At 40.3% G+C, this 72089-nt stretch overlaps 3 protein-coding genes and 1 long non-coding RNA gene across 4 annotated transcripts in view; 2 read left to right on the top strand and 2 right to left on the bottom strand.

Annotated features, from left to right (window-relative positions):
* Window positions 1-20015, bottom strand: part of LOC109414821 (tyrosine-protein phosphatase non-receptor type 4) — a 26134-nt gene extending 6119 nt beyond the window's left edge. Inside the window, exons 1-6 of the mRNA XM_019688659.3 lie at window positions 19365-20015; window positions 1590-2249; window positions 1307-1515; window positions 1089-1241; window positions 869-1020; window positions 513-797 (exon numbers count right to left, since the gene is read on the bottom strand). Coding sequence (XP_019544204.2) covers window positions 513-797; window positions 869-1020; window positions 1089-1241; window positions 1307-1515; window positions 1590-2175 — 1385 coding nt within the window. The 5' untranslated portion in view covers window positions 2176-2249; window positions 19365-20015. The remainder of the gene's footprint in view (window positions 1-512; window positions 798-868; window positions 1021-1088; window positions 1242-1306; window positions 1516-1589; window positions 2250-19364) is intronic.
* A 936-nt stretch (window positions 20016-20951) lies between these two features.
* Window positions 20952-22504, top strand: LOC109430142 (uncharacterized). The gene is made up of 2 exons (XR_002134878.3): window positions 20952-22075; window positions 22142-22504. It is a non-coding gene; the product is annotated as an uncharacterized LOC109430142 (long non-coding RNA).
* A 3774-nt stretch (window positions 22505-26278) lies between these two features.
* Window positions 26279-42748, top strand: LOC109414823 (AP-2 complex subunit mu). The gene is made up of 7 exons (XM_019688660.3): window positions 26279-26438; window positions 31586-31797; window positions 38660-38822; window positions 38893-39168; window positions 39232-39685; window positions 39762-39900; window positions 40466-42748. The coding sequence occupies exons 2-7, from the start codon at window positions 31621-31623 to the stop codon at window positions 40571-40573; spliced, it is 1317 nt and encodes a 438-aa protein (XP_019544205.1). The 5' UTR covers window positions 26279-26438; window positions 31586-31620; the 3' UTR covers window positions 40574-42748.
* Window positions 42749-55477: 12729 nt separating this feature from the next.
* LOC109418057 (uncharacterized) lies at window positions 55478-61078 on the bottom strand. The gene is made up of 4 exons (XM_062854062.1): window positions 60828-61078; window positions 59985-60764; window positions 58642-59735; window positions 55478-58266 (listed from the first exon to the last, which is right to left on the bottom strand). Exons 1-4 carry the CDS (start codon window positions 60876-60878, stop codon window positions 56268-56270), a joined length of 3924 nt encoding a protein of 1307 aa, XP_062710046.1. The 5' UTR covers window positions 60879-61078; the 3' UTR covers window positions 55478-56267.
* Between the last annotated feature and the right edge of the window lie 11011 nt (window positions 61079-72089).

The raw sequence follows: 72089 nt of genomic DNA, 5'->3' as shown, positions 1-72089 counted from the left end.
CTACCATCAGTTGTAGACAATGGAACTCAGGGCTGATCCTTTGGGCACGCCAAAGGGGATATTGTGGGCTCTGAAGTTTTCACCATTCAGTCCGAATTCAGAATTTTTGCTGGGTTATCTTCCAGAATACCTTCAAAAACTTCTCCGAGGTTTTATTCATGGTTTTCTTCCGCAATTACTCCAGAAATGACTCACAGGATTTCTTTATTAACTCCTCCTATTCTATAATAGGTTGATCCTAGCCAAAGTCTACGCTTAATAAAAAATTTAACATTTTTGTTTGGACGAAACTCTACTAGGAATGAAGGGGGTGTCTACGGGATATATGAACGACCGCAAAAGGACTACTCTTGAAATTCTATCTAGTAATTCTATCAGAAGAACAACTTGAAACCCTAAACGTTCAAAAAAACTGGAGGAATATAGCGTAAGACTGACGAAGATTACCTAAACGCTTGTATGATTGCTTAAAAATGAATATTTCCAATACAACGAACAAAAACGAAACTTACTCATCACTCTGTTGCTCCCAAGCTTTCCTCGGGATCGACGGAGTTTTCGACGTAACCTTATCGTACGCCCTCGTGGCCTTCGTCAACGACAGCAACGAGAGTTGATTTTTGTTGTTGGCGGTTCCGTTGGTGCTTTCGTTGCCGGAACCATTTAGCAGCGGCGATTGCGGCTGAGATGCCGCCAGTTGTCGTTTACTGGGCGAACGTATAAAGATCTTGGCGACCTTGCCACGTTGTCGACTTTCCTGTACGGCTTGAAGCTCGGTGCGGCCGGAATAGTGAAACCTGCGGAAAAAAAATGCCGCTGTTCGTTAGAAATCGGTTAGAAAAGTCCGGAATGGAATGGTGCCACCTACTTAGAACCTAGGGTTAATGGCAGGAATCGTGGTGATCGGTGCGGTCTTTGCAGACGGAAAAACGAGTGATGTTCCACACATGCCTTCCACAGTGATTTTGCGTTGCGATGTGCGCCCATGTTGAACCCGAGCAGTGTATCGTAGCTCTCCGACTGTGATGAGGGCAACATTTTCTTGGTGATTAAACCAGATATCCGAAGAACAAAAAAATAAAACTTACCGGTTCCCGACGAAGCTGGATGAAGAAATCTTTCCTTTTGAATGACACTTTGACCATCTTGGACCAGGAGAAGGTGTTGATGCGAATACCGTTCTGGTAGACTAGTAATCCTATGGATGAGACGCCTAAACTCAGTTCCTTTCCGGCGGAATCCTAAAACATGCAAAAGTATTAGGTAATTATTAGTATGTATGGTTAACAAGGAGAATTAGAAATACCGTTGCCCTGTGAGAATCTATCCCATACATATCCAGCCGTTTGGCATGTTCGAGATAGTTGTACTCGGCATCCGCCGGTAGTTGACCTCTGTGTAGCTTGTGCAGTTCCGATATCCGATGTTCGGCGTCCTCGTTTTGTTCCGGCAGTAGCTGCAAATCACTGAGATAGCCATGTGTGTGTTCCAGGGGATTGTAATCGCCTAGTTCAGCTGAAATCAAAATTGGGATCATCACGACATACCTTCAAGCGCTTTACTCCCTCCAAACTAAGTCCCAAACTTACACTGAACTGTATAACTAGCAAGCAGACAGGCGGTGTTCAACGCCACGGGAAGCTTTCCTTGAAATATGTCCCGCTTTATCTGCAGATAAAACTGATATCTCGTATACTCTTCGCACAACCGGCTCGGGTCGGTGATGTAAAACTTGACTCTAAAGATCAACACCGGACTGATATCACCCGAGAGGCGGACCGCGTTCCACTGCTTCCGGAAGGGCTTGTTCGGATCAAGCCACCGACCGGACTCGAGCGAGATTGCAGTCCCCTCGCTACCACCGGTGCTACCGTTGTTGCATCCGGAGCCATTTTTGCTCCTTTTGCTGCTGCCGTTGTTGCTGTTGGTGGTGGTGGCACATTTCGGCTGAAACTGTAGCCCAAAGTAATCCCGCTCTGATAGTTCCAGATGCCGAAAGACCAACTCGAGCAGGTCCGATCCCTTGGCCTTCTTTTCTAGCTGGAAGGTGTGGGTGGTTTCATCGAGGAACAGGACGGTTACCGCTTTGGTTTGGGATTTCTTGTCGCGCGCCAGCTCGGCACTTCTTACTTTATACGTTCCGCTCAGACCACCGATTCGAACACGTTCAAGCATAGCTTCTGGCCATAGCGTGGGTGAGGGCTGCTACAGGGAGACTAGACGCAAGCTTGTTCAGTTTACGTTTACAACTGAAAGAAAAAAGATAAGTTTTATGAATTAGTGATGTATTACAAAAATGTTTCCATCCGAGTACAGTTAAAGTAGCCATTAACGACGCAGACAAGAGCACCATCCGGGACATGGAACGAAATCGAAGGAACGATTGGTTTGACTAGGATTGTGGAGAACGGCTTTGCAAGAGAAGAACGCAGCTTGGAAGGTAATGCTGCAGCATGGAACCTGACACAATCTGCCACATTTAATGTGAAACAAAACATACGGAAGCGGAGGTACCCGACCTGCCTCTCTCGCGAGAAAAACACAGTCTGGAAGTAGCGGAGTGTGACGAAATATTGCTGTGCCATTCTTAGCAGACAAGTAACTGAAAAGTAAGAGTAACATTTTGTGGCTCATATGTGAGGCTGAGCATAAAATTGCTCACACTTAAGACTTGTACGAAGGTCGAGCAGATACTAGTGTCTACTCTCGTAAGCTAAGGCTACACCAGTCTTACTCACTTGGGGTCTGTGTCAATTGGCGAATTAAAATTATTTTTTACTTAAATTTGACAGTTCAACACTTAAACTTGACAGTTCTCCTAAGGAAATAATTATCGAACTGTCAAGTTTAAGTGAAAATTAATTTTAATTCGCCAATTGACACAGACCCTTGGTAGACACTGCACCGTTTTTAGGCCGGAATAGTTTGTCCTTATGTGCGGAGTGTAATCAGCACTTCAGCAACATGTAGGGTGGGGCGGGGCAAGATGGGTCGCCTAAGGATGGATCACCATAACTTTGTAAATACAAATTGTATTGGTTTGTATTCGTCCGCTACTCTTTAATACATTAGTTAGCTTTTTTTATAAATAAAAAAGTTTAAGTGTATTTGTCAATTTGTTCTATAGCTATTTACAATTTCAAAAATCCAGATCTAAGTGAAAGCTTAAGGCGTTAATATCAATCCTATCGTTATTTTCATTAACATGGCAGATATATCTTACCAACAACTTCAAAATCTTCACTCGGTTCACTTTTTGTATTCCTCCCAATGATGGTTTTATGAGGTCTTCGAATGTCAGCCGTCTCCATCCATTCGTTATGCCAGTCAGTCTTCGCTGCAGGACCGTCCACGCCGGGCCTACACGAGCGCATTCGCAAAACTTGTGCTGGAGTGTTTCGATGTGGGTTCCGCAGTATGAACAATTTTCGTCTGCCACTCACTGCATTACGAAGAGCAATTTTCGGTGCTCGACCTTCTCATTGATGAGCAGATAGAGTTGCGTTCGTTCATTTGCGCAGTAAGTTCTATGATTATTATCTCTAAATCTTATCAATTAACGAAATTTGAACCCGCAATCCCACGATATCTTAGGATTCCTCTCTTTTTGAGGATTCTTCCCTATATTCCTTTGGGGATTTCTTACGGGATTCCTTCTCAGAACGATTCCGACTGAGATTCCTTCCGGTATTCTTTTAGGTATTCTCAAGATTCATTTAGGGAATCCTATGGTGATTCTAAATGGATTTCTTCGTAATGTTTTTCCCTTGATTTCTCCATTGATTCTTTCAGAGTTTTCTTAATGAATTTATCCCACTATTCTTTCGGAATTCCTCCCAAAATTTTTAAATGATTCCTTCAGGGATTCCTCCCGGAACTCCATCCGGAATTCCTACCGGAATTTTAGCTATGCTAAAAGTCGATAAAAAGTTCATTAAATACAAAACAGTTTTAAAAAGAGATCGATTTCGCGCCGTGAAAAAAGTGCGGGGCAAGATGGGTCACCTTTTAAGTAATTCACATTTTCTCAACGAAAAACGTCAAAATATAAGATTTGTTCCGCATTCATATATGCTCCATATCCATACTGAGTAAACAAAAGCTACTAGTAAACATTTTATAAATTTATTTGGAATATAAAAAACTTAACGATTTGAGTGGTCCTAAGGCGACTGGAAAATCGATGTTTTCACTAAAAAAATATCATAATTTTATGTTATAATTTTGAGCGTTCATTCCGCTTGATTGAAGTCATTTATGAGATAGTCTTGTAATAAAAAATAAAAAACTTTTGAATGCTGCAAAAATACGTTCAAAACTGAAGGTGACCCATCTTGCCCCGCGGCCGTTTATATGGAGATTATATAGAATGTATCGCATAAGAAAAATAGCTTAAACTATTTTAGTTTTTATTTCCAATGAGTGAATAATTTTTCAATCAATGCCCTAAACTTTTGTATATTCATGCTGGTCATCTAACAAAATTATTAACATAATCAAAACATGAGTAATGCGCCCGAAAATGACACTGACCCATCTCGCCCCGCGACCCATCTTGCCCCGCGACCCATCTTGCCCCGCCCCACAATAATATTCATGCAACCGACGAATTGACCGGGTTGCAGCAGTTTAGATGTAATATTACACAACAGTTTTTTTTTCTGTGCAGATCGCCCGAAACCCTTACGCAGTTTCTTACACTATCCACCGTCGCTTCGATCAATCTAATGAGCTTCACGGAGAAGCCGTCTTGTCCATGATTTTCCATAGCTCTCTGCGGTCAATACTGGTGTACGCTGCCTTGAAATCGATGAACAGGTGGTGCTTTGAAACCTGGTATTCGCGGCATTTTTGGAGGATTTGCCGCACGGTGAAGATTTGATCCATTGTCTAGCGGCCGAAGTCGGCTTGATAACTTGCCACAAACTCATTAACTTTGGGTGAAAGACGACGGGAGATGATCTGGGATATCACTTTGTAGGCGGCATTAAGAATTGTGATCGCTCGAGAGTGCTCACACTCCAACTTGTCACCTTCCTTGTAGATGGTGCAAATGACCCCTTCCTTCCACTCCTCCGGTAGCTGTTCGGTCTCCCAGATTCGGAATATTAGCCGGTGCAGGCAGGTGACCAACCTTTCCGGGTCCATCTTGATGAGTTCAGTTCAGATACCATCCTTACCAGCTGACTTATTGTTCTTGAGCTGCTGGATAGCTTCCATAACTTCCCTCAAAGTGGGTGTCGGCTCGTTGTTGCTCCCTGCTGTACTGACGTAGTCATTTGTCCCGCTGCCTTCATCCTCCATGTCTGCGTTGTCCGCACTAATCAGGTGTTCGTTGTAATGCTGCTTGCACCTTTCGATCACCTCACATCCGTCAGTCAAGATGCTCCCGTCCTTAGCCCTGAATATTTTTGCTCGCGGCACGAAGCCTTTGCGGGATGCATTGAGCTTCTAGTAGAACTTCCGTGTTTCTTGTGAACGGCACAGCAGTTCCATGTGTTCACATTCCGCTTCTTCCAGACGGCGCTTTTTCTCCCGGAAGAGGCAGGTCTGCTGTTTCCGCGTTCTTTTATATCCCTCCACGTCCTGCCGGGTCTCGTGCTGCAGCATGACCGCTCTCGCTGCGTTCTTCTCCTCGAAAATCTTTCTACACTCATCGTCGAACCAATCGTTCGTTTCTCTCCGTTCCACATACCCAACGTTGGTCTCCACTGCGTTGTTGATGGCTGCTTCTATCGTTCTCCAGCAGTCCTCGAGAGGGGCTTCATTAAGCTCGTCCTCGTCCGGCAACGCTGCCTCGAGATTCTGCGATATCCGGATGCTTTAGTCGCAGCCGAGGCGGCCGTCGGTACCGTACGTTGTTAATCACGGGGAGTTTTTACCATCACCAGGTAGTAGTCAGAGTCGATGTTAGCGCCACAATCGATCCTGACATCGATTTTGTCGGAGAAGTGCCGTCCATCAATCAGGACGTGGTCGATTTGGGACTCCGTCTGCTGTGGTGATCTCCAGATGTAACGATAAGGGAGGCTGTGCTGGAAATAGGTGCTACGTATGATCTTCGAATGAGTGTTATCAGTTTTGTACCTTTGAATTCCGCCATATTTGGCTTCTGTCAAAGGATAATCAAAATAGGGCGGAATTTGAAGTTACAGAACTGATGACACTCATTCGAAGAGGGTTTTCTGCTTAGAGGGCTTTACTATTACTTTAGAGCTTTTAGTAGAACTTGTTACTTCAGACCCTAGTTTAATTTAAAAACACTTCACTAATACTTTACTTTTGCAAAAGAAAATAAAAAATGAATAACTCTTTTAGAGAAAAACTAGAAAGGACGAGCAAATTCCTTTTAATTCTACTACTGTGCTTATCTTCGGACAGATAGGCCTATTTCGTCTGTGACTTACAGACTTCTTCAGTGTCAAGAAGAACTGAACTGAAGAAAACTTCGCATTCGTTGTGGTATTTATACTAGGAGTGTATGTGTAGGTACGTGTGTGGGTAAAAGTGTAGGTATAAAAATGTAGGTACAAAACTGTAGGTACAAATTTGTAGGTACAGATTTGTAAAAAAGGGGTGTATCTACCTGTTAGAAAACAGGGTGTCAATAAGATACCTAAAGCTAGGAAAATTCCTACCGATTTGGTAGGTAGTCAATTGGTGTTTGTTGTGTTATTTTTTTTTTTTTTTTTTCCTGCCGATTTGGTAGGTAGTCAATTTGTGTTTTGTGTATTGTGTAATGTTTTGTGTGTGTTAGGTAAAAAATTAAACAGCCACGTGTACCCATTGCCCTGATCCTTGTTAAGTAGTTTTTTATTGTTTTGTTTGTAAATTTCTAAATTTTCTGCAACATCAAGTTTCCATGGGTTTGTAATGTGTCGTAAGAGTTTAATATTTGAAGTATTCAAAAAATGTCTTTCCTTGAAAATATGTTCCGCAACTTTAGATTTAAAATGATGAATGAGTCCCTTGTCTGTGTCTTTGTGTGCTTTTGATACTTCCGTTATGTGTTCTTTGAATCGTGTGTTGAGTGTGCGTTTTGTTTGTCCTATGTATATTTTGTCACAGTGATTACATGTTACTTTGTAAACACCAGATTTTGTTAAGTTGTCCAACGGGTCTTTCGTAGATCCTAAGAGAGTTTGAAGTTGGTTAGCTTTGCTTGTGAAAACTAATTCAAAACCAAACTTTCTGAGAATTGGTCGGAGTTTTTTGGTGTCATTGTTGTAGTTCACAGTTATCCGTTTAAGTGTAGGTTCTGTCCGTGTCAGTGTAGTCAAAGAACGTCTGTATTGTTGTTGTGTCTTTTTGTTGATGATCTGTTGTATTGTTTGTTTTGTGTAACCGTTCAACTGTGCTGTTTCGAAAATGTAATTAAGTTCTTTCGTTTTTCCTGTTTCACTAAGTGGAAGTGTCTGCATTCGGTGTATCATGTGATTGAAGGATGCGATTTTGTGTTGATGTGAGTGATTTGATGAATTTGGAATAGTGCGTTGAGTGTGTGTCGGTTTTCTGTAAATTTCGAAGGAAAGTGTTGATTCTTGTTTTACGATGAGTATGTCCAAAAATGGTAATTGGTTGTTCTGTTCAATTTCACAAGTGAATTCGATGTTTTTGTGTGCATTATTGATATTGTTCAAGATTTCAGGTAAAAGATGTTTCTTAACAATGCTAAACACGTCGTCAACGTATCTCCACCAGACTTCAGGAAGCTGTTTGTTGTTTTCTAAGCGTTTTTCCAAATTTGCCATAAAAATTTCACTTAAAAATGGAGAAAGTGGATTGCCCATGGGGGCACCATTAAGTTGTTTGTAGGTTTCATTTCTGAACGAAAAATAATTTTCTTCCATACAAAGTTTGGTTAATTTGATGTATGTACGAACTTTCTTAATCAAATTTGAATCTGAATCTTCATATTGGTTCAGAAGCCAATCTTCTAGTAGGTTAATGGCCTCTTTAACTGGAATGCTTGGAAATAGTGATTTAACGTCGAATGAAACTAAAATTTCATCGTCGTTAACGGATAAATTCTGTACTAGTTCTGTGAATTGTTCGGAATTCTTGACAGATCTACTGTGAAATTTTTTAGGCATGTTTTGGAATTCTTGTACTAAATATTTGGCAATTTTGTGTGTAGGTGAACCAATGGCTGAAACAATCTCACGCATTTCATTTCCAGGTTTATGAACTTTGGGAAGTCCTTTTATTCTTGGCAATGAAGGGTTAGATTCTTTCAGGCTTTTAATGACGCTTCCTAAAACTGGTGTAGACTCTTTGAGAGTTTTGTCAACACGTCTTACTAATCCTGGAAGAGGATCAGTACGTTGTTTCTGGTAAGGTCCATTTTGAATCTTGTTATTCATTATTTCATCATAGTCCTCTTTGTTCATGATTACTGTTTTGTTTCCTTTGTCAGCTTTCAGATAGAAAACTGGTTTCTGGTTAAGTTCTTTGATTATTCGTTGTTCTTTCAGGTGTTCTTTGTTCAATTTGTCTTGTTGTGTGTTTTGAATAGTGTTAGCTGTTTGTGTTCTGATTTCTTGAATCTGTGGTGTCTGTAAATTGTTCGTGTTGATAGCTGTTTCAATGTCGATTATGGTTTGTGTTGAATCTGGTTTAGAGTGTACTGCGTAGTTAAGACCTTTGTTGAGAAGGGTCAACTGTTCTTCCGTAAACTGTTCGGAAGAGCGATTGACCACTAACCCAGTTAGTTCTTGTGTTGTGTTTTGTGGTTGTGTAGAAGAACATGTAAACTTCGGATTTTGCATCTTTAATGCTTTAAGTTTTTTATCTAGTAATTTCCTTTTTTCTTTCTGATTCACAAAATTCTGCAACTTTTACTTTTGTTAGAAAATTAGGGAAAGATTCAGGATAATCTTTCGCTAACTTTAAATGGAGAGAATAACATTCCAAGGTTTTCATGTTGATCTTGCTGTGTAGTTTTTTGATGCTTTCTTTGATGAGTGTTTGTTCAAGTGTCTTTACTATGTTGGGGTTTGTGGCTGTTTTAACTTTAACCTTGTGACTTACGGGAGTAAGCCTGTACTTTATACACTTCTTGAGAAACGCGATATCCTTGTGCTTAGAGGGTTCGAAAAGTCGGTAAAAGATGCTACGTATGGTCATGTTCTTAGAGACGACGAAATCAATTAGTCGGGCACCAACCGATCACGCGCTCCTGCATATCGCCCATCACTATAAAAGCTGTTCCCAGTTTGCGTGTATTGCCGCAGTTCTGGTAGATAGTATGGTTACCTACCTCAAAACTTTCGCACCGTTGATCCTGTCCAACACACCTCCTGTAACGCTACGATGCCGAACGTGCGGTCCTTCAGTAGATCGGCAAGTATACGGGTGCTCCCAATGAAGTTGAGAGCTCGGCAGTTCCACGTACCGAGTTTCTAATCGCAAGTTCTTTTTGTTCACTGGGGCCGTTGCCGTTGGTCTCGGTTCGTAATACTCTGTTGCTGATTTTTCGTTACAATAAATTTTTGCGCCTGGCTCGTAAGGCCTAATCCCCTACTTTCCGGAAGACAATAGTGCACAGTAAGTTGAGCTTAGAGTCCTTCCCTAGAACTCGGACGTTGATCAGCCGCCCCTAACATGGACATCAGACGCTGATGTGAGACGCTCAGGTTTGAAGAAACAAATCCCCCCTTCCCTGTCAGCCTACGACCAAAGTTCTCACCGGAGTTGGTTACCCGGTCTTCCCTAAGGTCGCTCGCAGTTCTGTCGGTGCCACGCGGAGATAGGGATTGGAGTTGCTGGGCAGAGACTAGTGATCTCAGTCAATGTGCTTGCGTTGCGCCAATTACCCAGCCTTTATCGTGCCGTTGCGCGTTATTACAATGATCTTTTTCAGGGCATTGTTTGAACCCATTATGGAATGCCTTTGCGTTAGTGCCCTATACCATCTTATTCCTTTCCCCTCTCTCAGGTAGATGATTAGGTAGGCTAATGTTCATGGCAATGGCACATATTTCCCAAATGGGGGAGAACGTTCCTCTGGAGTCGACTTACTGATATGCATTTGGCTAAGAATTGAAATTCAGAAATAAAAATCTTTCGTCATTAATTTCTAACATCTCCAAAAAACAATTATGTTCCCTGTTTTTGCCCGTCGACATTATGATTGAACGATCTGCCGGTTACGCTGTTTGTTTTATAGATAGAACCTGAAACTACAGCTACATGAAACAACTTTGGAACTGCTCGTCATTGCTTCTGAAAGGCAACTACCGGTACAATATACAAAGAAAAGTAGCGCGCGTGGAGCACTTCTGCCTATCAGATGATCATCATTCTCTGCTATCAATTTTGCCACGAGCAACACCGTCGGTCGTGTACAACACTGACCTAAACTGCTGCATGCGACTGCCTGCCTACGTATCGTCATTCGTCGTATCTCGAATGTATCTCTTAAAATGCGAAAAGTAGTAAACCCTGTCCGATTGTTGTTATATGTAGGTATTACCTACTCTGGCCAAGAAGCGCGAAGTGGCAGTTATGGCATAATAGCACGTTATAAAGTAGCGCCGTGCCGGCTTCCGAGCGGCGAAAGGAAAAATCAATTTAACAAATTTTGCTTTCTTATCAGCGGTGTGTATCTTGCCATTGGAGAAGAAAGAACACACAGGCAAGCACACGATATCGTGGTTCTAGGAAATCGGACATACCGCGGCAGCAGGCAGGTCCAGCACCGGATACTAAGTGTACCCGTTCAAGCGCGATGCAGTTATCTTGAGGCAGAGATATTTATGTATGAAAAAGTGCAACCCCCTTCTCGCGTGGCACCTTCTGCAAATGGATCTAATAGCGACTTGATGTGCATTGCAATCAACGGTCATCACATCCATCGGGGTGACGACCACCACTGACTGATTCATAATTCCAAGAAACGATCAACATCCGAACGCCGGTCGGTACATATGTAGGTGAGGAAGTGGATACATGACGAGAGGTGTTGGTTGCTTCGTTCTTCGAAGACTTTGTATGAATGGTTTGCAATTCAAACTTCTTGCCGTGTGTATTTGAGTCTCTGTTGTCGTCAGCTCGGTTACTCCAGAGCTCGCGCTCTGGCTCGATTTGAATGTGAAAGAATGTGTGCGTAGTTAAGCCGGATGATCTGGACTAGAGTAGGGTAGGCGCGCATATGTATCTGGAAACGCATTCCACCAGCGTGGTATCCAGTAGCTGTTAATTGATATATATTGTCTTCTTATGGAGATGGAGAGTGTGCTTTTTATTGCGTTGCTGCTGCTGGATTGATTCCTAAAAGGTCTGTAATGCAGATATTAATATGGTTTGGAAATGTTTTGCATTATCTGAAGAATGTACTCTTTCTATTTATGAGCATTGCTTTAGTTGTAGCTGAATTATAGATAATCTGTTACGGTAAGACAAACCAAAAAATCTTTAAGGCTCAAGCATTCGTCATCATTTTTCGGAAAATGAAAAGCAGTTTTTTCTCTCAAAACAAAAGTTTTTGCCATAATGGCGGATGCTATAAATAAATTTGACAATGTCTGTGCCCCATCCATTGAACTGAAATTATTGAAAAGAAATCTTAGCAAACCTTGACCTCCGAAAAAAAAATGTTTATCTGTCATCAATCAAAAATGGTTTTGCAAGGATTTTCTGCTTAATTTGTTATTAGCAAAACTGATTATATTACTTTTTTCTAGGCTAATGGCGTTGGGACTTTCATTTACGCAAGGACAGAAATGCATATTATCCCCGTTTTTTATTATTAGCTGGCAGAGTGCGAGGAAAAATCCTGCCAGAAATATCTCGTATCTATCGCCCATCTGTCCGGTGTGCACTCTTAGTCAACTTGTGGCCAGAACCCTTCTTCTAGCCTCTCTAAACATGTTTTTGGATCAGCTCACGAACGATCACCAGTCACCACGCTTTATTTACAAGGCGGGGGAATCAATTACCACACTGCCTTCGTGACCTACCAACTGGAGTACGTTCCCGGAAGGAAACTGCCTTTGTTTAGTGATCCTAGCTTGATAGCTGTATTCTATTTATTCTTAAGACTCCGAAACAAGAGGATTTACTTAATCTTTTCATTGATTATATAAAAAGTGTATGGAACACATTGAACAAAAATACTACAAAAAAGTATTTCCGCACGTTTAGCAAAAACATTTTTATATGGCTTGAGTTTCCAATGAACAAGTACCGAGATGGAGATTTACGAATTCCAAATTGATGATGTCTGCTTCGTCGTGGGTAGTAAGGCAGTGTTAAATTCGTTCCTTAAACTTTTATCCTCTACGGATACTTCTCAAGCCCGCAAGAGGGTAAGGGGGGGGGATTGAGGATTAACTCAATTTTATGCCAAAACCCCCTCCATATCCGCCTTTTCTGTGCACGGCATTGCTTCTTCTGATGGCTCAGTGCCAATTCCAAAGTAGTTCACCTTGAGAAACCCACTACAGGTTACACGAGGCTCGAAATCGGCAAACCTGGTGGAAGTGGCTTAAGAAAATCCGGATTCCGGAGAAGGAATTTTTAAGGAAAAATGACTAAGGAATTGAAATGCCTTCCTAGTGGGGGATAGAAATAAGTATTTTGACAATAATCTGATACTGTTTCTGTGGACATTCTACCAGGATTTTTACAGGAATCTTTGCAGATTCTGGGATTCAAGGGCTAGTGTGATATGGCTAGCTTTAGATAGATCCTGGGGTCAAATCAATGATTGATGAGCTAGTTTTGTAATCCGATGGCATCAAGCTTGCGAAACACGGTGATTTTCGGTGACTTTCTATTTTCCCATGATTTAATCTCTTGTTATATCCTAAAAGCATTCACCAAATGGTATCTAAAACAGAAACGGAACTCATTAGAAACAGAAAATTGAAATTTATATGATACCTAGATGTTTTTTGATTCATTGCAAAATTTCGCAGTTGACAGATAACAAACTTTTTTTTTTCAAAGTCAAGGTTTGCTAAGAATATTTTTCAATAATTTCAGTTCAACTTGGGGCACAGATGCTGTCAAATTATTTTATGGCATCCGCCATTATAGGGCACTGCACACGGTGATTGCTATGCATTTTTTTTTAGTCTTGACGTTTGGTGGCCTTGTTGTTTACGATTTGGACTTATTTCATCAACTTGTAATGTTACTGTTACTCAGAGACATTGCGAGGGGAATGCTGGCTCATATTTCGTGAGGCATTCTACTGGGGTTTAGTGAGAACATCAAAAGGGATAGCAGTTGAAACTATGGTAGACTCCTGAGACGAGACTCGCGAAGACGGTTTTCTTTTTCTCCACTTTGTTATTTTTTTCTTCTTCCTATCTGTGTTGACATTATGTTTTGGGCTGGTGGTTCAAACACGTACGTGACCGCATCACCTCACATGCAGTGTGACTGAATCCCATAGGGCACTGCATGAAAATCTCTCCTTCTCTTTCACTCTTACAGGAATTTTGTAAACAACAAGGCCACGAAACGTCAAAATCCCATACAAAATCAAAACAGTGCAGTGCCCTATTCACGCACAAAATCATGTTGAGGTGAAATTTTGCATCGCCAACAATCGCCAAGCAAAGTAATCATTGGAATATTTTGTTTTCAATTTGTTTTTGACAGTACAAGAGAAGAAAATGCTGCTCGGAGTGAATTTTGGCTTCAGAATTTATCTCGGATAGCAATACTTTCCTCGTTTTAGGTAACGTAATCAAACGGGCTACAACTGACAGCTCAGTTGGGCTGCACTTGACGTTGCTTTTTTTCCTCTTCGCGAGTCTCGTCTCAGGTAGACTCAAATGCCACAACAGTGGAGATGAAAAAATGGTAGGGTAGGTAATCAAAAGTTGAACCAAATTGCAGCTTTCCGAAGTAGCGCAAATTTTGAGTGATTTTTTCTCCCACATGGAACTAATTTACTACGGCAAAATTTTATGTACATAAAAGCCACGGATATAAGCTTTCTGTTAAGTGGTAAAAAGTTTGTATTTGCACCGAATTTCATTGAAAAATTCGATTATTCGTCAACAATGATTTTAATCTTAATTTGAACCATCGTAATCATAATTTGAACCAAATTTAATCTTAATTTGAACTACTGGCGGCAGCAGCTCGAGCGTCTCCCACAATAGCCAATTTCGTGCTGAACAATAGAAAAACACATGGATCTGCTAATTCCCATAACTATTTTTAAATAGGCAGTGGAATTTCAACTAAGAATGTTTTAAACTCTTCAGGAACTTGGAAACTAAATTTGGAATTTTTCATCCCCCAAGAGTAAACAAAACAACCACTAGCGCAGTCTGTTGGCCAACACTGGAAACTCACCCCCGTTTACTAGTTCAAATTTAGATTACAAATGGTTCAATCTAAGATAACATTCTCCAAGTAAAAATTACTTAAATTTGATAATTTTATGACAAATAATGCGGAATATTATTCGGTTGGTCGATTCTACTATAAATAAGCTTTCATTTGACGTGTTTACATATTGCGTGTGATATAATGATTGAGCTGTACGAGTGCACCGAAAAAGTGCTTTCTCCTGGGGGGAAATGGGTGAAATCACAGTGATTTTTCAATTGCCTGTTTTCCATGACAAAATCACTTTTTCAATGCTTTTAAAGTCCATGTTATCAGGTTATATTACGGAAAGCTGTTTAACATCTTTTTCGGAACAATATTTGCCAAAAAAATACGTCATTTTAATGAATTTCGAAATGGTTCAAATTAAGATTACAATTTGACTAGTTCAAAGTTTGATTTCTTACCCTAGATCCAAAGCCCGGATTCCTACGCAAATCCTGTGGAAAATCTAGTGAAATCCCAAAAGACTTATGGAGAAGAACTTCTGTATGACTGAGGAAAGTCGGTGGAAATGTTATGGCGATTCGAGGACTTCTATGGGAATTGTTTCGGGGATTCCGCCAAAAGTTCCGGGAATTCTCAGGAAATTCTTCCCGTTTTTTTTTCCTGGAATTTCTTCTGAGGTTTTGATGCTTTCTCAAGGAATTTCTTTCCAAGATTTCTCTTTTTGAAATGTCTTCAGAAGTTTACCAAGAAGAAATTCGTACGGCTATTGGAAACCCAGATGTAACTCCAGTAGAATTATTTTCTAAAATTGCTAGAGAAACACCTTGTTGAGGAAATCCTCAAGGAAGTCTTGCAGGAATTAAAAAAAAATCAAAGGAGAATTTTACACGGAGCTTCTGAAATAATTCCAATAGAGAATCTTTTAAAAAAATCATAAAGAAATTCCGTAATAAGCTCTTGAAGGATTTCCATTAGGAACAGCTGAGTGAATTTCAGAATGAACATCCAGGTGAATTCCAGAAGTATTTGCAGGAATTGCAGGGAGGGATTCCGAAAGAAGTTAATAGAGGAATCGTGGAACAAGCTTGCTTTGAAATCCGGGAAAGAATTCCTGGAGGAAACTTGAGATTTCTAGTTTCTTTCTCATAAAATAATCATTTCAAATCTGGCTAAAATTACCCTATAGTGGACCCCATGGGGTCCCTTATTGAATTGTTGGAGTCCACTATTAGGTAGATCGTATTCTCGTACCATGTTGAATCGGCAACAAAAGTGGACCCCCTAAGATTTAATCAGTAATGGTCCCCCAGATTTGTTTACATTTACAAATTTGTTGAAAAAAAATCTATTAAACGCTTTCTATCGTAATTGCACCACTTAAAACTTTTGTCTAGGAACATGAGACATCGTCTTCCGGTGGAAGTCACCGGTAGAAACAGATTTGGGCACGAAATTAAGGAAAAATTAAAAGGGTCCACTATTGTTTAGGAGTTCACTATTGGCTAAAATAACCTAATCAAGGAGTTTGCTTCGATATTCCCCTTTTAGAAAATTTGTCATTCTGAGATTTCTGAGGAATTCCTTCTGTGATTCCTTTAGGCTAGTCTCTGTGAGCTTTATTTGGAATTATTTCGTTTGAGGACTCCTTCCTTGAGTAATTTCTCCAGGAGTTCCTTCTAAGATTCATCTTAACTCCTCCCGGGATTCCTCCAGGAGTTCTTTTTTGGATTACTTCCAGGATTCCTCTAGGTGTCTCTGCTGAGATTTCTCCAGGAATTCTTTATGAGATTCATACAAGAAAACCTTCCGAGATGCCGTCAGGTAACTCATGCAAGATTCCACCAAGAACTTCTAGGGGCTCATCTAGGAACTCCTTCCTGGATTCCACCATGAACTCCTTTCGTGCCTAGGAATGAATGGCTAGGTGGGTCTAATAAAAACCTAACCGCTAACGGAGCATTTGGAGTACCAGTGCGCCATCCACAGTATTTTACCCCTACTGCGCTAACCGGAGCAATGGTGCAGTGGACCTTGTGTTTCTCCGAGACAATCAGCTGCCCATCTTTAGTCTCAAACTTAATCTTGCCTTGTTTGGGTAGTGGCTACGGTTAGGATAGCTCAGATTATCTTCATCATAAAAGAACAACAACGATCAATCTTTGCAGACTTATGCAAAATTGTACAGCTCAAGTGGCGTAAGGGGAATTTCTATCTAGGAAACCTTGCGAATCCGGTGATTGCTACGCAATCGTTGCTACACTCGTCTCTGAATTACCCACCAGAGATGTATGTGCTATCACAGTTAATGTTTCTGTTGGAAATCACAACAGGAAATACGTCTATTGTTCGGTATATTTACCGCATGATGAACCATCCCCTTCGAATGCTTTCAAACAAGTCATCGCATACTGCACTTCAAAAGGCCTTCCGCTGAAAAACTCTCCGGTCTGCTGAACGATCCAGCTAGAAAAACCGTTGCACAAATGTTTCCAGTTTGAATGAAGTCAGTCGGTTGAACAAAATCCTTGCAAATCTAAGGATTTTCAAGTGAACGAACTGCGTTTGCCAAATGGCGACCTCACTTCCTCTGATGAAGAAGTTTTGAAATGTTTATTCAACACACACTTCCCCGGATGTGTGGATATTGCATCTTCGGATGAACCTGATGTCTTTTCCGTAGTTATGATTCTTTAGCTTCGGCTCGGAGTATCATAACTATAGAATCGATTGAGTGGGCACTAAATAGCTTTACTCCATTCAAATCTCCTGGAGCAGATGAGATATTGCCTATTTTGCTTCAGAAGGGATTTGTTTATTTCAAACATTTTTTGAAAAAACTACTTGTGTGCAGTTTTGCTACAGGGTATATTCCAAAATTCTGGCGGAATATTACTGTAAAGTTTATTCTGAAAGTGCGTCGAGCGTCTTATGAAAAAGCAAAGAGTTACCTATCAGTTTGACTGCTTTTCTTCTAGAATGCTTAGAACCCATTATCGATCATCATATCCGGATGCATCCCGTGAATCGGGTAAGTCCATTGTGACTCTTTTACACCAGATTGTTTACGATATCGAGAAAGCATTCGCTCAAAAGCAATCTTCTTTGAGTGTTGTCTTAGATATCGAGTGTGCCTTCGACAACGTGCCTTTCGATGCCATATTGGAAGCCGCACGGAGTCATGGTATATCTTCAATGTTTTCCAAATGGATTCACCAAATGCTTAAAAACCGATATCTGTTCTCGACATTGCGTCTAGCAGTGATTAGTAAATTGAGTGTTTGTGGATGTAGAGTATTCTATCAAACTGGTGCCTTCCAAGTTTATATCTGAGCTTCCCCAGATGGTGAGTAAAAGCATCACTGCCAATAATTTGTGGAATGCGTTTTGAGGTGCAGTATGCGATTACTTTTTTGGAATCATCCAAAGGAGACGGTTCATCATGCGGTAAACAATCCGTATCAGAGACGTGATTCCTGTAGAGATTCCCAACAGATACGTCAATTGTAACAGCACATACATTTCTGGCAGTTAGCTCAGAGACCAGTGTAGCAGCAATTGCGTTATTGACAAGCACACATGCTCGAGACATGACACGCGAGTGTGTTTATTTCCTGAAAAAAGCAAACACCTACGCTGCCGTGAATCACAAGTCAGTCCCATCTGTAAAAAGTAAGCATTGAGAAATGGACTTTGAAGTTTTTAAACTCGATTTCTATGTAAAATTTCAAAAGGTCGCCGTAAATTGAACATTTCTGCGAACATTATGAAATTTTCTCAAATTGTTTCAAATGTGAAAACGTAACTGCGAAAAATATAAAACAGTGTTCGGTGTTGGACTGCAGGGTACACAAGTTCGTAATGGGACTGACTTGCTATTACTTTTCATTATAGGACAATCTGATTTGGTGTCGTTTTTCGATTTTACTGAAAAAAAAACCTTATATTTTTATTCACGCAGCTGAAAGATAATCCGAAGAAAGATCGAAAACTGCCATTGACTAAATTTTGCCCAAAATGCAGATGGGGCTGACTTGCGATTTACGGTAGTACGAATACAGATCTGAGCTATTTTAACAGTATAGCCACTGCCCAAACTAGGCCAAACTTTTTACAATATCCTTGACCTGATTTATAGTTTCAATAACTGCCAGGCTTACGTATAATTAATAAATTACAATTACAATTACCGCACAACAAAAGACAGCAGCAATAAAAGCAGATCGGTATCGATTGGAAAACCCCAATTCGGATGTTTAAAAAAATTCTCAAAAGAAAATCGCCCGATAACTCCTAATGTTCCACACAAGCTTCAAATAAGTATTCACGATCCAAATGTTATAGAATTTAGGCAAAAATTTGATCCGAACATCGTGGTATCGAAATACGAATAAAATAAAGAATAGAAATCAAATTGTTTTACATGTTTTTATTTCATACAAACTTGAACCACCTTAATGCAAAATGATGCATGTGAAATGACATAGACCCATCATTCCACAACAAATTCTTTAAGAAATTTAACTAAAATTAATCTTGATGAGCCCAAGAATAAAAAGAATTTTGCACAGAGTTTTGTGGAAAGCATTAAAGTATTAATTTTTATACATATGACTGTGATTACAAAGAACCCAATTACTTTGTGAAAAAAAAATCACAGTCATAAAAAATCCCAAAATAATTTCCACGAAATGAATCTCAGATAATATTTTATGTTTTTCAGATAGCAGACGCACAGATATCTTCAAGTAGGGTTCCACAAAAAACTGAAGAAATTACCGAAGAAACGTGATAGCGGAACATTAATAAGAATAATTAGAACTCCAGCAACCACTAAATCACAGTTGTATATATGACTAGATACAGTTTGCGGCATGAACAGTAAGGCCATCCATCTCCCCTTTTAAAAAGCAAAAGTGTTTCTCCTGCGCTTGGATCGATATTTTACCTCATACCCACAATTGACTGGACGGCAACCCATTCCATCGTCTATTTCCTGACCTTAATTCCGACCCCTCGGAGACAACATGAGCTCATATGATACAGATTGTCATTATCATTCTTACCTTTATTGATTGAGTGATGCTTCTTAGCCGATTCAACACTGGAGTCTAAACCGACTGGAATACTGATTAGGATCCAAGATTCCACCGAACACCAAATGAGCACCGAAGTAATTTGATCACAATCCTCAAGCCCTTGCCCTCGTCGTCGTCGGTCGCTGCACTAACAGGTAGTCAAAGCTCGCCCGTTTGTTTTTGACCGCCTTGCAATGATTCAAAACACACGCACCAAGAACGGATCTCCGCGCGATGAGCTGTTTTTTCGTCTTCGGCTGTAAAGCTTCAAGACTGCACTCGCTGTCGCTGTATTCTATTTGCACCACCAGCAGGCAGCAGCACCCAATGATGAAGCACCAGGAAAAAAAAATAAGCACTCAGTCGCCAGACAGGATGTACTGAAAAACGCCGAAAAAGCACTGGAAATCGCTGGAAAATTGCCAACTAACACTGAAACCGGGTTGCACAAACAATGATTCGTGTTTTGGTGGAGGTTTAGCAAAGAAAAATGCACTTTTTGGAGGAAAATTTCGCGAAAAATAGAGACCACTAGCCGACGGAAAAGCGTTCGCTGGTTGTAAGACCGACCGAAAAACAGCGAGAGAAGAGGCGTACGCACGGGAACGAACACTCTGCTTGTTCTTTTGTGATGATGTTTTGACTGTGTGCGAATGACAGCCACCGGACTTCAGGCCAGCCATCAGGTACGCACTCAGGGGTAAGCATTCATTTTTTTAAGTCGATGAAGTTCATTTTGTAGGCTGAATGAAAATTACGTCACAAAAAGAATGGATTTCATTCGTCGCGTTCGCCGCTTTGTGAAAATTAAATCTAGATTGAGTTTAAATAAGGGCGAAAGTAACATGAGAGAGTTCTCTTCATCGACTCTCTCTTCTTCAAATTAAAGTGACAAGATGCAAGTATGGTTGCACTTTTTGGTCATAAATCGCTAGGTTGCAATGCAATCTAGCGTCTAAGTGTAAAAAAGTTCATCTGAATTTGCATCTTGTCACTTTAATTTGCTGAAGAGAGAGTCGATGAAGAGAACTCTCTCATGTTACTTTCGCCCTTATTTAAACTCAATCTAGAAATTCTAGATTGAGTTTAAATAAGGGCGAAAGTAACATGGTGGATTTCTCTTCATCGAGTCTCTCTTCTGCAAATTAAAGTGACAAGATGCAAATTTAATCAAACTTTTTTACTCTTAGACGCTAGATTGCATCGCAACCTAGCGATTTATGGCAAAAAAGTGCAACCATACCGTCTACCCCCGTTGGTTTGACCGCATTTAATCTGAACACTTTTTAATCTGACCCACTCTAATCTGCACATCGTTCAAACTAAAAATGGTTCAAACGTCATTCTGCTCATGGAACGGGGTGAAACGAAACGGAGAATCAAAACAAAACAGCAAAAGGGTTACCATCACTGTGTTTTTCGATGGCCACAGGGTTACTACACTAAGAAAAATCCGCATCTAGTTTCCATGTGCCCACACATAGAATTTTGCTATCAAGCTTTGCACTCGAAAAATAAATGCATCGCACATAAATTCAAATTACGCATATAGAATATAAATGCCGCACATCCCGCATAGAAAAAAACAGTATGCTATACACTTCCAACAATAAATTTGCTCCAAACGGTAAGGTTGATGTATCACAAACTGTTGCTATTATGTTCAACCATTTGAATTCCAAAGCTATCCACCATAAATTACAGTATTGATAACCCAAACCAAACATTAACAGTATAACATAATGTGCTGACATTGTTAAACGATAAAAAGATGCAAACACGAATCGCATGGTAGAATTGTGGGATCACATTATATCAAATGGTAAGTTTTTATATTTCCTCGACACACTCACACCAGTATATTTCACTATTAATAACATTTGTTAAACAGCATGGCAAATAGTTTAACGTATTTGTATCTGTGAACGATTTTATTCAAATATAAAATGCATCGTTCTTTGCAAGCTTCAATGAGCTTCTTCATTTCTCGAGTAATATTTCATACAGACTTATCTCAAGAACGAAAATTTTGAGGAAATGCATATATGATACGATTGTATTTTCTTGGCTTTTATTAAACTTAGATTTCGATTGGCTGTTTTCGTACATTATTTATATGGAATGCGTTGAAATCAGGGTTGAAATTTGCATAAATTCATAAATGAATGAATAAATGGAATATTTCAAACAATCAGATAATCATGACTTACGTGATTATTTACGCTGTTTAGTGAATACCCCTATTATGTTTTCAACGACCTGGCCTGTTTGTATATAGTACCGTGTAAGAGGATCACCAATAAACTACGTTGCGCTTAGAAGGGGGGGGGGAGGGGTAATTTTAGAAGTGTGACACGCAAGGCAAGGGGGAAGGGGGTTTGGAAATTATATTTTTTCAACGTGACGTATCTAATGGATGCTCCGTCATGTGAATTAAAACAAAAAAAAATCTTTTTTTTTTCAGAACTAAAAATTAAATCAAGTTTTGATTACATATTGAGCTTAGGACATTTTCAAATGTAACGCTTGTTTATCGCGGAGTGTGAGCGTTGGACAAAAACAGTAACAAAGTGTCACCGTCATCGCGGGAAATCCTTGCTGAAACCGGTGAAACCCGACTTCCAGTGACCCGGGCCAATGGGCCCAATTGAGATAAACCAGCCTCGGACCGAAGGACCGGGACAACTGGGATGCCAGAAGTGAGAAAGCTTTCTACGGATTCGACAATGTTCACCAATCTCAAACTTTTTGCTATTTCATTTCAGGATACACAAAACGTCGGCTAGATGGAAATTCCGTGCAAACAACTGCTGGGGGCGAATCCCTGAACTGCTCTATCCGGGAACCGAGTCGGGACCTTCCGTTGCATCAATCTATGTATCAGAAATGACAGCAGCAGGAAGCCCCAGCGGCAGCTGGATCCAAAGCAGGCTCTGTTTGCGGGAGACGGCTCATGATACCACCTGAATGAATAGCCATCTTACGGACCGATTCATTGTACAGTCCGTGTGCGGCCATGTCGTCACATCCAAGGCCCAGCGGGATTCCGGAAGCCGTGTTGTTTTTATTTATTTTAAGTTTTCGCTACTTTGTTCCTGTTCAATAAAATATACAAAACTCATACTCAACTTTTCGGCCATTTGCCATTCACAAATCATTTTGCTGTTTTTAAATAACTGCTTCCCCAAGCGAAACATTTTCATGGCGATTTCGAATTGAACACGCATTTTTGATAATTACGGCAAAAATGCTTCATTCGTTGTGAATTGGCATGAAATGTCTTCGTTTGGGAAAGTAGTGATTAAAAACAGCAAATTCCGAAAAATAATGGTTCTAATTGTGAAAATATAACTACACAGTATAGCATACTGTTCATTGTACCATATTGAACAATAATTATACAGTTTCATTAAGTGTTACAATTTTCTCATAAATTTATTGTTCAACTGTTATGCAACAATTTGGCGCATTGTTATTACTGCGAAAAATGAATTGTATGTCCACAGTTTGGCATACTGTTTTACGAAAATTTTGTTCGAGAAAAATGCCAATTTCTTATTGTAACATAACTTAACCGCCTATTCCCCATACTGTTATTTGCCCGACAACCGTCTATCAAACTGTTGAATACGTTCATGGTACGGTTGATTTATTGTTGCTATGTATGTTATACCATAGTGTAGAGGTACAGTAGGGAATAGTTGTGAACAGTATAGCAAAGAGTACTGGTATGGTTCATGATTATGCGGGATATTTTCCATCCGACTATTAGATTTTATGTGCAACCTTGCGTGGAGAACGTTTATGTGCGCGCATATAGATTGTAATAATGGAGTGAGATGGATTTTTGCCAATAAATATGTGCGGATTTTTTTAAGTGTAGAAGTTCAAATTTTTCAATTCAATATTTATTTCTACCTTAACGAATACAATGAGTTTTTAGGAGTTGAACATTGAGATTTGGGATTCCTTACAACAATGACATAGAACAAGCACTTCTTTGTTGAAAACTAACAAACGACTAGCAACAATTTTGACAAAAAAGGAAAATTTCAGACAAAAAAACCTTTGAAATAGCGTAGGAAACATTATAGAAGAGAAAAGCTTAATTCTAATATCACATGTCTTTCATACGGCCAACTCTTTTAACAGAGGATTTAAAGATGAGGCGCAGCTCTGTTGGAATTTGGGAATGAGTCTTCGGAACCAGTCATCGATTAACTCCACTCCAGCAAGACGGTGTACATCTGTAGTTGGATGGAAGGTGCTCAGATCCAGAATCATTTTGAGCAAGCGGTTCTGCTTAACTTGTCCTTCCTTCCGGTGAGCGTTGGCGCAGTCGTACCAAGCTGGAAACCCATACGAAACCGTAGGCCGAAAAACGGTTTTGTACAGCAGGATTTTGATGTTGGAATCCAAGCGAGAGCCCCTTCTGACCAGCGGAAGTTCAAATTAAAAATGAACCCCTTTGGTTTGCATGAGGTGTCGTTCAAACCAACGGGGGTAGACGGTACTTGCATCTTTTTTTATTCTTAATCACTTAACCTAATTTACAGCTCTATTGTCTACTGGGGCACTACGTGAGCAATTTCAAATGACACCTGCACTTACATTTTGTACAGAGCCTAGATTATATTCTACTTTATCGAACTGGTTGCCTTTCTGTTGCTTTCACTTTTTCTACTTTATACCTACACTGAGGCAAAAACACTTAGGAGGAACATAAGATCCCCTTAAGATTTGGTGACACTACGATTATTGTTGAAAGCCATAAATTTCACTTATGATTATGAGAGGAAAATTTTTATGTCCAGTCACTTATCAAAATCATAAGTTTTGCTTAGGAATATCATTGAATAAAAACTATAACTATCGTATGTTTGCTCTTATTGAAATCAACTACTGAAACTTATAGAAAACAATATTGGTGATTATGAATGTCATGTCGTAAGCAAAATGATATTTGTATTCATATGTTGTGGATTTTTTGATGAAATAATTCTGCTGCAACTCATGTCATGTATTTTGAATTACCGCGTAAATAAAATGATCGATTTCTCTTCACATGGAATAAAGTGAAATGGGGAGCGTATTCGACATACTTTCATTTAAGAATGCAAGTTTGCATGCTGTTTGTTTTTATCACACAATGCAGTCAAATTTGTTACTTGTCACTTTCACGAAAAACGCTGGGATCAATCTTGGGATCAATTAAGAGGAATCGATCATTTTACTTACGAATAATTCCATTGTTGTTGTCAATTTGAGAGAATTCATGGGCACTTAAAGAAAATCAATTTGATTTTGTGTATCCGACAGCTCCGTAAACTGATCTCTGAGTAATGCTTGTTTGTCTAAGACGGAGATAGCTGGAATCCATACCCTCATGGTAAAGATTTTCATAAATTTCAAATATGGCTTTTTCACAACCATGTCGCTTATGTCAATCATAAGTTGTAGATATGGAACGCGTTCGCGACAACTATGAAACCAATAAGCAAGTAATGAAACAGAAAAATCGTCCTTTCATAAGTTGCGACTTATTAAATTCCTAAGTATTTTTGCCTCAGTGTAGTAGAATGATGAGCACAAGGATGATGATGGATGGCCGTTGTTCCTTTCCAGTCCGATTGGCGGTCCATTATGAGTAGCAGTTTACCGATGTCCAGGTATCCGGGTCTGTTTGAGCCACAGGGCTCAGAAGAGGGTCAGTGTCAGTTGCTCTCGGGTGAAAAGCAACCGACGAAATATTGCAAGTGCCGGGGCTGGGAATCAAACCCATGACCATCCGCATATGAAGCGAACGTGCGACCAACTACGCCACGGGCCCCGGCTACTTGCATCTTGTCACTTTAATTTGAGGAAGAGAGACTCGATGTTACTTTCGCCCTTATTTAAACTCAATCTAGAATTTTCAAAATTAAGGATCACTATAAAATAACTAAAACGGCCGCTACCAAATGAACATATTGCGCCACCGTAGCCTTGTTTGTTTGACGTAACTCGACTGCTTTCACAATGCTGATGTCCACATACCCGAATAAAAAATACAGTAGAAAAACCGAACGTTGTCTTGTATCCAGGGAGGGTGTAGGCACGTCAAACTCGGAACAAACTACACCTCTAACATGCATCGAGCGGGCCTTCCCAAACAACACAATGCGATTTCGCGGGACATCCCCATCGGCAACACAAAACGATTTCCAAGCAGGATTCGACCAGAACCCAGCTCGCATTGCCAGTCGACACTAACACACTCGCAGAAGATGAGCAGTAGGCCTACCTTGCCGCTTGCGGATCGCCAGTACTATTTAGAACCATATTTTTACAATAGACACCATTGTACGAATAAAAATACAAAAACAAAAAGATTTAATGGTGACACCATACAGTGAATTGTAAATAAGAATTTTACAATATTTATACTGTACAGGTTGATGAGTATCGTACAATACAAACAAATATTTTTCTCCATATAAATATATATTTTTGCAAAACATACATTTCATTATAAATTAATATGAAATTTGAATTGATCGTTAAATGAATGTGTCAAGTCGTATTGAAGAGTATAGTCTATTTTACGAAACGACAACAGTGTTGATATTGATATTAACACTCACGGGCTTGGGCGCATCCTCCTGTCAAATTTTCATTCATGAAATGAGCGATCAGCTGATCCGAAACGTCTCGTAATATGGCTCATTACGTCTGTTTGTGCTCTTTTAAAACCAACTTTTGGCCACTTTTTTTAAAAATCAATCCCTTTATGAAGTTCACTGAAACAACGTTCACTTTGAATTTGCCAGTTCATCCCCAAAGCAAACGTCATCGCCCGGCTGAGTTTGATCGACCACCGAATCGACGAACAAGCGTTGTTTTTTGCCTTTTTCTGACGCGAGTGAAAATCCGATTGTGTCATTATTCGTTCGTAAAAAAAATTGGAGGAAAGTTCGATCCTCCCTTTCGCGTTCGATTGTATTTTGGTGTTTTTCGGTGCAAAAATGGATTAAAATTGTGCAAAAAGTGCTGCAAATTGTTCCGCAAGACTCGACCGGTGAGGTAAGTGCCAAATCGGATGGATTACAGTGCGGTTGTGAGGGCAAAATCAGTTTGTAAAAAAGTGACTGTCGCTGAACGTCGAGCTGGAAGACATATTTTTTTCTTCGGCAAGTGACACAGCAGCACCCAGCGCAGCGGTAGAAGGCTTTTGGAGAAGATGCTGGCTGGTGTGGAAGTGTGGTAACGTTGCGTTGGGGGTGGAGCAGTGATCGTCGGGGACGGAAGACGTTCGTGGATATGAAATGTGATGAGTTTTTTGTGTGATTGGATTGTTAGATGGGTCTTCCGGATTTGTCACAAATTGATTTATGATGCAAAATTTCTCGAAAGGAAGTTATCGATTTCCGATTGTACCTAAAATGCATTGCGAGTTAATACGGCACTCAGCTGTATCAGAAATTTCAATGCATCAAGCAGGAAGTCGGTAATTTAATCACTCCACTACCAGCCAGCCTACTACCACCATCATAAGCAATTCTATCGCCTACTGGCAACACTGGCAACACTGGCAACACTGCCTACGCGCCGTGACGGGAAATTTTCGCTCCGCTCTTTTGTCGAATTTCCGGGTCGATTTCGAATCCGTCGGTGTCCGTTTTTACTCCGGAGACTTCATTTGTGGTTCTACTATAGGAAACAAGTGGAGTTAAGTAATTATTTTCCAGCTCTTGTGAGAAAACGCGGAATTTCGGTGCGAAGTTTCGTCGCCAAGCAAAATTTTCGCGTACGTGGTCAGAGAAAGACTTGTTTGTGTTTGTGTATGTGAATGCTGCTACATGCAGCTGTGAACGTGTAAAGAGCTCGTCGCGTGTGGTCCAGTATGAAGGAGGACGTCTGTGGTGTTTGTAAGCAGGATGAGCCTCCGAGCAACAAGAAAACCGGAGCGAAGAAAAAGAAAAACAGTGAAGAAATCGGGTGGATCGGATGTGACTCCTGCAACAAATGGTTTCACACTGTTTGCGTGCGGATTGGCCCAGCTCTCTTGGCAATCGCCAAGGATCATCTCTATCTGTGTGAACGGTGCTCAATTGTGAGATGCCTGTTACCGAAATCACAACAGATAACCCGAACCGAAAAGTCCGGAGAGCTCCAAAAACGAATTGATGCACTCGGTTTGGAGCTATCGAAACTGCGATCCGAAATGGAACTTCTCCAGGTGAACGTAAAAAAACAGCTGGACCGTCTTCGAAACAAGCTGCAAGCAATGGACCAGATAGAGGACAGAAGAAATGCCAACAACATGCTCGTCGAAAATATCGAAAGCAAGTTGGAACTAATCCAAGCAGGCGCGAGACTGGCTGGTACCTGTTCGCAAGGGGTGAACTGTTGTCGAATAGCCATTAACAAAGTTCCGTATCACCCCAACGAAAACATTAGGTCCATTGTTGAAGATTTTCTCTGCTTCCTCGGAATCAAAGAGAAGATGTCGCATGTTACAGCATGCTTTCGGTTGCCGGTTAAACCATCGAAATGGACCGACCGTAACATCACCCCGACTGTGCTAGTTGCTTTCGACAGTAGGGAAACCAGGACACTAGTCCTTAAACGCTACTTCGAAAAACACAAAGACGCAAAGTTATGCAACTTAAAGTCCGCCGCCCCATTGGAATACCGTTTCACGGTGAACGAGATGCTCTCGGTCCAAGCTTTTCGCATCCGCAACCTAGCCCTCCGCCTGAAGCAAAAGAAGATTATCCAGTCCATCTTCGTTCGAAACGATAAAGTATCTGTTCGCCTGCCTGGCCAGAAGCGATACATTCCAGTGGAAGACTGCAGTGAACTGATCAAGCTAACCGAAGTGAATGAGTGCACGGATGAGTCTTCCATGTTTTTCGACGCAGTTTCCGCGGACGTCTCCATTCAGCAATAATCACACGCTACGTTCTCATAACTACGAATATCTGCAATTATGCCGAACAACAATTTCCCCAACCTACGACTTGGACATCTGAATGTCAGAGGACTCGAAACCCATATCGACGAAATCAAGCTACTACTGCACAGGGCGGAATACCATATCTTCGCTGTATCGGAAACCAAATTGAGATCATCTGCCCCTCTAGGACCGGTACGGGTACCGGCGTACAATTTCGTTAGGCATTCGCTACCATCAAACCGTGGCCGAGGTAGGAAGACCTGCGGAGGGCTCGGGCTCTACGTGTTAAAAGGTCTGAAGGTCATCCCTGTACTCAAGTCAACGTTCAATCCCGATGTACCACTTGGACAAAGGTTCGAGTATCTCGTCGTACAGGTGAAAGTCAATGAGCTCAGTATTGGAATCGTTACCATCTATAACCCAGTAGTTTCAAACCCTCATTTTGCTCGTGAGTACGAAAAACTTCTCTTCGATGTACAGGACTGTGCATTCGACCGAATCTTCGTAATAGGAGACTTCAATATTAACGTCGGGGCTCCGCTACCTTCGGGGAACCTAGGAGCGCTACTCCGCATCCACGATGTTTTCCATCTCACCATCTTGCCGACTCCACCAACCAGAATTACAGATCGAGGTTCAAGTACTATCGACTTGCTCATCACTGACGCTCCCGGTTCCATACGTACAGCAAGGACGAAAGCCTCCACAATTTCGGATCACGAGGTTGTGTTCCTTATTTCTGATGTTAAAATAAGAAAAGCAATACCCCAACGAATCAAAATTCGAAACTTCCGTAACGTTGATGTCGTTGCGCTCCAAGCAGATTATCAAGCAATAGATTTCAGAGCAGCACTAAACACTGACGACATCGACGCCAAAGCCCAGGCAATAACCACCGAGCTGCAAAACTTAATGGATCTGCATGCCCCTGAACGTGAAATAGTTGTAAGAGATGTACGAACTCCCTGGATCACAACGGAAATCGAAAGGGCAATTTCCGTTAGAGATTTAGCACACGCACTCTACCTACGGAATCCGAACAGGCGAAGAAATGACATGCAATGGAACGACTACGTGAGGAAACGTAACATAGCGTCATCATTGATCGCAGCAGCGAAGAAACGATACGGGGAAACACATTTCGCCCACGATCTTCCACCAAAAAAGCTATGGAACAACCTACGTCGTGAAGGCGTACATAACAACGCAAAGAAAAACGTATCGTTCGAGCAAGCCGACCCAGAAGAGATGAACCGCTTTTTCTGTGAAGGACATCGACTTCTATCAACTACAGACAGACCAACAGAAGAGGAACCAGCACATCGAACTGCTACGGACCGAGGTGAAATCCTGTTCACTTTCCGTCGTACAACCGTCAATGAAGTGTCTAGGAAGATTATGGAGGTTCAAACCAACGCTGCGGGCTCGGATGGCATACCGGTATCGTTTATCAAGATGTTAGGACCATTCGTGCTACCGTTACTCGTTCATCTGTTTAATGCTATAATCGACACGAGACGCTTCCCGTCTGTTTGGAAAAAAGCTGTTATCACTCCGATACCAAAGGTAGGCAACCCGACAGAACCGAAGGATTTCCGTCCTATTAGCGTTCTCCCAGCCGTCTCAAAAATTCTGGAAAAAATCCTTCTCGATCAAATTGTTAGCCATGTTGACTCCAACGATCACGATTTCCTTGCATCGAACCAATCAGGCTACAGAAAGGGTTATAGCACAACCACGGCTCTTGCAAAAGTTACGCATGACATCTATGACCATTTCGACAACGGTCAATGCACGGTTATGGTTTTGGTCGATTTTTCGTTGGCCTTTAATAGCGTCGATCACCGCAAATTAGAAAGAAAGCTTCGCGACGAGTTCTCCTTCTCCGATGGTGCATGTGATCTCCTTTCTTCTTTTCTGGATCATCGTACTCAAGCGGTAAAGATAGGAAACGTTACTTCTTCCCAACGTCCAGTTCTCGATGGCACACCACAAGGCTCGTGCTTGAGCGCCCTGCTATTCACTCTCTATATCAATAGCTTACCCCGTGGGTTGAACTGCAATTATCAACTGTATGCTGATGATCTGCAGATCTACATATCTGGTGAAATTCGGGACGTAGATCAGCTTATCACGAGTATTAACGACAATCTGGAGATTATAGAACGATGGGCGAAACAGAACTCACTCTTCCCGAACCCCAAGAAGACGCAGGCGATAGTTTTTTGCAAGGAAGGTTCAGTAACACCAGCGACGAGCATCGTATTCTGCAGAGAGCGCATTCCATTGGCCGACTTCGTGGTGAATCTAGGACTGAAAATGGACTGCAACTTGAAATGGAATCGGCAAGTGAATGACGTGACAGCGAAAGTTTTCGGTACGCTGAAGACGTTTCGAAGATTTGCCTCCGTCCTGACAATGGAAACTCGAAGAAAACTTGTACAGTCTGTGATAATTCCTTTCTTTACTTACTGCGACGTCATATACCATCCCGGTCTATCAGCTGCACAGCGTGACCAACTGAACCGATGTTTCAAGGCATCTGTTCGCTTCGTACACAGCATGAGGCGGCGTGAATCCACAGCTGCAGTTAGGAATACAATATTAGGACACGACTTGGAAACTCACTACCAGAACAGGATCAGCTGTTTCATACGTCAGGGATACGCAGGAACATTACCTGCATACCTACAACAGCATTTAAGAAGAGGACACCTGGAAAGACTTTGTACATTCTTGATTCCACAACATTCAACGACAAAAAGAAAAAGCATTTTGATCGCAGGTGTAATCCACTGGAATCAGCTTCCTTTAACTATAAGACAATTGCCAACTATCAGTTCATTCAAAGCAGCACTAGATAGACGTTAAAGTGTGTATGTAGAGATATGTAGGTGTTTAAAGATAAGAAGTCAAATTAGAATAGGTTGAATAGGATTAATTTTTATTCTGTTATTATTAACTGTAACTATTGCACTCCTAATGTTAAATCAAAATGTTGTTTTTCCTTGACCTGAAAAAAGGGTACTACCTACAGGCTTACGTATGTTCAATAAAAATTACAATTACAATTACAATTACTTTCTCCACTGGAGAATTTCTTATCAGTGAAAACTTGATTATGCTCGGTTCGGCAGACAGACTGCACTGCAGCTGAAAGAAAACGATTTATTTTTATCGAAGTGGGCGTTTTTATTGTGTTTGCTCTTCTCGTTCCGTTTTGCTTTTCCTAGCCTACTAGGCACTAAACAAGAATAATCTCTGCTTACAGGATAAGTGTGATTGACACGAGGAAAGCAATTCAAGATGATCGGCGGACTGTTTGTGTACAATCACAAGGGAGAGGTGCTGATCTCCCGTGTGTATCGGGATGACATCGGACGGAATGCGGTGGATGCCTTTCGGGTCAATGTTATCCACGCGCGGCAGCAGGTCCGATCGCCGGTGACCAACATCGCCCGGACCAGCTTCTTCCATATTAAGGTAAGTTGATAGTTGAATATCAACGCAGAATGTTTCATGGATGGCACTCATTTTAGGTGGGATACCTATTAGCGTATTTACCATATCATCAAAACCATGCTTCAGGCCTGGTAGCGAGTCACTATTTAGTGACTTGGTCACTATTTTCGGGTCAGTCACTATTAAGTCCCTATTTTCAAGACGTTTCAACTAAAGTCACTTTTTCAGATGACAAGTCACTATTTTCAACTATTTTGAATGTTTTTGCTGGATGATGATTTAGTCAGCGAGTATAATTAACTGATGTAGATTGTTGTCATTAAGAAAATTACTAGCAAATATACTTGCAGAATTCTTGTAGAAGTTTACTACGGAGTTTACTTTAAAAGATTGGGTTTTATTTACGATGTTTACTATAAAATATTTGGTGAGAATCCTGAAGGCCTTGAATGTTCCCTAATGATCTCCTAGATAATTTCTGAATAAATTTCCTGAAGGACTTTGGCGAAAATATCGGCAAATTGCTTGTGGTCGTCTAGGAAAAGTTTTTTGTAAATTTATAATAGATTTCTTGTAAAATATTAAGGTTCAACTCTTGGAAGAAATTCTAGCAGATTTCGTGAACCTTGTGCAGATAAAATCTTTTTTTTGGCAAACGTAAAAAATATGTGGTTTAATCCTTTTTAAATATTTGGAATAATTTCTAAGAGTACCTTCTAAGGTACTTCACAAATAAGATGTGGAGAAGTCATTGATTGAATAATGTTTCGTATTCGGAAAATATTTGTTGGGAAAATTCCTGCAAAATTCTTTCGTTGATTTCCTGTAACGAAACTTCTGAGATATTATGTTCCAGTATTTCTACATAGTTATTCATGTAATCTTCTAACGAATTGTGTATCATTTTCGACAAGAGTTGTTTTCTCTATTTTCACTGTAACATTTCTCCAGAACTTTCCCCAAAAAAAAATGTTAAAACGACCACTGCAACTTACTCAAGACTTTTTTCCTGAGATAAATCCCAACAATCAGTCGAATGTTTTCGGCTAGGCTGTCTCAGGTGTAATCAAATCATCATATTTTCTCTTGCATCCGTTTAGAACTGAGAAAGGAGAAACATATGTCCAAGAAATTGATTAATGTTTGAATTTCATGCTGGCAAACGCAGCGTATAAAAACGTAGACTTTTAATATTTTTAATTCTCCGAAGAAGATATAGAATAAATCGAATTTTCTGTTGAAGGAAAATATACTATTGTTTGATTGCACAAGACTGCCTAACCGGAAACTTCCCATATTTCCAGATTCTACAGTCGATAGCTACCCTGTAAACTCAATAACTTCTGCTGGAATTCCGCGAAGAATCCAACCGAGAGTAAATAAGAATAACACCTGAAATTATAACGAGAATACTTATCATCAACATTTTTTAAAAATTTTCAAAAAAATTGGGAATTCTGTTAGATTTTTTTTTTTTTTTAATTTTGGTCATCGGGTATTCCAAAACGTTGTTTTTCTTCCTGCAACTCTTCAGATTTTTTTAAAGGGATACGCCGGATAGTCTCAAAAAATTCGGTCATATTTTGTTAAATGAATTCTGGAGCAACATTTGAAAAGGGCCCAAGAGGTCTTGTGTCTTTTTTCGAAAACGCTCCGTAGGACATAACAGCAGCCCACCCACGCAAATGAACACCGTTATCCGAAAGATCGATGTTTGCTCTATCTGATAACGGTCTTAGTTTTTGTAAATAAGCTGATGGGGGCTCAGGAGCGACGTGTGAAGTCATTGTTTACCAATGCTTGTATGCCCTTTTCAAATGTTGCTCCAGAATTCTGCTTTTTTATTATTGTGAGATATGATATGAACACTGAAATTCTTTTTATTCATTTGTGACCAAATTTCCTCCAGAAGTTTTAGCTTCAACCTAGATTTTTGGCAGCAGTAATTCTACGAAAAGCGCAAAATGATCCTTTGAATAATGCTCTTCTCAAATTCCTTTATCATTATTGCTAAGAATTCCTTCATAAGTTTTAGTGGAGCGGATCTAGTTAAAGCCCATGACCGTAACGCCGAGGTCCTGGGATCGAATCCCACTCCCAACAAACTTACAAAAATGTGAGTTATTCCTTCCGAAGGGAAGTAAAACCGCGGGTCCCGACATTAGCTAGGCGTGGGCTAAAAATCTCGTTAATAAAGATAAAAATTCAAATCGAATGTCAAAAAAAAAAAAAAACTCAGTTAAAATTTCTTCTAAAATCTTCGTCAAGTATTTTCCAGGAATGTTCAAATCCTGAATTGTTTTCTACGGGAAGCGACTGAAGAGTAATCGTAGATGCCAACATTCATGTACGTTCATTGGCCTTATGTCCATCCATTTATGTACAGTATCAGTTTTTAAATAGTAGTTATTTGTACTTTTTAACAAATGTTGGCATGACATAGACCACATTGTTTTGAATTGTTCAAGGTTCAATTTACCAAGACAGATATTTTTTGATCGAATATCCAATTTGGGTTCAACTATCCCTATATCTATTCGTGATGTTTTAGCTCAGAAAAATGTTCCAATTTTGAAACTCATTTATAAATACTTAATGGATATTTCTTATTCGGTTTGAAACTTTCTGCTGTTTTTTTGCCTTTTCATTTTCAGATACCTTGTTTTTTGAATGTTTTCCTTTGCCCGCACTGATGCTTCAAGCTTCGCCTTCGGTTACGTGATGACATATGGATTCCCTGAATGATCTCGGCTCCGACATGGAATTCCTCCGGATGAGCCTAATTTTAATATTTAGTATTATAACGTTAATTTGAAAAGATATAGAGGTTTTGCGCCCTTTTGAGGAAGATTTCAAATGGAAATCACTCAAGGGGGCTTTTCCCTCTTCTAAAATTTACAGTTAAAAATAAATAAATAATAATAATAATAATAATAAAAAAAAAAAAAAAAAAAAAAAAAAAAAAATGTTGGCATGATGCGTGAAAGTTTCAGAAGATAAGCTCATTATGCCAGGGTCAAATCCGGCTCACAATTTTTAGCCTGTAATTTTTGTGTGTGCCAAAAGTCACTATTTAGTCACTTTTTAGGTATCTGCAAGTCACTATTTTCGTCAATTTGGTCACTAAAATAACTATTTTGACCATCCGTTTTTGCTACCAGCCCTGAATGCTTAGTGTTTCAGAGTTCGATTTACGGTATGGTCAAGGATCTTTTTATGTGATAGGTCTTCTAGAGTATCTACTACACGATATAACAAATTCAAAAATGGTCAACTGACAAAGAAAGCTATCAGTTTAAAACTGTGGAAGTATGATATTATTTGAAATCATATGAGACATAGGGTTTTTTCCAGCTGTGTCTTGTAGTCACTTACAACACTTTTTAACTAACAGTTTTTTTCTGCCTATGAGCATTTTGCAGGCACGAAGCTACTCTTTGCCCAAGAATGTTAGGGAAATTTTAAATTACGATTCCTGCTGACTACACGCGCGTTTACCTTTTTGATATTTATGATGTTTGTATTATGCCCATGTAGCACATAAATATGTATCGCTAAAACTCCTCTTTCATAAAACAACAATGCTCATGCAGGTACCTATGTTTCGTTTTTGGCAACACGGTCCGCAATTTGCAGTTGATTAAAACGGAATTTTTCTCTAACAAAATATTTTGCAACATTTTCAATATGAACTGGAATCTTTACTAGATAACGCATTCCAGAAGTACAATTATGTATGTAGTTTATTAAGGACAGGCTTGTTAGAATCCCAAAATGGCCGCCACAATGGCCGACTTTGGCACCTACTCACGATTTCAAGGGCACAATTTTTTCGTAAACAAAACCAGCTTCTCATTTTAAGCTTATTACAAGTGAGCAAGAACAGAATAATAAAATGCACTGTTGTTGGAAACTTGCATCTTGAGATTTGTGCGTCTGAAGTTCTGATGCACTTTTGAAGCGGGATTTTAAGACGTTTGTCCTTAACAAAACTAATTGTCCTTTGACATCTTTACAGTTTTATAACTAACGCTGACAGGAAGAATCCATCTGGCAATCCACATTTTTGTGACGCCGAGGTGCATCTGGAAACTTACACAAACTGAAATTCATGTGTGTCTCTTTTAGGACATCTCAAGGAATGTTCCTAAAACCTGAAAGTAATTCTATAGGAGTTCCAAGAGATTATATAATCTCTTGGAACTCCTATAGAATTACTTTCAGGTTTCTGCAAAGGGTTCCTTCTAGGATTCCTCCTAGAATTTTTCTGGGATTTCTCTTGGTTATCTCAGGAGTTTTTTTTTTGTTTCATCAGAAGTTCCAGCAGGAGTGCTTTTCTGAAGGTATATTCATGCTGGAGTTCTTCTAAGAGTTTTAGTTAATCTTCTTTGGAATTTATCCTGATTTTCTGACTGCGTTTCCTCTAAGAGAGTTTATTCTAGGAATCCTCTAGGAGTTGCTTCAAGGAATCTTACAAAAGTTCCTTCAGGAAATATCCAGAAGTTCTCCTCTCTCTCTCTTCTTCTTGGCGTAACGTCCTCACTGGGACAAAGCCTGCTTCTCAGCTTAGTGTTCTATGAGCACTTCCACAGTTATTAACTGAGAGCTTCCTCTGCCAATGACCATTTTGCATGTGTATATCGTGTGGCAGGCACGAAGATACTCTATGCCCAAGGAAGTCAAGGAAATTTCCTTTACGAAAAGATCCTGGACCGAGCGGGAATCGAACCCGTCACCCTCAGCATGGTCATGCTGAATACCCGTGCGTTTACCGCCTCGGCTATATGGGCCCTATATCCAGAAGTTCCCTCGTGGAATTTCTCATAATCAGATCACAGATTTCACAGATGTTTTCATCCAGCTTGGTTCTCTCTGGAATACTCCAGATGGTCCTTCTGGAAATCGCCCAGAAGTTTCTTCTGATGTTCCTTATGGGAACAAGGAGTTGTATCTGCCAATTCTCAAGAAGTTCTTTCTAGAAAAACTCCAGAAGTTCCTTATGGAAACTCTTCAGAAGTTTCTTTTGGATAGCTTGCTGGTTTTTTCTTCTAAATATCCTCGAGGAGTTTCGAGTAGGAATCCTCCGGAACTTCTTGTTAGGATTCCTTAACCCTCAGATTTTTCGCATCATGATAGTGTAGCGCTCTAACAGGAAATTTGACGTTCGAGCGGTGCCAACACCACTCAAACGTCAAATTTCGTGTGAGAGTAAGCAGGCCAGTTGAAACTCGTGCAGTAATCCATAAATTATGCTTGGTTGTTTATGTTGAGTGGACAGTGATCGCCCCTCATTCGTGTTTGATGTACTGGCAGGGCAGCACTGCCATCGATGACGAGAAAGCCCATCGTGTGCATTATGTGTTATTGTTTGCTATTATCCTTTAGTATTAAGTTATCAGTTTCAAGCGAAACATCGCTTAAATGTTCTAATGATTAGTAGAATCACTCTGTGTTTTTCTTTCGCGATTGAGCAATTCCGTTGAATATTAGAGTTCGATCAACAGTTTATCCAGCAATCAATTGCATTCTTCATTTCCTCGCGAGGGAGTTTCTGTCAAGTCTGCTATCCACTTTATACAGTTGGACGAGAATGTGTTGGATGGTTATTTCTAATTATATCTTGAAAATTGTTGGTAAAACTTTCAGTGTTTTACAAAAATGGCATAATATGTTGACGAAATTGAAGTGTGGCAAAAAACGGAACATACCTGTGCTGTCATTGTATTGATTTTGTACGATCAACAATCAAAAAAACGACCAAATCTGACTATACATGTCAATGGTTGCCCCTCCGTGATTGGTCTGAGCTGGTTCCAATTGCACTGAGATCCAAATGAATAAGGGCTGGGGCGACACTCCACTTATTCTCAAAGTACAATTTAAGCAGCTCATACATTTTTGTTCAATAACGGCGCCGGCCACGTCTTTATAGTCAGTTGGGAAGGGAAAGGAATGTTAGAGTGTGCTGGTTGTTGCTACTAAAGACCGAGAGCACCTGTGCATCCCCACAACCAGCACGGACTGGAGTATTAGTTAGACGGAAAGGATGGGAGATCTGGGAGTCATCGTTGGGTCGGTCATGCGATCTATGGATAGGGGATATTTTATAGTGTTCGTAAGGTAATAGATTGTGTGGTGAATACTATATGAAAGTCAAGCGGCACTGTTCGTTTTGGTTGCATAACTTGTAGGTGTTATATACACTGTGCTGTGGAAGTTGAAAGGAAGGGAAACGAGTTTCTGCAATTCGTTTCTGGTTCTAGCGATGGCTATGAACATATGAATATACATGAGTTGTATATGTAGAGAAGAGAGAGAGAGAGAGAGAGAGAGAGAGAGAGAGAGAGAGAAAATAGATAGAAAGATACAAAGTAGGATGAAAGGGACGGGCCAGGGATTGAACCCATGAACTTCTGCATACGAATCCGAAGCGGTAGCCACTAGACCACCAAGCCCGCCACTTGTCATTGTATTGATTTTGTAGCGCTCAAACTTTTTCGGGCAACAATTGGATTTTATTTTTATTTTTTAATTTATCGTTTTTCAATTTTTATACGAAAGAGCACCTTTTTCTGAGCCACTATGTTTTTTTTTTCAGATTTTTAGAACTTTATTTTGATATCTACAATCAATTTCAAAAGGAATTTTTTGAAATCACATATAAGGTACTACCTATATTAAGTCTAGGTTCAACGGCTAGATAACTTACATCCTGTTTACAACTATTTATCTAAACTTCGAAACAAATTGTTCATTTGTGCATTCCGTAAAGTTAGCCAAAGCTTTCCGTTCTAGTTATTAACGGAAAAGTTCCACTCTTGTGTAATAAAACGCGATAGAAAAATAAGAAACAAATGAAATTCAATATGAAAACCTTCCACAGCGAGCAAACATCTGGCTAGCCGCAGTCACCAAGCAAAATGTGAACGCCGCCATGGTGTTTGAGTTTCTTCTGAAAATCATCGATGTCATGCAGTCATACTTCGGCAAAATCTCGGAGGAGAACATCAAGAATAACTTTGTACTGATCTACGAACTGCTGGATGGTAAGCGATACATTACCGAATAACAGCTTCAATTACTCATTACTTATTCGTATACTCCCTTATTTCGCAGAAATCCTGGACTTTGGTTATCCGCAAAACTCGGATACCGGTGTGCTCAAAACGTTCATTACCCAGCAAGGTATCAAGACTGCCACCAAGGAGGAACAGGCACAGATCACGTCCCAGGTGACAGGCCAAATCGGCTGGCGCCGCGAGGGCATCAAATATCGCCGTAACGAGCTTTTCTTGGATGTGCTCGAGTACGTGAACCTGCTGATGAGTCCCCAGGGGCAAGTTCTGTCGGCGCACGTTGCCGGCAAGGTCGTTATGAAGTCGTACCTTTCTGGTTAGTAGCATTGAATATCCTCTTAACACCAGCACAATTCACGTCTCCATCTTTATCTTCCAGGCATGCCCGAGTGCAAATTTGGCATCAACGACAAGATCGTAATGGAAGCGAAGGGCCGCAGCGGCATCTCCGGCAATGCGGACAACGAAGCGTCCCGCTCGGGCAAACCGGTTGTCGTGATTGACGATTGCCAGTTCCACCAGTGCGTCAAGTTGAGTAAGTTCGAAACGGAACACTCGATCAGTTTTATTCCGCCGGACGGTGAGTTTGAGCTGATGCGCTACCGCACAACCAAGGACATTTCGTTGCCATTCCGAGTGATTCCGCTGGTGCGAGAGGTGGGCCGCACGAAAATGGAAGTCAAGGTGGTGCTCAAGTCCAACTTCAAACCATCGCTGCTGGGTCAAAAGATTGAAGTCAAGATTCCCACTCCGCTCAACACGTCCGGGGTGCAGCTGATCTGCCTGAAGGGCAAAGCCAAATACAAGGCGTCCGAGAATGCCATCGTATGGAAGTGAGTGGTCTTTGTGCAGTAAATTTTGAAATTTTGAGGTAAAAATTTGATCATATTCCATTCCCAAAATATCTAGAATCAAGCGTATGGCCGGTATGAAGGAAACCCAGCTGTCGGCCGAGATCGAACTGCTCGAAACCGACACGAAGAAGAAGTGGACCCGACCGCCGATCTCGATGAACTTTGAGGTGCCGTTCGCACCATCCGGATTCAAGGTAGGTTTTAGATGGGAAACAATTGCGAACAATTGCAACCTAAATGTTGGAACAACTGATACCAAATGATGGATCAATATCAGGCAAAACTTCCCGGCTTTTTTAGATGTTTTCCAGGATTTTTTTTTTTTCTAAAACTCTTTTTTAAATGTTTTCCAAGATTTTTTCTGAAGTTCTTACAAAAATTTCTGCCATAGAATTTTGAGGATTTCTCTTAGAGGTTTTCTTGGGGTTGTTTACATAATTCATCCCGGAATTTCTGCAACATTACCTCTTATAGTTCATCTCGGAATTTATACCGGTGTTGTGCATGAGTTTCCTCCCGCATTTGTGCATGAGTTTCTTCTTGGATATCTGCTGGAGTTTCTCCATTATTTTCTTTTAAAATTTAACTGGATGTTTTTCCTGAGTTTATCGTCGAATTCCTCCAACTTTCTCTTATAACCAGAATAGTTTCTGGAATTTGTAGTTCTGTATTTTCTCTTGGGATTTCTTTCAAAGGAAAGGAAGAGTGTCTAAAGCCAAGAGGCATTCAAGATAACCATACAAACATTTTTCGTTCCAGGTCCGCTACCTAAAGGTTTTCGAACCCAAGCTGAACTACTCGGACCATGATGTGATCAAATGGGTGCGCTACATCGGACGCAGCGGGCTGTACGAGACGCGGTGTTAATGCTCCGCTTCTTTTTCGCACTGGTAACTCTTTTGACTTTCGATATTCGTTGTTTGTTACACAGCACAGGCAACCATTATGTGTGAGTGTGCGATGGGTATGTGTGAGAAGGAACTTTGTAAGTTTTTTCCAAGTACATGCAAATCTTTTACCAGCACCAGCTTTTTTGGCTTCACTTGAGTCCTCTGATTGTGAAACTTACTGCGACTCAACGGCGTGATGGAAATGCTGTTCCACTCACACACCCTTAGCTGCGAAACAACTACACATAGATTATACAAAGATTTTTTCATTGAAATCGGAGGTAGGAGTCGTGGTACTATTATTATTGAAATATTGGACAAAAATTAAGAGTTATCAAAGTATCTATAGGCTATCAGCAACAACTCCTTATTCTCGTTATTATGCTTAAACAACATACTATATTATATGAACAAGTATAAGAATGGTAACAATAAAACAATATGCATAGTTCATCTTGAATGAAACAAATTCGATTTAATTAGCGGATTAGACCACTGATTGAAAAATGGGGGATAGACTATTGTAGTAAAATGCGACAATGTGAAGCGAAAAAGCCAATAAATGTTTCCACCTATGAAAATACTTTGAATTTGCTCTATAATTTATACACACGACTATTGGCACAAACGTGAATCTCAAAAACTGCTTTCGCGCTTTTATTTCGTCCTCGATGTAAATACTGTTTTCTTTGCTCGTTTCGAAGCTTCCCATATGATTCGCTCCTTCGGTGTCAATCCATTCCATTAGTTTGATTCTTTCTCGTTTTTTGCAATTCATCGTGAACAGTAGTCTGGTTCTCGAAACCAATAGAAGAAACTAGTTATATGATAAGATTCGAATCGAACTAAGGTGTATGATGTGTACAAAAGCGCATAATTGCAAGAATCACACGCGTTAGGCATCGTACACAAATTACGTAACGCTATAGGGGGAGGGGGGGGAGTCTGGCTTAGCGTTACGAGCCATACAAAATATTTTTGGTTTTCATACAAAAAGCGTTACAAGGGGGGAGGGGGGGAGTCTGAAATCGCCGATTTTAGCGTTACGTAATTTGTGTACCATGCCTTATATAGGACATGTGCTAAACGACAGAAGAAGCGGAAGAAGTATCTGCATTTTCATGATCACGAGCAAACTGGAACAAAACATAACATATTACGATGATATTTCGCTATAACCACTGGCCATAACTAGCATGAATATGCAATGCAAAATGTTTAAAAGATACTACAACACTCTGCCGTATTAGGTGTGCATCACCGATGTAATTGTTTATTATTGGAGGGGTTTTTACGATACCTTTTTGGTGTTATATTGTTCGACGTAATGCCGTCTGACGTTCGGTCATTGTTATTGCTTTGATATACAGTAATACCTAGGACAACTGATAACATAGGTAACAATGTTTTGCTCAACGATTTTTATGTCGAATAAGATTATACCAACTGAGGTAGAAACGATGCAGAGATCGCCTAAGCTAACTGATCAACAAACGAGTTGGGGCGACTCGTAATTTGAACTCCCAAAACAGTTAAAATCGCTATTTATGTGCTACATCCTCGTTTCCATCCTTATCATTGTTAGTTTCATTGTTACAAGAAGTTACAATCGACATAGGACAAGGGCGCAATCATCTGAACGTACATTTATTCAAAGGAAACGGAATAGGTAGAATCCCAGCACGAATATTATTTACATCATTGAAATCGGCATATTGAATATAACGGCGCCAGCTCGCTCCAATAGCGTTACTGTCGTGTTGCAACAGTCGAACTTTGTTTAGGGCAACCAGCAATAGAGAAATACCTAAACTTCGAAAAGATTTGACGATTCCATGTTGGTGACAATGCCAATCTTATATTTAGACCAATACAAAATTATATCCAAAATTACCAACATAAGAGCATCGATCGGCTGCAAAACCATTTCTTCGTGAGAAGCAAAATTGAGTACATATAGTCATATAATTCAAACGATGAAGAACAACACTGCTCTAAATAAAAAAATGCTTACTATACCGAAAACGAGAAGAACTATTGTTGGATGCTGTACTACCCATTGAATAAAATAGACAAATAGACATGAGAAGGAAAATGACATAGTAATATAAATTGGGAATAAACTCATGAACCATAGTTGTTGAAACTCAAAGATGTTGGACTGATTAGAGATCCGAAAGTCCTAGTAATCATTTGATGACTAGTTTGGCCACAATCGACGTTTAGCGTCACGATATGTCTTGCTCCTGACGTCGATATTGCCAGGCCGGAGAAGTACCGTCTTGGACGGCTCGTCTATCAATCTAATCTGTACGTCGTCGATTAAACAGAACTGGCACGATGGCCCTCCGGCGAGACAGGAGTGTTGGCGTAGGCCCAATAAGCTACCCGTAAAAATCCCCATTGCGAATAACATAGGAGGAAATACGACTCGATACAATCGGCAAAGACCCACGCGACGAAATAAGGACTACGATTGGAAACTTGGAACATGGAATTGCAAGTCACTAGGTTTCGCAGGATGTGACAGGATAATCTACGACGAACTACATCCCCGCAACTTCGACATCGTGGCGTTGCAGGAACTTTGTTGGACTGGACAGAAAGTGTGGAAAAGCGGGCATCGAGCGGCTACCTTCTACCAAAGCTGTGGCACCACCAATGAACTGGGAACAGGATTTATAGTGTTGGGCAAGATGCGACAACGTGTGATCGGGTGGCAGCCGATCAACGCAAGGATGTGCATGTTGAGAGTTAAGGGCCGTTTCTTCAACTACAGCATCATCAACGTCCACTGCCCACACGAAGGGAGACCCGATGACGAGAAAGAAGCGTTCTACGCGCAGTTAGAGCAAACATACGATGGTTGCTCGCCGCGTGACGTGAAAATCGTTGTCGGCGACATGAACGCGCAGGTAGGAAGGGAGGAAATGTACAGACCGGTAATCGGGCGAAACAGCCTGCACGCCGTATCGAATGATAACGGCCAGCGATGCGTAAACTTTGCAGCCTCCCGTGGAATGGTAGTCCGAAGCACCTTCTTCCCCCGCAAAGATATCCACAAAGCCACCTGGAGATCACCCGACCATCAAACAGAAAACCAAATCGACCACGTTCTAATCGACGGTAAATTCTTCTCAGATATAACCAACGTCCGCACATACCGCAGTGCGAATATAGATTCGGATCACTACTTAGTCGCTGTATGCATGCGCTCAAAACTTTCGACAGTTATCACCACGCGTCGAAGTCGAACGCCGCGGCTCAACATCGAGCAACTTCGTAACGTAGAAGTGGCTCAAGACTACGCGCAGCAGTTAGCAGTGGCCCTACCAACGGAAGAGCAGCTTGGCGCAGCTACACTTGAAGATGGCTGGAGGGACATCCGATCCGCCATAGGTAGTACCTCGGCTACAGCACTAGGCTTCGCGACTCCGAATCACAGAAACGACTGGTACGACGGCGAATGTGAACAGTTGAAAAACGAGAAGAATGCAGCATGGGCGAGAATGCTGCAACACCGTACGAGAGCGAATGAGGCACGTTACAAACAGGCGCGGAACAGGCAGAACTCAGTCTTCCGGATGAAGAAGCGCCAGCAGGAAGAACGAGATCGCGAAGCGATGGAAGAGCTGTACCGCGCTAAGGACACACGAAAGTTCTACGAGAAGCTGAACCGCTCGCGCAGAGGCTTTGTGCCACAAGCCGACATGTGCCGAGATAATCACGGGAATATTCTCACGAGCGAGCGTGAGGTGGTCGAGAGGTGGCGGCAGCATTACGATGAGCACCTCAATGGCGACGTTGCAAGTACCGAAGGTGGCGTGGTAACAGATCTAGGAGTATGTGCACAGGACGAAAGACTTCCGGCCCCTGACCTTCAAGAGATTGAGGAGGAGGTTGGCCGGTTGAAAAACAACAAAGCCGCTGGAGCAGATCAACTACTAAGCGAGCTTCTAAAATACGGTGGAGAAGCACTGGTGAGAGCACTACACTGGGTCATTACCAAGATTTGGGAGGAGGAAGTATTACCGGAGGAATGGATGGAAGGTATCGTTTGTCCCATCTACAAAAAGGGCGACAAGTTGGATTGCGGGAACTACCGCGCGATCACACTACTGAGCGCTGCCTACAAGATGCTCTCTCAAATTTTATGCCGCCGTCTATCACCGATTGCAAGAGAGTTCGTGGGGCAATATCAGGCTGGATTCATGGGTGAACGCGCTACAACGGACCAGATGTTCGCCATCCGCCAGGTGTTGCAGAAATGCCGCGAATACAACGTGCCCACACATCACTTGTTCATCGATTTCAAATCGGCGTATGATACAATCGATCGAGAACAGCTATGGCAGATTATGCACGAATACGGATTCCCGGATAAACTGATACGGTTGATCAAGGCGACGATGGATCGAGTGATGTGCGTAGTTCGAGTATCAGGGACACTCTCGAGTCCCTTCGAATCTCGCAGAGGGTTACGGCAAGGTGATGGTCTTTCGTGCTTGCTGTTCAACATTGCTTTGGAGGGTGTAATACGAAGAGCGGGGATAAACACGAGTGGGACGATTTTCACGAAATCCGTTCAGCTGCTTGGTTTCGCCGATGATGTTGATATTATTGCTCGTAAATTTGAGACGATGGCGGAAACGTACATCCGACTAAAGAGTGAAGCCAGGCGAATCGGATTAGTCATTAATGTGTCGAAGACAAAGTACATGATGGCAAAGGGCTCCAGGGAGGAATTACCGCGCCCGCCACCCCGAATTCATATCGACGGTGATGAAGTCGAGGCGGTTGAAGAATTCGTGTACTTGGGCTCACTGGTGACCGACGACAACGACACCAGCAGAGAAATTCAGAGGCGCATTGTGGCAGGAAATCGTGCCTACTTTGGACTCCGCAGAACTCTACGATCGAATAAAGTTCGCCGTAACACGAAGTTAACCATCTACAAAACGTTGATTAGACCGGTCGTCCTCTATGGGCACGAAACATGGACCCTACGTGCAGAGGACCAACGCGCCTTTGGAGTTTTCGAACGGAAGGTGTTGCGTACCATCTACGGCGGAGTGCAGATGGAAGACGGGACTTGGAGAAGGCGAATGAACCACGAGCTGCATCAGCTGCTGGGAGAACCAACCATCGTCCATACCGCGAAAATCGGGAGGCTACGGTGGGCGGGTCACGTCATCAGGATGTCGGATAGCAACCCGACTAAAATGGTTCTCGAGAGTCATCCGACCGGTACAAGAAGACGTGGAGCGCAGCGAGCTAGGTGGGTCGACCAAGTAGAGGACGATCTGCGGACCCTACGCAGAGTGCGGAACTGGAGACAAACAGCCATGGACCGAGTGGAATGGAGGCGGCTACTATGTACAGCAGAGGCCACCCCGGCCTTAGCCTGACCGGTAAGGTAAGTACGTCGTCGATTTGCGATTCCCTCTGCTGTGTTCCATGTGTAACGATGAGGGAGACTGTGTGAGAAAAGGTGCTTGTGACTTCGATTCTTATTACTCTGCAAGAGGAGTTCAGTAACCATGCGGCCGTTCTTGTTGTTTAAGACCGATAGCACCAGCGGTTTCGTTACTTCATAAGTTACTATCACTACTGGGCGAAGACGAACACAGCAGAAATGGATTCAAAACATTGTGGCGAATGCTCTCTCGTCATCATACATACTAGTAGGTGGGTCAACGTTGTATGGGAAAATTTAAAATTGATCAGATTCAATCAGACCAAAGTTTTTAAGATGCCCTTTGAGGTCCCAAATATCTGTGAAAAATTTGGGCATGATTGGTTTAGCCTACATTTTGCGCATCGCGATTGAAGTTTGTATGGGATTTTACATGGGAAATCATACTTTTTCGTATTTTTTTTGAAAGTTGCTCAAAATTGTTCTATACCATATAACCGCTAATAATAATGTATAGCCCAGGATGTGTTGAAAAACTTTGTTGAGAACCGCAAAGCGATCCGATACATGTGGAAAAAGATATAGGTACTCTTCTTAAGTCAGGCCAAAAATTGAGATTTTATCATTGATGTTATTCCTTTACATGTTAAAATATAAGCACACTCAGGCGATCAGTAGGTTATAACTTTTGTTACAAGACTCGGATCGCTTTGCGGTCTTCGGCCAAGTTTTTCAGGACATCTAAGGCTATACTTTTACATAATCGGTTAAATACTTTCAGAATAATTTTATTCTTTTATAAGGAAAATGCAAAAAAGTGAGTTCTCCCATATAAAATCCCATACAAATTTCAATCGCGATGCGCAAAGTGTAGGCATGACTGATCGCGCTCAAATTTTGTACAATTGTTCAGGACCCGAAATGGAGTCAAAAAAGTCTTGATCTAAAAAAAAACGACCTCTATGACCCACGCTAATACATACATACATTTATTTGTTCAACATCACATTTAAGACAAGACATAATCAACACTAGTACGCCACAATACTCGGTTTGTGGCTGCCGCTCTCCATCCTCGGTCGCGACGCTCCATCTGGTCCGCCCATCGTGCTCTCTGCGCTCCACGCCTTCTTGTTCCAACCGGATCAGTAGCAAACACCAGCTTTGCAGGGTTGTTGTCCGGCATTCTTGCAACATGCCCTGCCCACCGTATCCTTCCGGCTGTACAGCTCTGCCACCGTTCCAAATGTTCTGACGATAATGTCCATGTCGTCCGCAAAGCACACAAATTGGCCGGATTTTATGCCCGGCTCGTCGCACCACACCTTCCAGAGCGATGTTGAAGAGTAGGCATGAGAGTCCATCACCTTGTCGCAGTCCCCGGCGAGATTCGAATGAACTGGATAGTTCACCCGAAACCCTTACGCAGTTTTGCACACCGTCCATCGTTGCTTTAATCAGTCTAGTAAGCTTCCCAGGAAAGCCGTTTTCGTCCGTGATTCTCCATAGCTCTGCGCGGTCGATACCGTCGTATGCCGCCTTGAAGTCGATGAACAGGTGATGCGTGGGACCTGGTATTCACGGCATTTCTGGAGGATTTGTCGTACGGTGAAGATCTGGTCCATTGTCGACCGGCCGTCGATGAAGCCGGCTTGATAACTTCCCACGAACTCATTCGTTTTAGGTGACAGACGACGGAAGATGATTTGGGATAGCACTTTGCGGGCAGCATTCAAAATAGTGATCGCCCTGAAGTTCTCACATTCCAAATGGTCGCCTTTCTTGTGAATGGGGCAGATTACCCCTTCCTTCCACTCCTCCGGTAGCTGTTCAGTTTCCCAGATCCTGACTATCAGCCGATGCAGACATGTGGTCAACTTTTCTGGACCCATCTTTATGAGTTCACTGCGATACCATCCTTACCAGCATATGCTATATATATATCTTTATTGTTGATATTTCTCGGTGAACGAATAAAACCATCTCGTTTTTTGCGTGACGTTTCGGCCTAATCACATTTCGGCCATCTTCAGACGCAATTTGATCGCCGCAGCTGATGCTACCTCCTATCCAGCTGGGAGATCACGTACCACTCTACCTGAGCGTTGTGATCTCCCAGCTGGATAGGAGGTAGCATCAGCTGCGGCGATCAAATTGCGTCTGAAGATGGCCGAAATGTGATTAGGCCGAAACGTCACGCACAAAACGAGATTGTTTTATTCGTTCACCGAGAAATATCAACAATAAAGATATAGGGTATCGGGATGCTTCGTTGGCATAGTCCCCTCGTTCGGCCTATCTTAACGTTAACCAAAAACTCAAACAAACATGCCGAACTGGATATCGGAAAAGTTTTGCGCCAAACAATTGTAACATTTCGTTTCAATTTTAGCACTTTGGAGTATTAAAACTGTATGAAAATGTCACTTTGTTTAGCTTTTGTAGACGCCATGATTCTTCGTCTTAGTGGGTAGTCTATACACATGATCATAAATGGCATGATTCTGGAATATTTCGAATTGCCTTTTCAATAACTGAACATTTGATGCGACGGTCAAAGATGCTAGTTTGAATGTGTATATTTGTTTTTAACGAATAATAACTATTTTACAAATTACATGTGAGCCGAATATTGAGGACATTTTTTTCACTATGTACCCAAATCTTGGCCCATCAGTAAAGTGACGTAAAAAACACCGATAAAGTGACGCCAACAACATTGCTTGCGTAAGAACCAGAAAGAACGAACAGAAAAATAGATTTTGTGTGCGGTGACTGTAAAAATATAACACAATAATCGGGTTGCATTGTTTGAGTTACTAAAAAAGAAAGAACTTTAGTTTAAGTGATTTATTTATAGTTTTTTGAAAATTTGGCTCCGAAAATGTAATTTGAAAGTATGATTGGTGAACAAACAGAGATAATGCCTCAGCAGAAATATTGAAAAAATTAGATAATAAGTGGTTCTAGTGCATGGAAAGCAATAGGCCAACGTTGTATCCACTAATAGGCCAATTTTTGTACCATAGACCAACGTTGCATACCATCACATCGAATCTTTTCAACTTAGTTAAGTAAATTCTTGAATATTTACGTTAGTTTACTTCAAATTGGTGAAACATGCATTGCCTAGAGTGCGTAATAGGGTCAACATATTATTTCTAGTGCTATTAATTCATGAGTTATGGTCAAAATTGTCAAGGCGGTTTGCAAATTAGGCCAAGGAATGATCCATATACCCTATACTAGTTAACGGTGATTAAATCCAACAAGCATCCTTACCAGCTGCTGTTGGTTTTGAGCTGGTGAATGGCATCCTCAACTTCCCTCAGCGTGGGAGTTGGTTCATTTCCGTTCTCCGCTGCACTGGCGTCGTCGTTTTCTCCGTTGCCGTGGTCTCCCGTGCCTACGTTCTCCACGCCATTCAGGTGCTGATTGAAGTGCTGCTTCCACCTTTCGATCACCTCACGTCCGTCCGTCGAGAGGCCTCCGTCTTTATCCCTGCATATTTTGGCTCGCGGCATGAAGCCGTTGCGGGATACGTTGAGCTTCTGATAGAACTTCCGTGTTTCTTGGGAACGGCACAGCAGTTCCATTTATTTGCACTATGCTTCTTCCTGGCGACGCTTTTTATCCCGAAAGAGGCGGGTCTGCTGTTTCCACTTCTGTTTGTAACGTTCCACGTTCTGTCAGGTCCCTTGCTGCAGCATTACCGCCCTCGCTGCGTTCTTCTCCTCCAAAACCGTTCTGCACTCTTCGTCGAACCATTCGTTCCGTCGATTCCGTTCCACGTACCCTGATGGTGCTCTCGGCTGCGTCGTTGATGGCTGCTTTCACTGTACTCCAGCAGTCCTCTAGAAGGGCCTCATCGAGCTTGCCCTCGTCTGGCAACGCGGACGAGAAAGTCGATGCTGTGGTGATCTCCAGGTGTAACGATAAGGGAGGCTGTGTTGGAAAAAGGTGCTACGTCTGGCCATATTTTTGGAGGCGGCGAATTCAATGAGTCGTAGGCCGTTTTCGTTCGTCGGTCTGAATTCCTCCTCCTGACCTACCTGAGCGTTTAAATCTCCTATGATGATCTTGATGTCGTGGTTTGGATAGCGATCGTACTCGCGTTCGAGCGGCGCGTAAAATGCGACCTTGTCATCATCAGTGCTCCCGGAGTGTCAGCTGCTCTCAGGGGGAAAGAGCAACTGGCGAAAGCGCCGGGGCTGGGATCGAAGCCATGATCATCTGCTTATGAATCAAACGTGTGACCACTTGCGCCACGGGCCCCGACTAAACAACGTTATCGAAAAGTAGAAAGGTGGGTCTAAGTTTTTTTTCTTTGTATTCGTGAATTTTAACTATGTAGAGTAGTGTGGGTCATCGGAACCGTTTTCTCAGATCAAAGCTTTTTTGGTTCCGTTTCGGGTCCTGAGTATCTGTGCAAAATTTGAGCACGATCGATTGCGTCTACACTTTGCGCATTGCAATTGAAATTTGTATGGGATTTTGTATGGGAAAACATACTTTTTTGCATTTTTGCCATAAGTTGAAAAAGTTTGTCTGAAACTTTTTAACCGATACTATAAAATGATAGCCTAGGATGTTCTGAAAACTTTGTTGAAGACCGCAAAGCGATCCGATGCTTGTGTAAATAGTTATAACCAACGAACCGCATGCATGTGTTTATGTTTTAACATGTAAAGGAATAACAATAGCAACAAAATCATGATGTTTTGCCAAGCAATGCCAACGCTATAAGTTTTTTCATAAGCATCACATCACTTCGCGGTCTTTGACAAAGTTTTTCAGGACACCCTAGGCTATGTTTTCACTTTATCGGTTACATGGTTTTAGAAAAAATCGAGCTTGTTATGAGAGAAATGCAAAAAAGTGTGTTTCCCCATGTAAAACCCCATACAAACTTCAAACGCGATGCGCAAAACGTAGACATGACCGATCGTGCCCAAATTTTGCACACTTATTTGGGTCCTGAAATGGGATCAGAAAAGCTTTAATCTGATGGGATACCATTGAATTTTTCATTTTTCCATAGGGTGGGGCGGGGCAAGATGGGTCACCTAAGGATGGATCACCGTAACTTTGTAAATACAAATCGTATTGGTTTGTATTCGTCCGCTACTCTTTAATACACTAGTTAGCTATGCTAAAAGTCGATAAAAACTTCATTGAATACAAAATATGATGTTAAACAAGCAGTTTTAAAAAGTGATCGATTTTACGCCGTGAAAAAAGTGCGGGGCAAGATGGGTCACCTTTTAAGTAATTCACATTTTCTCAACGAAAAACGTCAAAATATAAGATTTGTTCCGCATTCATATATGCTCCATATCAATACTGAGTAAACAAGAGCTACTAGTAAACATTTAATAAATTTATTTGGAATATAAAAAACTTTACGAATGAAGTGGTCCTAAGGCGACTTGAAAATCGATGTTTTCACTAAAAAATTATCATAATTTATGTTATAATTTTGAGCGTTCATTCCGCTTGATTGAAGTCATTTATGAGATAGTCTTGTAATAAAAAATAATTATCTTTTGAATGCTCCAAAAATACGTTCAAAATTGAAGGTGACCCACCCGAGCAGGGAATGAGAACAAACCTATAACAAAATGATAACTCATTTTGATATTGATAACAAAATGAAATCAAAACAAGTTTTCGTTCCGAATTGTTTTTATTTAATATCAAATTGAGATATCATTTTGTTATCATTTCAAAAACTCAATGATAACAAGATTTGATTTCAAAAATCCAAAATAGGTTTAATATGCTTTATTATTAACATTAGGGGGATTCACTTAACTGCGTAAACTGATTAACCGTTATGTGTCCGACAAACTTTTTGCTTTTTTCTACACCGTGCTTTTTAAATAAGCGCTGGGTACCCGGGTACCCTGTCGGCCACATAAGGGTTAAACTGATAAAACGTCGTGATCTTCAAGGCAATCTTTGATTATTTAATTCGCAAAATCATGAAACATTTCAAATAAGCAGAAAATCATGGCTTATACAGCAATTTAATCTGTTTAGTGAGTACCTCTATTAATTATATTCACAAAATATTTGAGTAAAAAGAAAATCGGGTTAAGTACTGTTAAGTGGAATTAGAATTTGCATCCTTTGACAGATACGGATTTCGACCTCAACTGTAAGGTCGTCTTCAGTGTCTTGTACTTGAGTCGACTTCATCATCAACAAAATATTTGTTAAATCTACCTGAGTATTGTACTTACATATTGACACAAAATTTATAATTAGCCGATTCTGGGTAATGGTCTCAATTGATGGTCTATTGACTTAAATTTTCTTGAACTTAAAATCTTTTTAGAGTGACTGGTTATTAACGGCAGGGTTGTTCTCTTCGTTATGAGCGGTTTTTTATCGGCCAAATTGCCTGAAACTTGGTCGTATAGCTCAGTTTGGTTAGGAAAGATTTGAGGCTAACGTTTAATTCAAAAGGTTTCAAAAAGCCTTCCATGACGAAGAGAACAAAACTGCCCAGAATACAAAAGTTTCCCTATAATAGTTATTTTAATCTAAACAATTGCCAAATATTTTGAAATTTGAACTACAGGGTGATTATTTCTGCATTTCTATATTTTAAAACTGCACCATTTGTGCTTTCGAAACTAAATAACGAGAGTTCCACAGTACTCAAAATTTCCTCACACTTTAGGTCGCTTGGCATAAAGTCAATTGGCATAATAGACGTTTGGCATAACAGTCGTTTGGCATTATACCCGAGTGGCATAATGTTCATTTGGCATAATTCTAAATTAAAGACAAATCAAGCCTAGCTTTACCAAACACCGTATCTAACTAAATCCACGAATAGAGAAAATCGAAGGGGAAGTTCGCTGTTCCCATAGCAACTCATACATTGCACATTTCGGAAACGTGAAAAATCCGGATATTTTTTGCAATTTCATTGCCTAATTGCAATGAAAAATATTCCATGATTTAGCAGTATTCATGGCTAAACATTGAGATAATTGCCCTGTCCAAATTATATATATCTGAGGGTGTCCAGAACATATATTCGGTGTCCAAAATGCAATTCTAACAGACGATTGGAAATTGTGAATTTCTCAGCTTAAAATACTTTTGTTAAGGTTTTTGTCACTAGGAACGCAAAGTATACTTGTATACAATCATATTATAAGCGTATTAGTAACTTTGCAAAATAATCAATTGCTGTCTAAGGAAGCTGGAGGACGATTTTTTCAACGTTGTCCTCAGCCTGTCCAAAATACATGAATCACCCTATTTTATCTTTATAAAGTTTTCTCGTGTGAAAAAGGATTCATTGTAGCTCCGTACCGAATTGTTGAATCCCGTGATGTTTGATACAACTTTGAAAATAACACAGATATTTATCATACATGAAAATGGTGAATGTCATTTCACTTATTGTTATGCCAAACGGCCATTTTGCCAAACAACTATTATGCCATTTGATCATTATGCCAAATCCGATAGAATTAATGTAGTAAAATGTTTTTCCAATCGGATGCCTTATTTTTTCAATGTCATCATTTTTCCCCGGGTAACGAGGGAAAGAGCTGAGAAGCCGAATGCGACTCAACTCGTTGCTCGATATAATTCAATTTGAGTCCCTATGCCTGTTGCTCTGGGATGTCGTGAACATCTCCCACATTTGTTTTACTGCAGTGCATATAATTAGAAGGAAAAGCTGAAATATAATTATACAAAAATATTACGTGCAGTTGTCCTTTAACTCCAAATTTACTTTTCTTTGTCACTTGAATGTCCATCATTAATCTTTTAGTTGAATCATGGTATAATTATGCTGCATATCTATGAGGATATCATATCCGATTTCCATACATTTTTTCTTCGTGTAGGCTCATGTTAGAAATGACTGATTGAATGTTAATGTTACAATCGATAATACTACGCCATTAATAGGGGTCATATTCTGATGATATCGTGTCAAACAAAACAAGTTTTTAATCACGAGATTCTTCTGAATTTAAAATAAAATCTCATTAAAATTCATGTAAATAATGCCTAATAACATATCAAAATGAATACTAAATTTGTTATTAGTTTTTAGTTATTACGCTATACATTTGATAACTCCCTGAGAACTGCGTATGATATCAAGTCGTAAAATGTGGATAACAAAATGAGATATCAATTTGTTATCAATGAGAACTTATTCTGTTTTCAATAAGATATTCCAGTACATTTTTGTGTTATCATTTTTGTTATGTTAACACTTAAGTCATACAAAATGATAACTCACTTTGTTATCAAAATTCGTGATATCTAAATAACTCAATTTGTTTTCAATTAGTTCTCATTCCCTGCTCGGGCATCTTGCCCCGCGGCAGTTTATATGGGGATTATATGGAATGTATCGCATAAGAAAAATGGCTAAAAATTATTTTATTTTTTTATTTCCAATGAGAGTGAATAATTTTTCAATCAATGCCCTAAACTTTTGTATATTCATTAGCGTGGTTCAAAAAATCGTTTTTGCTCCACACCGCTTATTCGATTCGTAACCTGATTCTATGCCTTCTCCCAAAATTTGAGCTCATTTGGTTGAAGATTGAGACTGCACAAGCCCTTTAAAGTTTGTATGAGAATTACTATGGGAAAACGATGATTTTCATTCAATCGACCAAAGCATTTCCCCAAGTGCCATAGAGGATTAGTTGACCCTTGGCACTCCTAGGCTACTCTATCAGCTACAACTTTGCCGAAGACCGCATTCAAATCGGACGCCTCATTAATTAATTATCGATTTGTATCCAACCGGACATACTTTAGCAATGATCTTCCAGCTTCCCAGCAGGCAACATTGCTGCATATGGCGCCAAAGATAGTACACTGAAATCATGGCTATACTATGTTTCACTGCAAAATGCAGTGATGCTCACCGTTTATTTTAATCATCATGAGTAAAGATTTCGATTCTGGATAAAAATTGGTAACTAATTAATGAGGCATGCGATTTTAATTTGGTCTTCGGCAAAGTTGTAGCTGATAGAGTAACCTAGAAGTACCAAGGGTCAACTAACGCCCTAGGGCACTTGGGAAAATACTACGGTCGATTGAATGAAAAACATCGTTTTCCCATAGTAATTCCCATACAAACTTTGAAGGTCTTGTGCAGTCTCAATTTTCAATCAAATGAGTTCAAATTTTGGGAGAAGGCATAGAATCTGGTTTCGAATCGAATAAGCGGTGTGGACCAAAAACGATTTTTTGAACCACGCTAATATTCATGCTGGTGATCTAAGAAAATTATTAACATAATCAAAACATGAGTAATGCGCCCGAAAATGGCACTGACCCATCTTGCCCCGCGACCCATCTTGCCCCGCCCCACCCTATAAACGATGACCCACTCTAAAGAGCTAATTTTTACACGGTGGGATTAAGGATATGTGCATTTAATGTAGGAATTAAAGTCCGATTTCGAAATACTATTGAAGTTATTTTAATTGCGTTAATTTTCCAGCTATAAATTAATCTTATAGTTCTAATATCACATTGAGAAAAGAATAAATTACTAATACGTAACCTACTTTAGCTCCCAAGGGCACTCTCCCCGTAAGTCACATCCAAGGGACGAGCTTGGTGGTCTAGTGGCTACCGCTTCTGATTGATATGCAGAAGGTCCTGGGTTCAATCCCTGGCTCGTCCCTTTCCTCCTACTTTGTATCTTTCTATCTACTTTCTCTCTCACTCTCTCTCTCCTACGTATACATCTCATGTATATTCGTATGTTCGTAGCGATCGCTAGAACCAGAAACGGATTGAAAAAAAGCCGTTTCCCTTTCTTCCAACTTTCATCACAGCACAGTGTCAATCTATCATATAACGCCTGCAAGTTATGCAACCAAGCGGACTGTGCCGCTTCACAGTAATCTTCACACAATCTAACGCTTTACTCTCCTGGCACCCTTGCACCAATGCATGATCCATGTGCCAAAAATAAACATTTCCCACCAACACACCAACATCCGCATGACCTTGTGCAGGCGCAGAGGATTCAACGGCCTGATGTGGGCAAGCGATTGCAATCATTACTTCCCTCCCCTTCCCCATTGACCTGCATCCTGACGCAGCAGGCGCCATTGTCGCCTATAAATACAAGACCACCAACGCTCACACACTGAAGATGCCTGTTAGTCCCAAGCAGCTATCTCATTGGTTCCTTGTGTGAGTGTAGTTGATCTGGCGATACTGGAGTTGCAACTGCGGGCGGTCAATCAAGCTCAAGCTCAAGCTCAAGGGCACTCTCCCCGTAAGTCATCGGTACCATCGAGTTCATGCTGTTCATTAACGAATCGTACCCATGCTGCTGCTGATGCCCACTCCCTGATGACGTTCCGCCGACCGTGGAAACGCACGTGGCCGACATAATTGCATTACCATCCGTCGTCGCCGTTGTCGTCGTCGTCATCGGCATCACCTGCTGAACAGTGCTTCCCTGCTGTACCGAGGATTGCATCCCCGCCGCCGATTGCTGCTGCTGATCGCCACCGTAGCCGTAGAAGTTGTCCACCTTGGAGAGATTGTTGGCAAACCCGGCCGGTCGTATCAGTGGGAACTGCTGATCGCCTGCTGGCGAAGGAATCAGCGAGAAAGCATCCATCGGAGGTTCCGAAGAGTCCTTTTCCACAATGACCACGTCGGAGTTGACACTTTCGCACTGGCGCTCAGGTTCTTCCACTTCGACGACTTGCTGGGAAGGCTCGGTTGATGCAGCAGCTGCAGTTGGCGGCGTTGTGCCTTCCGGCACTACCACCGCCGTCGTTGTTTTCTCAGTTTCTACCGGTTTGTGCTTCAGCCAGTGAAGTTGATATTTGGTCTCGCTAATGGAAACAAACGCGCATTCGGAGCATTTGTAGAGCAGCTTAGGAGCGACATCGGCATGCATGCGCTCCAGATGCCTCCGATAGGTTGTGCTTTGAATGCTCGTGTAGTCACAATAGGCGCAGCGATACATGTGTCCTTCAGAGTCATGCCGCATTTTGTGCCGCCGCATAGAATTGTGATCGTTGCAGGAAAAGTCACAGCTGGAGCATTTGAACCGCTTCTCGTCCGAGTGCTTGGCCATGTGCGTCTGCAAAGTGTATCGCGTTTTGAACAGCATTCCGCAGACCGTGCACTTGATTCGACCGTCGACTTCCGATGTTCCGTGTCGGTTTTCCATGTGTGCTTTCAGGTATTTGTGGTTCGCAAATTTGAAATCGCACTTGACACATCTGACCGGGTAATCCGAGTGGAGCCAGGGACTTGGAGATCTTTGTTCTTTCACTTGTTGAACGTCAGCAGGTTCTCGGTGTGTTCGCCGATGGTTCCTTAGCTGTTTGTTGTTCTTGAACGCTTTATTACAGACGGCACAAATGAAGTTCTTCTCATCGGAATGGATCTTCATGTGAGTGTTGTTCAACCGACACAAGACCGGTGTCTTGAAGTTACACAACTGGCAAGAATACAATTCCATGTCTATCGAATGGTCTCTCCACAGATGTGTATGCAGCGTATTCCAGGTGCGGAAGTCCTGTGCGCCACACTCCGGACAACGGGTCCCAGTCGTATTGGGGATGTCACACGACAAATCGTGGCAGGTTTTATGGTATTCTAAAGTTTCTCGCTGCCGAAAGCGAACTCCGCAGCTCATGATGTCGCACTTGTAGCCTTCCTCCATGGGAGTCAGATTGGTGTAAAGTTTCTTTAATTTTGTTATGCCGGTTTGTTTGGCCCCTTTGGGACGACCTCTACTCCTCGTACGTTCCTGTTCCTTGACTAGGGGTTTGTTAGGTTGTGCCTTCGGACATGACGTTTGCTGAAGCAGAGGGTCAGCTGACTGACCCGCAGGAATGCCATTATTGATTTGTTCTATCTGGTTCAATGGTGAGATCGATGTTTCGTTTACTGGGTGCACTTGGAGCTGTGGCGATGTCTGCATATTTGCCACACTAGGTTCCATCAAGTTGTCAGCGACGTAGATACGACCTGGATGGGCTTGTAAGGGTTGTTGAGGTTGCGATGGTGTGTGAGGTGGCGTTGACTGTATCGATGGTGGTTCCGAAGATTCCGGCTCTGATGGTGCTGGAGGATCGAGATTAATGATGTCTTCTGCACAGACGAACATGTTGTAATCATCTGTATGATGGAATTGGTGAGTTTCCGAAGGCTCAGGAGCAGACGGTTGGATTTGTTGATGATCCATTAGTTCATTGGAATGATCGGGAATCCTGTAAACGTATGGGATAGATGTATTACGTATTATTTCCAAAGGCACGTTATCTCCTCCATTTGGGACGGGTTGTATCACTTGGCATGAGGTCACTTGCCATGAAGGACAGAAAGTTGCCATAACACTTGTCATAACAAGAAGAGTGCATTTCAATTATGCCAAACGACCTTATGCCAAATATGCGGCTCCACTAGAGATATTTGTGTTATTGCCTTAAGAAGATTATCTACTTAGGGAAGCAGGAAATATTGGGATAGGGATTAGTAATGGTTGGGAAATTGAAAAACTTAGGTTATCCCGGAAGAGGACACCAACCAATGAGCGATCTTCGAAAACAGACAACAATTGTTCCCCAAATCTAACGGTCGCCTACCTCATGTGCCCCTGTTGTTCCTCGTAAGCAATGTTCTCCGAAGACCGATCCGGTTCAATGATGATAAAATCGTTGTTAAATTCCTGCTGGTAAGATTCCTGCTCTGTAACACTTCCACAGGCAGAATCACAACCTGCCATGTCCTGATACTGAGCGCCGTCGTTGTCCTGGAAGTTGTCATCGAGATCGGAGGGAACCTCTTCCAAAATGTTGCCAAAATTTTCCTCCTGCATCGAGGGTTGCTGTCCGTCATCCGCACTCATTTCCTCTGTGCTGTTTAAACTTTGAACACTACTCGTTGTAGGTGGCAGCAAATTTTGCAACTGCACCTGATCGATGGTCATCAAATTGAGCTCGTCAACGGATTTCAGATGGATAGTCGGCTGCTTGAGCACACTGATGTTTTTGATGAATATCTTGCTCTTCCGCGGTGGCTGCTGAGCAGCATCGAAATTGTTGGCCACGGTCATCGAGGGTGGAGTGTAAATCATCGGAGGAGTCGAAGAATTGCTACTGCAGATCGGAGTCGGTAGAATTACCATGTTTGGTCCCGAGAACCCCATTGAAGACGGCGTTCCGATGCTGGACACGGATGTGGCCGGACTGACGACTGGCGGCGGTGGAGTTGTGTACAAACTTTCGCTACTGCTAGTACGGCTCATTTCACAGGTAGACATGATTGTAGGAGGTGTTATGGGAATCATTGGGTTCCGTAGAATGTCCACGTTGCGGATGAAAATTTTGTTCCGCTGGGAAGTTCCTCCGTTCACTCCCGGCTGCTCTCCAATGCTTATAGGAGGTGATTGACTATTAGGACTCGGTGCAGGGACTACAAAGCTGTACTTGCTCTCATGCAATCCTGAAGAATTTTGAAATACATTCTCCACATTCTGGGCAAAGTTTAGGTTCTGCAACAAGGAAACATTCCGGATATAGATCTTCCCATTCTGTGGTGCCTGCTGTTGGATTGATTGTTGCTGCTGATTGTGATGCTGGTGTTGGGCTTGCTGGACATTTTCCTGCTCGATCACATCCGGTTTCTTGAGCAACTGTACATTTTTAATGTAGATTCGACTTCGATTTTCTGGAGCAACCTAGAAAGTAATCATGTGTAAGTTTAAAACTTTCAAAAAAAGCAAAAAGGCAGAGCGTTCAACCAGTTTCGAAAACAGTTACTGAGTTGCCTGCTAATTGAATCCATGTGACAACAAATTATATTGTGATGGAATTAGGTAAATGACAATATTTCAGAAGAGACACCCTTAGCATGGTTCATCGCGTTGGCTACATAGGCCTTTCAAGGTTTTCCATATCCTGTTATTCCACTCGCAAAAAAAACTTACCGTCTGCAAGGGGGGCTCCGATACTGGAACTACAATCGGTACGTTGACCGAATTCTCACAACCTGTCGTCTCTTGTTGAGCCCGCGGCCATCTTCGGTCCACCAGCGTTCTGAGCTCCGATTGCACCATCATATGGTCCACCTCCAGATGGACTTCCAGCGAATTCCGTTGCCAAAATTTGTTCTCGCACGCAGGGCAATTGAAATACTGCCCATCGGCAGCACGTTCCCGACTGGGATGCTGGGCGTGCACGTGATCTCTCAATGTTTGCTCCACCAGGGTAACCAACGGACAAAACTCGCAGCAGTGCACCCTCAGCTCGGCTTCCTCCACATGTTGTTGTTGTTGCTCCTGGCGGTCCTCCTCCAGATAACTCTCGGAAATGCTGGGTAACTGCACCATGGCCGTTCCTTTTTCCAGCGCTCGCAGATCTCCCAGCTCCCGTTTGATTGGTTCCGATTTGTCCTCGCACTTGATTCCCTCGGCCGCATTATTGCTACGCGACTGGCTTTGCTGTTGATACTGCTGGTTGATTTGCATGGGAACCTTAACGAATATGCTCGGTAGAAGGACATCGTTGGGCCCGGTTGAACTTCCCGTGACGACATTACAGCTACCATTGCTAGTAGAGCAGCTACCAAGTGATGAGGGTTGCGTGACAACATTGGCCACGGTGCACGACGGACCAACGATCGTACTGAAGAAAGGCGAGGAATTGAAATTCAAGTGGGAAGTCGGCTCGGAACCTTGCAGCGGTGAATTGATGGGATTTGCTGCTAGCTGAAGCAAAAAGAACGATTTATCTCGTTCAACTTGTGACAAAATCAAAACAAAATTACTTACCATCGAATCAAACCCCAGACTTTCTGAGCATTGGTTATGGAAAATGTCCATTTTGAGGGTTATTGTCAATAATTCAATCAATTCACTTGGCTTCCATGACAAACTATTTTAAAACCACTGTTTTTAAGTGATTTTATTTGATTTTTTCTATAAAAAATACCTTTTTTCGCAAGAAAATTGCACTTTGTTTACTTTTTTGCCCAGAATGATTGCATTGCAGATGCAACGCTTTGACAGCTGTTCATTTTCGATGTGTGCGTACGATGTTTTGCCTGGTTGGTACATCTCGCGTTGCATTTGAAAATGGTCTATCCCCAGAAAGTCATCATCGGGATAAGGGAACGTTCAAAAGTTATCCACTTATCCGCGAGCGGTAATGGCGGCGGCGGGCATAACCAACCGGTTCGGATTTTGACGTTTCATGGGAGAAAGTCAAAACAGTTTCATTCTCCTCCTCACCCCCTTCGCCTACCGATCGGTGGCGCCAACCGATTGCGATCCCCATGAAACGTCAAAATGCGAATCGGTTAATGTGCCCGCCGCCGCCATTACCGCTCGCGGATAAGTGGATACAGTGACGATTCGTTCGTTGAGAGCTCGTTAGATGGGCTGTCTCGATGGTTGAATGTTCACTGGTTGGGGCAAAACCCAACTAAAAAGCACTGTCAATGTCAAAATAGATGTCAAAACGAGTTTGACGTCTGACCGCCGTCGCATCACAGCTCCTGTATACAGAACGTTTACGCAAGTATGTGAGTGTTCCGTGACGTATTTCTCGTCACTTGCGTGTGTCTAGAGCATTTTGATCAGTTGTCAGTTGCCCCAACGAACGAACACGATTCGCTAATCGGGGCGCAGTCGTGACCCAACCAGCGAATCCGGACTGTACGACCAATATTTTGGGGGGAGGGGGGGTCTAAGAAAATGTGACAGTACGTGTATTAGGGGGAGGGGTGGTCTAGAAATCCCGACAAACAATGGACGTAATAAATGAATCTTCCCTAATCCAGGAAAAAAGCAGTGTTTGTTGATAAGGATTAGAGGTTCGTTCAAATACTACGTAACGCTAAGGGTGGAGGGAGATGGTCTAGCGCTGTGTTGCGCTTCATACACAATTCCAAAATTTCCCTTACAAAACTTGTTATGTTAAAATTGTCAAATTTTGCGTTACGTAATATTACCCGTTGCAAAAAAATAGAGAGCAAAAAAGGTGCAAATCGCTAATAGTCTATTTTATTATCGTCGCACCACCAAATCGAAGTCGTCGCATGAAGCACATGCGAAGATGCAGCTGCGAAGTAAATTTGAATCTAGTTTTTCTGTTGCGCATCATTGAGCTAATTAAGAGCAACAATATGCACTAATCCAAATTGAGTTGCGACATTTCTAAGTAGGTAAAAAATCAATTTTCGCACGTTCGGTCACTTCGGATTTCGACCAAAAGCATAATACGAAACGACAACAGTGTTGATATTGATATTAACACTCACGGGCTTGGGCGCGACCTTTTGTCAAATTTTCATTCATGAAATTAGCGATCAGCTGATCCGAAATGTTTCGTAAAATGGCTCATAGACCTCCGCTGGTATGTTTAATCATTATTGTGTCTTCTACAATAAGTGCGCGAATAGGAGACATTCAGTGAAGTACTAGACTAGAAAAACACCGAAATGATTTTTCTTACAGGCAGAGATGTATGGGCGCTTGCGCGTACAAATTTTCGCGCAACGCATAATATTTGAATGAACTCAGACGCTCGTTTAAATTTACATGAATATGAGTTTAAAGCAGTTAGATACAGAAGACGTTCGCTCGGTGCAAGCGCTTTAACTGCAATGCTTTTTAACTGCAAGTCCGCTAAGTCCAACAGTTTTGCAGTTATCGCACCGCTATCCGTCAAAATGAAATGTCAACAATGACGCGATGTTTTTTGCATGCACTTTCGTTGCACTGCTATGTTTTTTGAATGCACATTGGTTGCATTCTGCAGCATTTGACAGTTATTTGACGTCTGTCAGTTGTTGCAGTTATCGAATAGGCCTTTTCAGTTGACAGGTCCGTGTATGTCACTGTTTACAAACGCTGAACTGTCGTTTTCATAGAAAAACTGTCAAAATTCAGAAAAATCAGCTGATTTAAGAAGTCAAATGAAAAGGCCCATTTCATTCGGTAAGTGAAACGTAAACACTTATCGAACGTCTACTGTATTGGCTGCGATAAAATTTCATTGATGCCAGCGGCCTGGAGAAATTGATCATTGTATATACGCCCATATCTAGATTGAGTTTAAATAAGGGCAAAAGTAACATTCTATCACAGACAAATAGACGCCCCACTCTATCCACTTGCCATCGTTTACATTTTTAACGGTTTATTCAAATGCAGTAGACGCACCGACGAACCGACGTGACAGTGGCGATCCAAAACTGTCCCCCCTAATTTAACGGTCGACCAGCGAAGCGAGCGATCGCTTCTGTCAAATCAGCACAGACGCGAACCGTTTCCTATATGAACACACGGGGGTTTGGTGTCGAGCTATCAAATCATCGCGAGCCGTTATAGAGGTGGCGATAGTGTTCGGCTATTTTTCATCATGGCGTCGCGGACAACAAATTTGAATTTATTTGTTCTAGCTGTCACGTCGGTTCGTCGGTGGTAGACGTTCGATAAGTGCAACATGTTTACGTTTCACTTACCGAATGAAATTCGATAACTGCAACAACTGACGGACGTCACATTACTGTCAGTTGCTGCAGAATGCAACCAATGTGCATACGAAAAACATCGCATTGCAACAAAAGTGCATGCGAAAAACATCGCATCGCTGTTGACATTTCATTTTGACGGATAGCGGTGCGATAACTGCAAAATTGTTGCACTTAGTGGACTTGCAGTTAAAACACCGACGAACCGACGTGACAGTGGTGTTTCAAAAGTGTCCCCCCTAAATTTAACGGTCGACCAGCGAAGCGAGCGAACGCTTCTGTCAAATCAGCGCAGACACGAACCTTTTCCTATATGAACACACGGGGGTTTGGTATCAAGCTATCAAAACAACGCGAACCGTTATAGAGGTGGCGGTTGTGTTCGGCTATTTTTCATCATGGCGCCGGGGACAACAAAATTTGAATTTATTTGTTCCAGCTGTCACGTCGGTTCATCGGTGGTTAAAAGGCATTGCAGTTACAGCGTTTGCACCGAGCGAACGTCTACTGTAGTAAAATCTTACTACAGAAAATCGACAATACACTGTTAATTTTGTTTACTGGTATTCAGCAAACTTTGCTGATTTTTTTGTGCTGGAAGCATTTCAAAAAATGATTTGGTGTGTAGATTGAAAATCAATCGTTTCGTGTAAATAACGGCCTTTTCAAAAATTATGCGCTCATTCCCGGTCGGAAGGAAGTCTGCCTGTCGACTTCGTGTCTACTTAGTTAAGACACCTTAGCTAATACGTACTAGCTAAGACGCACCTTTTTCCAACCGCGCTATATTTTTGACGTTTGGTTTCGCCTGTTTTCACTTTTCATCAAACCGCCGCGAAAAAAGACAAAAAAAAAAACAGTTCACACAAAAAAGTTGCTGCTTCTGTTCGGCGCAGGTTTTAAAGCAATTATTTTAAAAATTTGTGCATTTGTGCTAAATTGAACTGAAATTGTAGTCATCGCAATGGTCATCGCAGGCAAGATTGCAATATTGTTTTCGATCTTCGGAACATCCAAACACGGTAAGTTTCCGGAACTTAGTCAATAGAATGTCTGTTTTGATTCAGATTTCTTCTGTTTAGGTCTATCGGAATCGAAAATCTGGTGCTGCCAGCCGGAAGGCGTTAGGTTCGGCGTAAAAGTTGCTGTCGAAGGAAGTCAGCAGGAAGCAGGAAAAATGCTTTTTCCGGCTGTCATTACATTGAGAAGGAAAACAGCTTTCCGATTCGAAATCTGTGTTTTAACAGAGGCCCAAGACTAAAAAAAAGCGGAGGCAGCTGCAACCCGTCCCGCACCAAGTGAATCCAAACCAAGCACAATTCGTGTGCGACGTGGGCCGTGAGGTTGTCGGACATGCCTCGTACAAGAAGCGGGTAATGGAATTACTGAAGGTATTCCAAACAGGCCTTGAAGCGCCGCCTGGATACGCCAACAGGAAGCGTAAGAAACCGAAAAAAGAAAACACCCGGAGTCAGAGGTCAAAGAGAACGCGAACGAGCCGCTTTTAAACAACCAACGAAGACGGAAGAGGAAGCATCGGTGTGTAGCTAGGAATCGATCATTGCGCGCAAAACTTGGTGTAAGTAACTTTTCAGTTGTAACTTTTTCCTCTGATTGGCGTTAGGTCCCAACAGGGAATAGCCAATTCTCAGCCTCTCTCGGAATAGTTATTAACTAAGAGCTTTCTCTGATCATTTTGCAATCGTATTTCGCTTGGTAGGAACGAAAATACTCTATGTCCAAGGGAGTCAGTTAAATTTCCATTACGAAAACTTCCTCGACTGATCAGGAATGTGACCGATTATGGTTGTTGACCCACATGTTTACCGCTATTTTTTTTCTAATAAAAACTCGTCAAATGGAATGATTTGCACTTAAGGACAAACGTAATGAAAACCCACTTCAACATTGCATCGAAACTTCAAACGCACAAATCTCAAGAAGCAAGCTTCAAACAACAATGTATTTCATTATTCTGTTCTTGCTCACTTGTAATTAGCTTAAAATCAAAAGCTCAGGTGCACTGGTTTTGTTTACGAAGAGATTTGTGCCCTCGAAATCGTGAGTAGGTGCCAAAGTCGGCCATTGTAGCGGCCATTTTGGGATTCTAACAAGTCTGTCCTTAACATCTTCTCGTTTTATCAAATATAAAAATCAGATTTATGTGTGATATTCTCTAATAATATTGAAATTTTTCGTTTAAATGGTTCACCAAGTCCTCCAGGTTGCGAGGTGACGCAAAATACTTTGAACTAATCGAATCACTCCAGTGGTTCACGTGATATTCTCTCATTATATTACAATTTGTTGCTTAAATGGTTCACCAAGTCCTCCCACGTTGCGAGGTGACGCAAAATACTTTAAACTAATCGAATCACTCAAGTGGTTCATGAGATATTCTCTCATGGAGTAGTTTTTTTTTGGCTTTTCAGTCTTCTCGGGGTCAAAAACAACTAAATGTTTTCTTCTTCCAACGTTTCGATCCTTATTGGATCTTCCTCAGGGAATCTGTAATTTATTATGGTCATTTTCTTTGGTTTTAACACATTGGACTACATTTAACACATACCGATTAGAATTGTTGCTTTTTCGTCTAGTGGTTGTTTATTAAAACTTTTAACCGTCATTTGATGTTTTTTGCTATAAAACGTTATTGTCAATTAAGGAATACCTTAATGTCACTGTTTACTTACAATTTGTCAGTTTTTTTTTCTGTTATAATATAACCCAGATAACTGGGAATTTCTAAGAATCCATGAGGAATTTAGGAAATTTTTTGAACATATTTAATGAAATTTTTGAATTCTACTATCAATGCTAGAGAATATATTTTTCATTTTAAAATATAACCCAGGTAACTGAGAATTTCTGAGAATCCGTGAGGATTTTTGGAAATTTTTTGGATACATTTAATGAAACTTTTGAATACTACTATTAATGTTAGAGAATTTTTTTTTTTCATTTTAAAATATAAGATTACTGGGAATTTCTGAGAATCCGTGAGGATTGTTAATTATTTGAACATATTTATTAAAATTTTTGAATTCTACTATTAATGTTAGAGAATATTTTTTTCATTTTAGAATATAACCCAGATTACTGGGAACTTCTGAGAATCCATGAGGATTTTTGGAAATTATTTGAACATATTTAAAGAAATTTTTGAATTTTATTATTAATGCTAGAGAATATATTTTTCATTTTAGAATATAACTCAGGTAACTGGGAATTTCTGGGAATCCGTGAGGATTTTTGGAAATTATTTGAATACATTTAATGAAACTTTGAATACTACTATTGATGTAAGAGAATATATTTTTCATTTTAGAATATAACTTAGGTAACTGCGAATTTCTGAGAATCCGTGAGGATTTTTGGAAATTATTTGGATACATTTAATGAAACTTTGAACACTACTATTGATGTTAGAGAATATTTTTATCATTTTAACTGGAAATTTCTGAGAATCCGTGAGGATTTTTGGAATTTTTTTGGATACATTTAATGAAACTTTGAATACTACTATTGATGTTAGAGAATTTTTTTTTTCATTTTAGAATATAACCCAGATAACTGGGAATTTCTGAGAATCCGTGAGGATTTTTGGAAATTATTTGGATACATTAATTGAAATTTTTGAATTCTACTATTAATGCTAGAGAATATATTTTTCATTTTAGAATATAACTCAGGTAACTGGGAATTTCTGAGAATCCGTGAGGATTTTTGGAAATCATATGAACATATTTAATTTAACTTTTGAATACTACTATTAATGTTAGATAATATTTTTAGCATTTTAGAATATAACCCAAATATGTAGCTGGGAATTTCTGAGAATCCGTGAGCATTTTTGGAAATCATTTGGATACATTTAATGAAACTTTGAACATTACTATTGATGTTAGAGAATATTTTTATCATTTTAACTGGGAATTTCTGAGAATCCGTGAGGATTTTTGGAAATTTTTTGGATACATTTAATGAAACTTTGAGTACTACTATTGATGTTAGAGAATTTTTTTTTTTTTTCATTTTAGAATATAACCCAGATAACTGGGAATTTCTGAGAATCCGTGAGGATTTTTGGAAATTATTTGGATACATTTAATGAAATTTTTGAATTCTACTATTAATGCTAGAGAATATATTTTTCATTTTAAAATATAACCCAGGTAACTGTGAATTTCTGAGAATCCGTGAGGATTTTTGGAAATTATTTGGATACATTTAATGAAACTTTTGAATACTACTATTGATGTTAGAGAATAATTTTACCATTTTAGAATATAACCCAGATGACTGAGAATTTCTGAGAATCCGTGAGGATTTTTGGAAATTAAATGAACGTTTTTAATGAAACTTTTGAATAATTAATTTGAATAATTAATAGTACTACTATTAATGTAAAAGAATAATTTTACCATTTTAGAATATAACCCAGATGACTGGGAATTTCTGAGAATCCGTGAAGATTTTTGGAAATTATTTGGATACATTTAATGAAACTTTGAACACTACTATTGATGTTAGAGAATATTTTTTTCATTTTAGAATATAACCCAGATAACTGGGAATTTCTAAGAATCCGTGAGGATTTTTTGAAATTATTTGGATACATTTAATGAAACTTTTGAATACTACTATTGATGTTAGAGAATAATTTTATCATTTTAGAATATAACCCAGATGACTGGGAATTTCTGAGAATCCGTGAGGATTTTTGGAAATTAAATGAACGTTTTTAATGAAACTTTTGAATAATTAATTTGAATAATTAATAGTACTACTATTAATGTAAGAGAATAATTTTACCATTTTAGAATATAACCCAGATGACTGGGAATTTCTGAGAATCCGTGAAGATTTTTGGAAATTATTTGGATACATTTAATGAAACTTTGAACACTACTATTGATGTTAGAGAATATTTTTTTCATTTTAGAATATAACCCAGATAACTGGGAATTTCTGAGAATCCGTGAGGATTTTTGGAAATTATTTGGATACATTTAATGAAATTTTTGAATTCTACTATTAATGCTAGAGAATATATTTTTCATTTTAAAATATAACCCAGGTAACTGGGAATTTCTGGGAATCCGTGAGGATTTTTGGAAATTATTTGGATACATTTAATGAAACTTTTGAATACTACTATTAATGCTAGAGAATATTTTTATCATTTTAGAATATAACCCAGATAACTGGGAATTTCTGAGAAACCGTGAGGATTGTTGGAAATTATATGAACATATTTAATTTAACTTTTGAATACTACTATTGATGTTAGAGAATAATTTTATCATTTTAGAATATAACCCAGATGACTGGGAATTTCTGAGAATCCGTGAGGATTTTTGGAAATTAAATGAACGTTTTTAATGAAACTTTTGAATAATTAATTTGAATAATTAATAGTACTACTATTAATGTAAGAGAATAATTTTACCATTTTAGAATATAACCCAGATGACTGGGAATTTCTGAGAATCCGTGAAGATTTTTGGAAATTATTTGGATACATTTAATGAAACTTTGAACACTACTATTGATGTTAGAGAATATTTTTTTCATTTTAGAATATAACCCAGATAACTGGGAATTTCTGAGAATCCGTGAGGATTTTTGGAAATTATTTGGATACATTTAATGAAATTTTTGAATTCTACTATTAATGCTAGAGAATATATTTTTCATTTTAAAATATAACCCAGGTAACTGGGAATTTCTGGGAATCCGTGAGGATTTTTGGAAATTATTTGGATACATTTAATGAAACTTTTGAATACTACTATTAATGCTAGAGAATATTTTTATCATTTTAGAATACAACCCAGATAACTGGGAATTTCTGAGAATCCGTGAGGATTGTTGGAAATTATATGAACATATTTAATTTAACTTTTGAATACTACTATTAATGTTAGATAATATTTTTAGCATTTTAGAATGTAACCCAAATAACTGGGAATTTCTGAGAATCCGTGAGGATTTTTGGAAATTATTTGGATACATTTAATGAAACTTTGAGCACTACTATTGATGTTAGAGAATATTTTTATCATTTTAGAATATAACCCAGATAACTGGGAATTTCTGAGAATCTGTGAGGATTTTTGGAAATTATTTGGATACATTTAATGAAACTTTTGAATACTACTATTCTGCCGTGTGCAGCATAGTTGTCCCATGTTCTATGGGAATCCCTATTAACATGGGACAACTATGCTGCACACGGCAGTATTAATGTTAGAGAATATTCTTATCACTTTAGAATATAACCCAGATAACTGGGAATTTCTGAGAATCCGTGAGGATTTTTGGAAATTAAATGAACGTTTTTAATGAAACTTTTGAATAATTAATTTGAATAATTAATAGTACTACTATTAATATAAGAGAATAATTTTACCATTTTAGAATATAACCCAGATGACTGGGAATTTCTGAGAATCCGTGAGGATTTTTGGAAATTAAATGAACGTATTTAATGAAACTTTGAACACAACTATTAATGTTAGATAATATTTTTATCATTTAAGAATATAACCCAGGTAACTGGGAATTTCTGAGAATCCGTGAGGATTTTTGGAAATTATTTGGATACATTTAATGAAACTTTTGAATACTACTATTGATGTTAGAGAATAATTTTACCATTTTAGAATATAACCCAGATGACTGGGAATTTCTGGGAATCCGTGAGGATTTTTGGAAATTAAATGAACGTATTTAATGAAACTTTGAACACTACTATTAATGTTAGATAATATTTTTATCATTTAAGAATATAACCCAGGTAACTGGGAATTTCTGAGAATCCGTGAGGATTTTTGGAAATTAAATGAACGTTTTTAATGAAACTTTTAAATAATTAATTTGAATAATTAATAGTACTACTATTAATGTAAGAGAATAATTTTACCATTTTAGAATATAACCCAGATGACTGGGAATTTCTGGGAATCCGTGAGGATTTTTAGAAATTATTTGGATTCATTTAATGAAACTTTGAATACTATTATTGATGTAAGAGAATATTTTTTTCATTTTAGAATATAACTCAGATAACTGGGAATTTCTGAGAATCCGTGAGGGTATTTTGGAAATTATTTATATACATTTAATGAAATTTTTGAATTCTACTATTAATGCCAGAGAATATATTTTTCATTTTAGAATATAACCCAGATAACTGGTAATTTCTGGGGATCCGTGAGGATTTTTGTAAATTATATGAACGTATTTAATAAAACTTTTGAATACTACTATTAATATTAGATAATATTTTTATCATTTTAGAATATAACTCAGGTAACTGGGAATTTCTGAGAATCCGTGAGGATTTTTGGAAATTATTTGGATACATTCAATGAAACTTTTGAATACTACTATTGATGCTAGAGAATAATTTTATAATTTTAGAATATAACCCGGATAACTGGGAATTTCTGAGAACCCGTGAGGATTTTTGGAAATTATATGAACGTATTTAATGAAACTTTTGAATACTACTATTATTATTAGATAATATTTTTAGCATTTTAGAATATAACCCAAATAACTGGGAATTTCTGAGAATCCGTGAGGATTTTTGGAAATTATTTAGATTCATTTAATGAAACTTTTTAATACTACTATTGATGTTAGAGAATATTTTTTCAATTTAAGAATATAACCCAGGTGACTGGGAGTTTCTGAGAATCCTTTAAGGTTTTTGGAAATAATTTGAACATGATTTAAAAAATAATTGAAATACTTTTAATATTAAAGAATATTTTTATCATTTTAGAATGTAACTAAAATAACTGGGAATTTCTGAGAATCCCTGAGGATTTTTAGAAATTATTTGAATATTTAAAATGAAACTTTCGAATACTCCCATTGATGTTAGAGAATATTGAGCATTGCAAGGATTTCGCGACGATCGTGCAAATGTTCAATCTTTGAAAGCACAATGTTCACACATCCAACAACAAAGGAAACAGCGCGTAAACAATCCGATTAGTCGAAACGCCACCCCAAAATACGCACCCGCTGCTGAAAAACTGTCGCGGCGACTTCAACCAATGTATGCTGAAACCGGTGTGAACATTTTGAGGTGGGACAATTTTATTTGCCTGTGCGTCGTATTTGGCGCAAAATCGTCAATAACAATTTTACCATTTTAGAATATAACGCAGATGACTTGAAGTTTCGGAGAATCCTTAAAGATTTTTGGAAATAATTTGAACATTATTCATGAAGTTACTGATTAATGCTCGAGCGGTCGCACAGTTGTATTTTGTACAACACGTTTAAAAAATCTCGTTAATTCTGAGAGGTGCTGACTGTGGTGGCTAACCGCGCGTGTTACGGAAGGTTAATTTTCATTTTAAAATATAACCCCGATGACTGGGAATTTCTGGGAATCCGTGAGGATTTTTGGAAATTATTTAGATTCATTTAATGAAACTTTTTAATACTACTATTGATGTTAGAGAATATTTTTTCAATTTAAGAATATAACCCAGGTGACTGGGAGTTTCTGAGAATCCTTTAAGGTTTTTGGAAA

The sequence above is a fragment of the Aedes albopictus genome, chromosome 2, assembly GCF_035046485.1.
Source record: "Aedes albopictus strain Foshan chromosome 2, AalbF5, whole genome shotgun sequence".
Taxonomy (NCBI): domain Eukaryota; kingdom Metazoa; phylum Arthropoda; class Insecta; order Diptera; family Culicidae; genus Aedes; species Aedes albopictus.
Note: the sequence above shows the minus strand (reverse complement) of the source record. Positions and strands in the feature narration are given on the sequence as shown.

Excerpts from the sequence above, each read along its gene's own strand:
- LOC109414823 (XM_019688660.3), top strand. The coding sequence starts at position 31,621 with ATGATCGGCGGACTGTTTGTGTACAATCACAAGGGAGAGGTGCTGATC. Across the intron at positions 38,823-38,892 it reads GATCTACGAACTGCTGGATG|AAATCCTGGACTTTGGTTAT; the intron begins GTAAGCGATACA and ends CTTATTTCGCAG. Across the intron at positions 39,686-39,761 it reads GAGAATGCCATCGTATGGAA|AATCAAGCGTATGGCCGGTA; the intron begins GTGAGTGGTCTT and ends CAAAATATCTAG.
- LOC109418057 (XM_062854062.1), bottom strand. The coding sequence starts at position 60,878 with ATGGACATTTTCCATAACCAATGCTCAGAAAGTCTGGGGTTTGATTCG. Across the intron at positions 60,765-60,827 it reads GTCTGGGGTTTGATTCGATG|CTAGCAGCAAATCCCATCAA; the intron begins GTAAGTAATTTT and ends TTTTTGCTTCAG. Across the intron at positions 58,267-58,641 it reads GAACAACAGGGGCACATGAG|GATTCCCGATCATTCCAATG; the intron begins GTAGGCGACCGT and ends ATACGTTTACAG.